At 35.6% G+C, this 72,089-nt stretch overlaps 2 protein-coding genes across 2 annotated transcripts; both read right to left on the reverse strand.

Moving 5' to 3' along the window:
- Positions 1–21,450: 21,450 nt before the first annotated feature.
- Positions 21,451–30,499, reverse strand: LOC149191139 (putative glucan 1,3-beta-glucosidase A). Its single transcript, XM_089410678.1, has 9 exons — positions 30,409–30,499; positions 23,722–23,864; positions 23,491–23,610; positions 23,215–23,409; positions 22,814–22,972; positions 22,551–22,720; positions 22,289–22,444; positions 21,776–22,131; positions 21,451–21,653 (listed from the first exon to the last, which is right to left on the reverse strand). Exons 1-9 carry the CDS (start codon positions 30,497–30,499, stop codon positions 21,451–21,453), a joined length of 1,593 nt encoding a protein of 530 aa, XP_089266804.1.
- A 25,664-nt stretch (positions 30,500–56,163) lies between these two features.
- LOC149191140 (putative glucan 1,3-beta-glucosidase A) lies at positions 56,164–64,432 on the reverse strand. The gene is made up of 10 exons (XM_089410679.1): positions 64,271–64,432; positions 63,995–64,137; positions 63,762–63,881; positions 63,486–63,680; positions 63,071–63,229; positions 62,808–62,977; positions 62,546–62,701; positions 62,259–62,377; positions 56,509–56,745; positions 56,164–56,366 (listed from the first exon to the last, which is right to left on the reverse strand). The coding sequence occupies exons 1-10, from the start codon at positions 64,359–64,361 to the stop codon at positions 56,164–56,166; spliced, it is 1,593 nt and encodes a 530-aa protein (XP_089266805.1). The 5' UTR covers positions 64,362–64,432.
- Positions 64,433–72,089: the final 7,657 nt, after the last annotated feature.

The following is a 72,089-nucleotide window of genomic DNA, read 5'->3' on the forward strand; positions in this document are numbered from 1 at the left end:
ATCCTCATCCAAGGAGGGATTCCAATACTGTACATTTTCTTCCTCTGTCATCTGATAAGTTGCCTTTTCAATATTTGTGGAGGCCAACTGAGCAGGTTTCATAATATCAAGACTGAGGTGATTAGTCTCAGCCTTGAGCCTTGAGCTATCTTCTGCCTCAGTGTTCATGGGGCAACTGTGACGGATTGTTCTTTGAGCAGACAGAGAAACAAAAGATGATGGGGAGATTTCCTCTCCCTTCTTGATTACTGGGCTGGGCAAGAAAGCAGGATGGAAAATTTGCAGATCCTCGTAGCCATGTGAAGATGAGCCAGCTTCGGGCACAGATTCTTGGAGGAGGAAGGGGCTACTTTCTGCTGATTGCTACTGCTGATAAGCTTGTTGTTCTGCAGGTACAACAAACTGACGAGCAATGCCTCTTGATAATGCTTTCTCATAAGCAACCCTTGTTAGGAAAGGGGCACCTCCCAAAACATAGACCTCCTCCTCTTCTTGAGGTTGCTCTTCTTCTGTAACTATATTCTGTAAAAGGGGGCACACCCCTTTATCTTTATTTATAATCTTATTTCTCTGCAAAATCTGCAAATGCTCATATGTTCCTCTACATAGATCTGGAGTTGGAAAAGAAATAGAAAAATGAGCTATTGCTTCTTCAAAATACTGCTCAGCATGTAGTTTGGAAACTTCAGAGGCCAAAAACTCAATCATCCTAACTAATTCATCTATCTGGGGCACATAGGATTATGAGGACTCTCCTCCCTGTATTCTCCTTTCAGCATCACCTTCGAGTCTTTCTGCAGCAATGATATTTTCCTCAACTTCAAAGGTTGTAGTTTGCATATCAGCTAAAGAAGTGCATTTTCTTTCTCTTAGCAGCTAGCAGAACTGAGAATCGAAGGCATTAGTATAAGTGAGCATGGCAGAAGCAAGGTTAGGTATTACTTCATCTGGCATTCTTCTGTACATATGATTAAATCTGATGTTAAAATTAGATAGCAACTCACCATCTTCTCTCTGCAAGTTCCCAAATTCTTCATGATAAAAGAGCAGATTTCTTCCCCAGTGCTTTAAAATACATCATCTAAAGCATCAATGTCTAGAATAGACCTAGAGGGTAAATTTATAAACCATATTTTAGCTTCCCCAGCTAGGCTTTGTACAAAAACCCTCATCCAGACATCCTCTTCATTGATATCCAGGTTATCAACATAGCTATAAAAGGCTTCTAAATGCTCTTCAGCTAATACTCCTTTTGTACCAGTAAACCTAGGCATGAATTCTTGATAGTCTCCTACAGGCATGGCATTCAAAGGGGTAGGCAAGACTAAGGGTCCATACCTAGCTACAACTATTCTTTCTATCTTTGTGAGAGCTTGATGACTTGCCATGGCTGAGGTATACGAAATGGATACTGGTGGACAAGTGGAATGAATCAATGAAAAGTATGACAGAAACAAAGGAATTCGATGGACAACATGGATGCTTCTTTCAACTGAGGTCCGAAAGGGAAATGACTAATAAGGAGCTGAATGCATCCCTGAAGGAAATACTTCACTAGCAGAGATACATAAAAATTCTTTAAGGCTTACCTGACCCTGATGCTCCTTCCTATGAAAGATTCTTCTGCTGAACGATCTTCTCAAGATCAGGCAATGGTTCGGCTGATGGCTTCTAATGATTTCTTAGAGCATGCCTCATCAGCTGCACCAGAACTTCAATGTGGAGTCGCCAAAGGATGGTCTTCCTCCAACGGAGTCGCTAGACAGAAAATTACAACCAGAAACTATGTTCAAACCTTGTCTGTCATCAAAGCTTGAAGTTGTGTCGTTCTCCCAGGGAAGTAGAGCTTCAATTCTTCTCTCCCTGGCAACGGCGCCAATTAATGTTATCACCCCAAGAAACTCACCTAGGTTGTATATCAATGATGCTCGAGAACATTACAAATTCAACAAAATGTTGGATAAATGGTGGATGAATGAAAGAAATGCTGGTTATTCAAGCTAGATAACCACTTCTACTATGATTGACCCCAGACATGGGTGAACACCCCCAGATTACAAGGCTTTTAACCACCAATTACTCACAGTTTGAGGATAAGGTGATGATGAAGAAGACTGACCACACCAGCAAATGCACAGGACCCTGTGATGGCCGACTGCAACCAGTTAAGAGGTCTGTAAATCTATTTTCTAATGCACAGACAGGATGACAGTTCTCTGGCATTAAAACAACAGAAACCTGCAAGCAAATTCAATAATACAGCTAGATCTTAACATAGAGGTGGGATGACAGCCCCTATAATGCTAGACATCCACAGCACATGAATAGATGCAAAACAGGCACAGCCTGGAACAAGAAGAAGTGGAATGTGAGAAATTAACAGCAAAAGAAGCTTGTATTAGCTGAAAATGAAGACTAGACGCTACAGGTTACAAAGTAGTTACAGTGTCCAGAAGTTGAAGTTTGCAACAGAATGATATTCATCTAACACTCATCAACCTCTTACATTTTGTTCCTGGGTATATATAGAGGTTGGATACAAAATTGCTCTGCTAGTCTATACGTGGAGGGATCATAATGGATCACCAACCGCATTTACATTCAGATATGGGTCTCTGATACAATATGATAACTTTAATAGACAAAATCGGCCATCCTGGATATTCTGCGGTCCTTCTCTGGCAGCTGGAGTAAATTATGGAAGAAATTCCATGCCTGATAAATGCTTTTCACTGCTCGAGGTCGTCCTTCTTCCTTCTCGGCCATGCTGTTGATTAACTGCAGTTGTTGGAGCTTTAATGTGCAGGGTACAGGTAGTAGACCATTTCTTTCTTCTTCGGGAGCTCGAGACAGTCAAAAGGAGATGAGATTTCACGGCGGGAGGAATCGGTAAAAACAAGCAGAGTGAATAACAACCGTCAGATTGCAGAGATCAACGGCTGTGATCAACTGACAGGGGTTATCGGGATGACACACGGGCGAATGAATTTGGGCTGTCGAATCATGGGTGGGAATGATCAAACGACGATCGAACACGGAAGATGCATGACGAAAAATCGGTGTGGAGACGTACGAGAAGAACGGTGTTGGGAGACGGGCGGTTTCCCCGCACCACCTTCCGGGGCTCGGCGGTATACGTATCTCACCGCGCGATACAATCAAAACGTGACACGCTACAGACAAAACCACCGCCCCCACGGGTTAATGGGTAGGCAGGTCGCGGCAGGGAACGACGCGATTGCCATCAAATCTACGATGGATGGTCAGATGGAAGGGAACACGCGCGAAGTTTAACGCGTGGGTTGGGGCGATGGGGACCGTTGGATTGGGATGATCAACGGGCGATTTCAAAAGCGTCAGAGGATAAAAATGGCGCAGGTTCATGTTTTAAAGCCTGCGCTAAAGAAAAGGGTTATGGAGAATTTATAAAGGTAAAACAGAGGCAGCGGGGTAATAAAGGATTTAAGCAAGGAAATAGGGAAAGGCGAAGAACAGAGAAACAAAGAGCTAAGAGTTCATGAGAAAATTGAAGGAAGAGAAGGTGAAGAGACTACTGCACGCTCCTTTTTAGAAAACACCACAACCAAGCTGTCCTTCACCCTCAAAAATGCTCAAACATGTAGCAGTGCTAACAGTAGCCACCACATCTCTTCTCAGAGATAAGCTACCATTGCCCTAGCTGCTTATTTCCATTTTCTATTTGTAAGCATATCTCAGTATTTTACATTAATGAAATGAAGTATTATTTCCGCTGCATCTTTGTGTTTATGGTTATCTCTGTAATTTGTTGCGTTCTTGTTTAAATCCAGATCAGTGGTATTAGAGTAGTCTGCTTTTTCTCTATTTTTCTTTGCATGTCCCCAACGAGGTTGGGATATAATGAGTTAGGGCTTAAACTGGTCGAACCTTTGCAAGACCATCCTCGCAAAACCCGACGGCCTCCCATGGCGGATGAAAAGAAAGACGAGGGAGTAGGAGATACTATGAAAATCTTGCTCGAAGAAGCCCTCGAGAGACAAAGGAATGCGATGATGGATAGCTTTGCGCAAATCCCTCAGCGGCTACCCAGAAGCGACGCATTAGCTTCCAACAACTACTCTGGAAATGCCACACCATTTAAGGTACAAGTTAATTTTGAAATCCCCATCTTCAGGGGTCAAATAGATGCAGATGCCATAGATAAATGGTTAAATCTGCTAGAAGGATTTTTTTTTTGTTCATGAATTTTCGAGTCGGGAAAATATTTTTTTCGCTCTTCTCAAAGAAGGCCCCCACATCAAGGACTGGTGGGAAACCTACTGCGAGCAGAATAATGAAATCACAGGCTCACTATTTTCAGCCACACCGACTTGGGATTCATTCCGGGATGTCGTCAAGGAGCACTACTACCCTGTCAAAAGCTATGAGGACAAATACATCAAATGGACCACACTGCGGCAGGGAAGGGACCAAGATGTGCCAGAATTCACAAACATTTTTCATACCCTTCGAAAACAGTTGGGTATCAAAGATTCTGAGCTGCATCTGGTACTCAAATACCGTGGCTGCCTGAACAGATACATCCAGGAAGAGATGGAGTTCTTGAACATCTCATCGCTCACCATAGCATACCGATATGCTGTCAAAATTGAGCAAAAGTTCAAATAGAAGAAGCGAGACTTTGGATCTGAAAATTCGAATCCCAAAGGACAAAGCCAAGGCGAGGTGACCCAAGACAACCTGTCGAAGCCAGAAGAAAAGAACAATATGACGAAGTCGAAGAAGGACATAGGAAACTGGTGTGAGTTCCACAAGAACCCCACTCACAACAGAAGTGAGTGTCGGACCAAGCAGTCCCTGGTGGCCGAGTTGAAGGCTTCCGAATCAGATGCATGTTCTGACCCTGAGCCAGAACTCGACAAGGGGAATGGCAAAGGGAAGCAGATCATTGATGTGGATCCCAGCGCCACTGTTGCCACCGCCAAGATCCAGAAGAATGAGCCTGAAGATCTAGAGGAGGGGGAACGACTTTTCCACTCACAAATGTGGGTGAAGGGTTCGCCGCTGCAATTCATTGTCGACAGTGGTAGCCAAAAGAACCTCATTTCAGTAGAGGTCGTGAAGCGGTTGGGCCTACCGACTACACCACACCCGCAGTTGTACAGTATCAGGTGGATTCAAGAAGGATGAGATCTCAAAGTTCACCAGTAGTGCTGCCTTCCCTACAGCATCAAGCCCTTCACAGACGTGGTATTGTGTGATGTTACACCTCTAGATTTTTTTTATGTATTATTAGGCCAACCATACTTGTGGAGGTGATATGCTATGTATGGGTCAAGGCCTCACACTGTCATTATTTCTTTAAATAATTCCTTATACAGGATACTGGTGGTAGCCCCACCTACCGCCACCTCTTTGATCACTGCCAAGAAAGGCCGCAAGCTCATCTCCTAGACCAGGAAATTAATTTGTCTGGTTCACTCCCAAAGTAAGAGGAAGATCATTGCTACGTCCATGACCCCCGCAAAGGGTTCCTCCACGCAGAAGCAGCAGCAAAGGGATACGATCATGACAGAAGAAAGGAACAACTTCTACTCACCCACAGGGGTACCACACAAGTTTAAGGTGGGAGACAAAGTTTGGTTACATCTACAGAGAGAACGCCTTACCAGAACCCATCAGAAACTCAGACCACTCCGACATGGTCCTTACACCAGTACCAAGGCTACAGGAAACAATGATTTGAAGCACAACATTCCTCCATTCCTTCGCTTGCACCGAGTGTTCAATGTGGACTGTCGTCGACCATGCTTCCCACCATTTCTGGACACATCAAAGATGGCAGAACAGCTCACCAGAGACCCAGATCAGCAAAAGCTTCCTCATCTCAGGGAGGAACTCAATGCAATGGGGACCATTGCTTCCTAATGGGGGAGGAATGATCCAGGTGGATATTGGTGGCCACCTGCCAAGTCCACTTGGACCGCCACCATTGTTTCTCTCTGCATTTTCAGTTTCCTTATGTTGGGCTCCAAAAATGTCATACAAATATCACTCATTACCATACATTTTTCACCTATGCTTCCATTATATCACTCACTATTCACCACCTTGTCACTCCATTTTCCCTACTATTCACCATTAATGGGTCTCATTTATATTTTCCAAATATTGTTTATTTTTAAGCATTTTTGAGAGAAATTCTTGATTAAATATTAGAAAATAATATATTTTACTTTATATATGGAAAGTGGGTTGTTTTTGTGACATGTGTAGGTTCCAAGGAAGCTTCCAAGACACCTTTATGTGGCCTTGAAGGATCAAATTCGAATTTGATAAGATAAGCCTCATGGAAAAGATCATGATCTCATGGAGAAGATCAAGGACAAAAGGGGGTTATGTGTCTAGATGGTTGAGAAATGTATGGAACTAAAGAGAGATTAGTGGATCATCATTATGAGTTTGTTATCTCATCCCATTGTATAAATAGGAGTACCTCCTCCATTCCAAAGGGAGGACTCTTGGAGCATGTATCCAACTTATGATGGAATAGAATAAAGCTTCATTTTACATAAATTTCCATTATATAGTTTTAGATATAAGTTGTCTTAGTGTAGTAAATGGAATAATTTGTCACTTTGTTCTTAAGAGAATTGAGCTCCCTCTAAAAGGATGAAAGAAACATTTTATTTCATAATAAATCTTATTTCATTTAATTGCTTAGATGTTTGAGGATTTGTTTGTGATTGATGAATGAGTTTTAAATCTTATCAGCATATGAGGGGATAACCAAGGGTCTAAGTTAGGCTCTCTCTCCATTTGATTTGCATGATAATTGAAATTCATTCTTTTGCTTTTATGTTTCAAGTATCATATGAAGGGATAACCAAGGGTCTAAGTTAGGCTCTCTCTCCATTTGATTTGTATGATAATTGAAATTCATTCTTTTGCTTTTATGTTTCAAGTTATTTCATTTATTTCTTATGCTTATGAATGAATCTTAGTTTAGTTTGGATTAGTATATGAGGGGACAATCAAGGGACTAAGTTAGTCCTTCTCTCTATTTGAATCTGAACAATAATTAAAGTTCATTCCCTTGTCTTTATTTCAAGTTTCTGGTTTTATGTAATCAATGATTTCTCTATGATACTATAGGGAAGGACAACCAGGACCTCCTTAATTAGGAGCCTCTTCCCTTGCATATTATATTGAATCGTAAATAATTTAGTTAGACATAGAGTTAGTTGCCTACTCCTGCATATATTTTACTGGCACCATCACAAGCTTACGAGTTTCCCTGGTTGATAATTTAATGAAAGCAATTTAAGCAATTAAATTGCCCAACACCTTAATTGTAGCACAATTTACTATTTTTAGTAGTTTTTCAGGTCCTGAACGTCCAGAGCCGTTTTGAGGCCCTAAATGACGTTTTTTGGGAAATCTAGGGGCAACATGGGTCAATGGACCGATGTTTCCCTTCCCAAAGTGGTAGTGCTCGGATAGATATTTCTAACAAGCTATTGTATGCGTCAAACGGAGATCGTATTCCAAAGTTACAACCCCGGGAAATTGATGTACCAATTTACCCAAACGGGGCCTACAATTTGGCGTTTCATCTTCTAGGGTTAGGTAATGGGATGTGAAGGGTTTTACATTGTTTCTCAACAATAAATAGGCCTTCGAGCCTCATTGTAACATAGTTCACAGGCATGTAGCCACCACATCTCTTCTCAGAGATAAACTACCATCGCCCTAGCTGTTTATTTCCATTTTCTGTTTGTAAGCATATCTCAGTATTTTACATTAATGAAATGAAGTATTATTTCCACTGCATCTTTGTGTTTATGGTTATCTATATTATTTGTTTCATTCCTGCTTAAATCCAGATCAATGGGGACCTGTTCAGGTATCATCTCTCAGTCGCTCTCTTTATTATGTTACTTTTATTGATGATGCAACCAGAAAAACCTGGATTTATTGTATTCGAAATAAATCTGATGTATTTGATACTTCCAAGAAATCGAAAGCTTTGGTTGTAAATGAGATAGGAAAAGGTTGAAGTTTCTCATATCAGACAATGGAGGTGAATATTGCAGCAAAGATTTTGATAGGTACTATTCAAAAAATGGAATTCATAGAGAGAAGGCAGTTCTAGGAACACCACAACAAAATGGTGTTTCAGAAAGGATGAATGGGACAATCATGGAGTGTGCAAGGTGCATGAGATTGCATGCAGGATTTCCTTTACAGTTTTGGGCAGATTTTGTAGATATTGTTGTTTATCTAATAAACAGAGGGCCTTAGTTTCTTAGAAGGTGGTATTCCAGAGGAGGCATGGACAGGTAAAAAGGTAAACTGCTCTTTTTTAAAGACCTTTGGTTGTGAAGCCTTTGTCCACATTAATAAAGAAAATAGAACAAAGCTTGAGAAAAAATCAAAGAAATGTACCTTTATTGGATATGGTGTAATGATTTTGGTTATCACTTTTATGATTATGAAAAACACAAAATCATTAGGAGCAGAGATGTTATATTCAATGAGAAGGTTTTGTATAAGGATCAGTTGTAGGAAAATAAATAGGAAAAAGAAAACAGAGAATACACAGTGCTTGAAGAGATCACAGAAAAAGTGATGGTGCCTGAAAATCATAATGATCAACAGCCAGAACAACAACCACAACAACAAAAAGGACCTCAAACACCTGAAAGTGGTGTTAGAAGATATACCAGGATAAGTAGACCCCCTGAACGATACTCTCCTTCATTATATTATGTATTGTTGACTGATTCTGGTGAACCAGAATGTTATGAAGAATCATTGCAGGTAGAAACCAGGAAGAAGTGGGAGCAAGCCATGAAAGAAGAGATGGACTCGTTAGCACATAACCATACTTAGGACTTAGTCAGGTCACATGCAGGTAAAACAACATTGCAGAATAAATGGGTTTACAGGTTGAAGGAAGAAGATGGAGGTAGACAAAGGTATAAAGCTAGGCTTGTGGTGAAGGGGTTTTCACAGAAAAATGGTATAGACTTTGATGAGATGTTTTCTCCTATTGTTAAAATGACTTCAATCAGAACTACTTTAAGTCTAGTAGTAGTTGAAGATTTGCATCTTGAGCAGTTAGATGTAAAGACAAATTTTCTCCATGGGGATTTGGAGGAAGAGATATATGTGCAGCAGCCACAAGGATATGAGGTAAATGGGAAGGAGAAGCTAGTGTACAGGTTGAAGAAGAGCTTGTATGGCTTAAAACAGGCTCCAAGGCAGTGGTATCTAAAATTTGACAGGTTTATGTCTGAACAAGGTTACACTAGATGTCACTCTGATCATTGTGTTTATCTCAAAAGATAGAATTATGGCAGCTATATTATATTGTTATTGTATGTAGATGACATGCTTTTTGTAGGTTCTAACATGCAGGAAATAAATGTGCTCAAAAGAAAATTCACAAACTCATTTGCAATGAAGGATTTGGGTGTTGTAAAACAAATCCTTGGTATGAGAATAACTAGAGACAGGAAGCATCGCAAATTAACATTGTCTCAGAGTGAGTACATACAAAAGGTGTTGAAAAGGTTTAATATGCAGAATGAAAAACTAGTTAGGATACCTTTGGCTAGCCATTTCAAACTAAGTAAGGAAATGTGTCCCAAGACTCAAGAAGAAATGGCTGATATGTTTAAAGTTCCATATGCATCAGCAGTTGGAAGCTTAATGTATGCAATGGTTTGCACAAGGCCTGATATTGCACATGCAGTGGGAGTTGTAAGTAGGTACATGAACAATCTAGGGAAAGAACATTGGATGGAAATAAAGTGGATTCTCAGGTATATGAGAGGTACCACAAATCAAGCATTATTCTTCGGTGGTTCAAACATTACTCTACAGGGATATGTTGATGCAAATATGGCAGGTGATAGAGATAATAGGAGGAGCAACACAGGGTATGTGTTTACTATAGGTGGAACAACTGTCAGTTGGGTCTCAAAACTGCAAAGTGTTGTTGCACTCTACACAACAAAAGCAGAGTATGTTGTTGCTACAGAGGCTAGTAAGAAATGATTTGGTTACAAAGGTTTCTGAATGAATTGGGTAAGAAGCAGGAGTTGGGCAGGTTATACAGTGACAACCAGAGTGCCATACATCTTGCAAAGAACTTTTCATTTCATTCTAAGACTAAACATATACAGTGAAAGTACCATTTCATACGGTCAGCATTGGAAAATGGACAGTTGAAGATGGAAAAGATACACACTAGCCAGAATCATGCATATATGTTAACAAAAGTTGTAACTAGGGAGAAACTGAGAGTCTGCTCAGTTTCAATTGGTATTCAAGTATGATGAAGAAGATGAGAAACAACCAGGTCCAAAGTGGATTCATTGTCCAACAAATGAAGCAGCGGTGGAGTTGTTATAATCAGTCTCCAAGTGGGAGATTGTTGCGTGTGGAGCCTGATTATCTTTTGTATTCAAAGGTATTGCCACATTGGACCCCAGTTCGTAATGGGGCGGCAAAGCCTCCCGTAAAATATACACTACAAGGGGGGTCCGGGGGGGGCTACGACCTTTGGAAGCGCCCCCCTAGTGGGGGATCCCATCGAAACTAACAATAGATGTAAAATTGACTTGTAAAATATTGTAATTTCATAGTAAATCTGGGCCGTTCATTAGACGGAGATCTGACGGTAGAAGTTATGTTTAATTTAGGGTTTTTTTCCCTAGAAGGCAACCCCTTACTATATATGAGGGAATTATATTGCGTCTATGTATATCTGTATTCTGAGTGAGGAAGAGAGAGGATATTGAGAGCGAAGAGTGAATTACAACAGATCTGTTGTAGGTTGTATCTCTTCAGTTTGCTGGATAATATAAAAGGAAGGGTCGGCTATTTTTCTGTGGACGTAGCCCAAACTGAGTGAACCACGTATATCTGTGTCTCTCTTGTTTTATGTGTTTTATGTGTTTTCTGTGTTTATATTTCGGCAATATTTTATGTGTTCCATTACTCTATAATATATACTTTTCTAACATTGTGGAATATAATAGTAATAATGTAGTAAAATTGAAAGCCTTGCAAGATGTACTACTGATTTCCTAGACTCAAGGCCAGACCAAACTTATGGGGTGGGAGATTCTCAACTTGTTATAAACATAATCAAAAGAATCCTAGAATGCACCTAAACTAGAAGAATATCTTGTATTTTGATACATGAAATCCTACTCATATGAGTAGCATTTCTCCTTCCTTCCATTTTGATGATCATCCCAACCCACATCAGAAGAACTGGAAATAAAATTACAGATAAATTAGATAATCATGTAAGTGTATCATCATATTTGCAAATCTCATCCTCATGGAAGCCCTTTGAAGACTCTCCCCTCAAATAATAATGTTGGACCATATCTAAAAAATAAAAATGTCCCTTACCAATCTCTTTTTATCTTATTCCTTCATAATCTTTGTTTGTAATTCTTAGTCTGTCATTGGCCTACGTAGCCCAATTTTTAGGTTTTGGTTTTTATATCAACAAGAGGAAACATGTCCTCTTATATTTTAAAAAGGTTGACATTCCAAGTTATATTTGTGCTTCATGTTTTCATGAAACATAAAATGGTTTCTCCATAAAGAGAAAACTAAGCAAACAAAGTTTATGCCATGTAAATACATGACAGTTCTAAAAATGGGTTGATAATGTCATAAATTCCAAATCATTAGTATCATTACGATCTATATCCCTAATAATAGCTTTCCATTTCTAATTTTTACCCATTTTCCTTCATTTATGACTTCATTTTCTATTTGAACTTAATCTATGTCTTATAGATATAAGAAACATTTTTGAGAGATCATATTTTGTTTTAAGTATATTGAAAAATTATGTATTTGAATTAATGCAATGACCAATACCCTTCAAAGGAGATTTTATCTCCCCCCTATAAATTTCTACATCCAAAGGATCTTTTTCCCAACATGATATTTGTTACCCAAAGGCAATACATTGTATCCTATGCAAATTGAGTAAAAATTATACTTCCCATATTTTTTTATCGTACGATGATATGTACTTGTTATGTTTTTAAACTTATAAATTGAACAAAATTTGAAATATGTATACTTTAAAAAGACAACATAAGAACACATAAAAAAATACATAATTATAAATCAATGAAAATGAAGTGCCATTTTACCTCAACAAAATAACTTAAACCAACTCAACTAGCATATGATCCAAAATATGCATTGGATATTTAGGTATTTCAACTATTTCATGTTGTCTCTAGAGAAAATTCTATGAGGTGGAAGAGAATGAAGTAGGAGATTATCATGCTATGAAAAAGGAAATAAAAGGAAGTTGTCTAGACTAATTGCATAAGTTTAGTTATGGATAAACTACAACTAGCTTGTCTAAGAAAAAGTGAGGATTGATTGGACTCAATGCAACAACTAGTTCATCAGCTTGTTGCTGAAAATGTCCAAATGAGAGAATAGTTAGAGAAGTCGTAACAATAGAATAAGAAACCAAAGACACATGAGCTGCTGGCTCATTTCCATCCGCTTCTAGAGGGCAAGCTCCTGCCCATATCGTCAGTGAAGCCCCAGCTCCCACTGTCTAGGTGGTCTAGGCCTCACTCGATGAGGCTTTGAAGTTTTCTGAAAGTGCCCTAATCTGTCGGTTCAATGGTTTTTGGCCGCGGCTGATAGCTCTCCACAATTGGATCTCAGAGGTATCGAAGCGTGTCATTTCTGATGAAATTAATATCTACCCCTGTGCTATGGGTTTCTTTATAGTAGATTTTGAAAATCCTGAAAGCAGACAATGTATTCTAGATTCCGGCCGTTGGTCTTGGGAAAAATCAGGCCTATTCATGAAGCCATGGAATCCATCATTCGATCTGTCAACATCAGTAATAACCTCAGCACTAGTTTGCATGAGATTGCCAAAAACTACCCTTGCATCTCTGGAACCTCTCCTCACTAAAATCAATTGGAAATGTAATTGGGGAATTTTACTGCAGGTGCCCAGAAACAGAGGAATATGCCAGAACCACCTATGCACGCATCTGTGTGGAAATGGACTTCAGCACCAGATTCCTGTCTGAAATAAAACTAACAAGTAAAGACTATGTGTGGAACCAGAAACTCGATTATGAAAGTGTCCTCTTCAGATGTCGATCTTGCTTTGAGACAAGCCATCTAGCCAAAAATTGCCCAAAAACCTCCGAGAAAAATTTTGCTAGAAAAACCCACCACAGATCTACATGGTGGGAAGGAGCACAAAAAGAACACTACACTGTCATCAAAGAAGAATACTCTAGAGAAAACTCTGAATCACAAGAAATCGGGCAAGAAAGAAATAACTCTCAAGACAAGCAGGGAGAAAGCCCCGCCCAACAACAAAAAAGTGAACTCGACAACCCCTCAAGCATCAATAGTGATGAGGATTAGAATACCGCACAAAATAAATCTTCATTTAACAGAAAAGCAGATCTCCTAGACCAAACTTCTTCTCCGACTACCTTCAAAAGGACGAACACAATGGATCGCGAAGCTAAGACACCAATGTCCCAAGAACCAGAAGAGATGAAGGAGATGCAAGATAAAGGAAGTTGGAAGACTGTAGAGAAAAAAAATAAAGTTATAGCACCAATCTCGCCAAGAAAGACAAGGAGCCAGATAATTAAAAACTAAGAAAATTATAGGTCCGATAGACCAATTTGGTCTCAGTGGACGTTAACCACCACCACCATCATCATCATCAGCAAGAAATTGTCATGCTTCAAGAGGTAAAGAATAAACTACGAGAACCAATGGATAGGATATATACTCTTAATGTTATCCTCAATTACTAGTTGGCGAATTTGACAGCTGGCTGGAATGGATTTTAGATTCAAAAGCTACTTAATAAGGAGTTGTTGGAGAAGAAGAACTACACATTTGATCCTTGGGAAGTATCATCCCTTGTACTTGGTTTCAGTTAGGTTGCCTTCTACATTGATCACTTATTGGTTTGGTAAATGACTATTCTATGTGTTGTTTTGATAAGCTAAGTGTGCAATGCCTTACAGGTTTATAATAAACCATCCTTAAATGTGGATGTATGTAATTTTCTACTCATCGCCTCAAATTTTCTCATCAATTTCCCCATTTAAATAGGTTAGAATTCCTACATTCTTGCATTCGATATGGCTACTAGCCCTATAAGTGCACCCATCATTGTAATGATCACACACATCTCATAGTACTTACACACAACTAAGCATCGGAGCTGAGCCAAAATTTGAATGGTCCACTCATACCAGATTTTGTGAGGTCCTGTTGGGACCTCATACCAGAGAGAGTCATAAAATATTGTTGGGAAATTTTTTCTATCAACACGTATGTGAATTATGGAATATAGGTTCATAATAAGGTTGAGACCAAAAGATGTGGTCATTTAAGGCCTCAAGATGGATCCTAAATATTTTCTTTGAACATCTTCAAGGTGAGAGAAGTAGTAAAAATGACACATAAAGTTGATTCCTCAAAATATTATGCTCTAAAATATGGCTGCAAACTAATATATTGATCCAACCTCAATTATTTATACTTTACAGACCTTCCTCTTGGATCAAATCTAGCAACATATGAACAAATTGATTTACCTAGAGCATCTAAGTAAAAGGCCTACTCACATTTCTTAGAAGAACATAATATGCCATCGTCAAAATCCTCCACCTCCTCAAGTTAAAAAATAATATTAGGGGAAGGAAAAGTTACTTTGAATCCTAACACACCAATAGGATTGGCATTGAGGGACAAGCTCAAAAATATTTGATTGCAGAAAGGAGAAACCATTCCACATTACTCTCTGGGTTCACTCAGTGTCGAGATGAGCTTGGATGAGTTGGAGAAAATATTCCCTCTCCAGAACTAGTGATCCTAGCCCTCCTAGGCCTTCTAAAATCCTAGCACAACTATTGGGACTTTGTAAATGGAAGGGACAAATTACCAAATTGGGAGAGACCTCGGTTCAATTTGGTGCAGGAATAAATTAAACGAAACACTAGAGATGTAGTAACATCCAAATCTAAGAAGGAAGAGAATTTTACCTTGGTTGGAAAGGGAAATGAGTTAAAGGGAAAGAAGGCCCAAAGAAAACTAGAGACTAGCCAGAACAATGGCAAGAACAATGACTTGAGCAAGATAAAATGTTTTTGTTGCTATTACACCTATGGGAATAAGCATGCAACAATGCAATTTATTTGCAAAACCAGAGTCCTCATAGAATACTTGGCATGATCACACCCGAAGATTTCTATGGGAGGAATCCAATTATATCTCATTTCAAACTTTTTGGAGCTATTTTGTATTGTCATGTCTCCAAGGATAGCAAGAATAAACTTGAGCCTTCAACTAATATGGGAGTCTTTGTAGGATACATAGAGACACCACATAACTAGAGGGTGTATGTGTCATCAACCAAGGATATAGTAATGAGGAGAGATGTCAATTTGACGAGGAGAAAGCTATGAGATGCTCTCCAGAGTGAGAGTTGAGTATCCCACCATAGGAGGATCTTATAGTTCCTAAGGAGGAGACTCGCGCAGAGCTTTAGGAGTTTTTGGAGCATCCACATGCATATGATTAAACAAGAGGCCAGTGGAGGCATCCACTTAACCAAAATATTTTATAGAGAGAGGAAGAGAACTAGAGAAGATAATAGATTGGTATAGGATGCACAGGAGCATGTGGGAGCTCCTTCATCTTAACATAGGAGGAGGAGGTCACCATACAGGTACACTGGGTATATGGATCTCATTACAGAGCTCATTGAGTCCGAGTCTTCTTCATTTGAGGAAGCAATTTCTCAACCAGTGTGGGTTGATGCCATGGTGGAGGAGTATGCCCCCATCATGAAGAACAATGTATGGGAGGTGGTGTCGAGGCCAAAGAAAAAGTGAGTAGTTGGTTCCAAATTTATCTACAAAGCAAAGCATGCAGCTGATGGGAGCATCGAGAAGTACAAGGCTAGATTTGCGGCCAAAGGCTTCTCTTAGGTACAGGAAGTGGACTATGAGGAAACATTTGCACCAGTGGAAATATATTCCTCGATCATAACCATTGTAGCATTAGCTACACAGATGGGGTGGAAGATCCACCAGATGGATGTGAAGACCACCTTTCTCGATGGTGTTGTTGAGGAAGAAATTTACATAGAGCAGCTAAAGAGATTTGAGACATCTGACTGGGAGACGTGTGTACACTCGAAAGAGCCCTGTATGGTCTCAAACAAGCACCCTAAGCATGGCACACTCAAACTTATACATATCTCAACGGATTGGGACTCACCAAAAGTGAAGAGATTGTAGGTTTTAACCCCGTACAGAAATTACCTACATAAAAATTCTAAAAACAGAAAATAAACAATGGTGAGGGCATAACACATAAAACAAATATTTTCCCCTGGATCCCAAAACTAGGGGTATCAGATTGATTTTTCATTATGTTCATTTAATGTTACAATACATATATATACATGCTGAAGCATCCATAAACCCCAATCCATTAACCCTAGTTTAGAACATAACCATAGTTCCCTTGACCGGATCTACAAAATACCATGGATTGAAAACCATCGTGCCCAAAACCATGTGTTAAATCCATGCACAAAACCATAGGTAGGTCCGCCCACCTAATATAGGGTCCAAAATCATTTCTCCCGAGGCGTTGCCCCGGACCCCATAGAGGGTTGCTACCGCCCCTGTTGCGCTCAACACAATGAAGGGGGGGCCTTGCTAGCCCCCCTCTAACCCCTTAGCTTCACTATAGGGGCTAGTTGTGGAAAGAATATAACACAACCCAACAGAGATGCCAACCTTTATCACATTGTGGTATATGGAAAGTTTCTTATCTTGGCATTGTATGTTGATGACTTCATACTTAGAGGAGATGAGAAGTTGATCCAGTCTTGTAAGGAGGACCTTGCAAGATAATTTGAGATGAAGGACATGGGATTGATACATTACTTCCTTGGGTTGGAAGTATGGTAGGGTGATGGTGAGATGTTTGTGAGTTAGGGGAAGTACGCCTCTAAATACTTCAAAGATTTTACATGGAGAACTGCAAGCCTATGGACACACCTCTAGCTACAAACTAGAGGAAGGAGAGTGCTTCTTCAGGAGAGGCAGTAGATGCTACCATCTATAGACAACTTGTGGGATCCTTGATGTATCTAGTGAACACAAGGCCCAACATATATTATGTAGCTAATCAATTGAGTCAAGCCATGGTGAAGCTTACCAAAGCTTTATTGGAATGCAACAAAGCATGTGTTGAGGTACCTCAAAGGCACAACCGAGTATGGGGTATGGTACAAGAGGACAAAGGGAGTGAAGCTCCAAGGATTCATTGATGCAGATTAGGCAGGGAGTCCATCAGACAAGAAAAGTACTTCGGGTGCTATATTCAGTGTTGGGTTTGCAACTATTTCCTGGTATACTAGGAAATAGAGGTATGTGGCACTCAACTCAACAGAGGCTAAATAAATGGTTTCAAGTCAAGAAGCATGTGAGGCCATATGGATGAGGAAAATACTTGTGGGTCTTTTCAGTCAGCAGATGGATTCGACAATGATTTATTGTGATAATAAGAGTTGTATCAAACTCTCTGAGAATCCAATATTTCATGACATGTCCAAGCACATTGGTATCATGTACCATCACTTGCGGAATTGTGTGCATAAGAGAATTATGATGCTACAGTACATTCCAACTCAGAAGTAGGATGAAAATATATTGAAAAAGGCATTGTCAAGAGGCAAATTCAAATTCCACAGGTGTAGGATATGCGTGGTGCAAACTCCATTTCTTGCCAAGAGGGAGTGTTAGAAAATGTTGCAAGAAAGGCTAGATTTGACTTGTTCCTTAGTCAAATTTAGTAATTCGATTTTCCAAATTAGGAAGATGACTTGGATGGCAATTAAATTCTATGACATGGACTTGTCTACTTGTTTACTCAATAAATTCATGTTATAGGCTAGAAGTAGAGTTGTGCATGTAGTGTTGCTAAAATTTAGCAATCTAATTCAGTTATTGTCAGTTTGACGTAGTTAACTTAGCCTAAATATCTAGTCAAGTCAGTTGAAAGATAGTTGAGTGGTAGAATTATTGTTAACTCAATGATCTCTTAGTTAAACTGGTCAATCAACCAAAAATATCCTAGACATGCATGTAATTGAATTTCCAGATTGAAGTGGAGGAAAAGGCACATTGTAATTATTAATTGTATATTAGTTGAGTGTACATGCTGGACATTGAGGTAGGAAATCAATTACTTGGGATTTGCACAATGAAACAGTGAATTCCCCTATTATTTAAGAGTTATTTTCCTTAGGAATTGTGCAAGGAAATAGGAGAAAGGTGGGGCCTTGAATTGGCTATGTGTTTCCCAGAGTATGACAATGATTAAGAGAACAAGTTTACAGTGCACGGTGTGCTTCAGGATTGAAGGAAGATATTGTAATAGTTTATCATTCTCATATGATTAATGAAAAACAGTGGAATGGTTTTTCCCTATTGGGTTTCCCTATAAATAATTGTATTCTTGTGTTGTTTTGATGGTTGCAAGTCATTGCATGTCTTTCTAAATAGTGATTTCCATTTCACGTAAAAGCAGAGGAAAGTTGTAATCTCTTGTTTTCAGTTCGAATACATTAGTAATAGAAAATTTATATTAATTTCTACACTCTTAGGGTGTTGTAGGGTACAAATATCTTAGCGATGGGCGGTTGAAAATGTTCCCAACACTCCCAGTTCTGCCTGGACCACACTCTTTGAATTTAGGCTTCTCACCCAAAATAAAATAACATTTGGACAAGTGTATAGACCCTACCCTTAACTCACATTTGATCACTGGGGTTGATGGATTATGGTTGGTGTCAACATGGTTCCAATAGGGTGTGGTTTCACCAGTGCCCACTAGGTGTTGGACCTGCTAGCATGTCAACAAATTCATGTTCTCCCACTTCCTCTCGACCTCGAAAACATAGCATATATGGACTAAAAAGAAACCTAGGCTAGGTTCATAAAGCAGAACTACAACTGTTGTGCGCCCACCCTCCTGTAGTTTCAAGGAGACTCATGGCCCAATTCTTGATACCTAAATTCTCAGTTTTGACAGAATAACTAGCGTAGGGATTGGTTAAACTAAGTATACCCATAAATTTGGAAATCAACTCACTGAATATGAACACATAATTACACATTCACCACACACATAATAATGAATAGCATATTCTAGGCACACTTTAAAATTCATGTGCATACATGACACTGTTCTAATCATGAAGATACAATGAGCGTCAAAACTCAGACATTCATTTACATTTACAAACACACAATATCTTGCAACATTCACAATGTAACAAGATTCATCACACTCCATAAGGAAATACACATAAGAAATGTACACTTATATGTGTGTTTAATGATGACTGAAAAATGAAGGAAGGACTTCAAATCTCCACCCAATTGTAAGCCAGCCACATTGCAATCTTTCTTGCAGCTGATTACCCTGAGCTAGATCCAAAGTCTGGAGCTAGATCCAAGGTCTGAGGGGATGCATATTAAGGGAAATTCAAATTCGAGGCTTAATCACATAACCAAGAGAAGTAGTTCATTGTTTAATTAGTTTATAAAAATGTTTGCAATAGTAAGCACCAAAGTAACTCGCCAGCCGAATGCAATGACACACAAGTTGTCTCTAATCGTATCAGCAAAGATCAAAGGGACAAAAGTGGAATTAATGTCCAGGAAATCTTGACAGGAAAAATTGTCCCATTATTTAGAGTCGGCTACCCCCACAAAATGAAGAGGCCAACAAATCATTGTCTTTATATAAGATAACGTGAATGGTAAGTGAAATAATAGCCTTGGTATAGGCGTGGGACAGTAGTAACCTGCAAGTTGGCAGACTTAGGCATATTGGGAGAGTCAATTTTGTAGTTGTTAGATAATATTGTCTTAATATGTTTTTATCTTAATTGTTAATTATCTTAAATAAGTTTCACCTTAAGTGGCCATTGTCTTAAATATAAAGTTTTGTCTTAAAATATTTTTGTCTCAAACTACTTTTATCTTAAATATAAAGTTTTGTCTTAAAATAATTTTGTCTTCAACTGTTTTTGTCTGTTTTTGTCTTAAATATAAAGTTTTGTCTTAAAATATTTTTGTCTCAAAGTGTTTTTGTCTTAAATTTTATATTTAAGACAATTCAATTGATACTAAATTTTAATGTAAAATAACTAAAATAAAAAGTGACTTTTTAAAACCAGATTTATTTTGTCTTAAAAAAAATGCCTTAAAAGTCCCCTTGGTGTACTAGTGTAAGGAGGAGGAGAGAATGATGTTTACATAAACACTTATTTTCCAATGCTCTAGTAAGCTAGGGCTCTATTGATGTTTACATAAACACTTATTTTCAATTACTCCATGAAGATATGGCTCTATTGATGTTTACATAGACATTTATTTTCAATTGCTCCACAAGGATACATTACTCCTTTTAAAAATATGTCTATATAACATGTCATATTTTTTTGAGTTGTTGAGCTGTTTCATTCTTGAATGAGTCCATGCAGATTTGGAATGTAGCCACAGGAAAACTCAAGCTCGCATTAACATGGTATATTGAGCCCATTTCAGTGGATATAGCACAAGAGGATGTACATTAAATGTGTCGACATGAATATACCGTTGAAACAAATTGATTGACCACCATTATCGCAAATGAAACACCCTTTTATAAATTCACTCCCTTTCTCGGCAGTGACTTCCGCCACTGCTGTAGCTCTTGTTCATAAAATCAATTTCAACTTTTTCATTTTAAGTCTACTTCTAATTCTCATCATTTGACAAAATAACACCTTAGAACTTTATATCAATTAACCATGGTGAACAATCAACCATATACCAAGTGCGTGTGAGTGTGGGTCGCACTTAGTAATCTGCGCCGTGATCTATCTTTATGAGAAAGTGGAGCATTAGCAGTAACATTAATGATTACACTCCAATATTACAGAGTCTTGATATTAAATTTCATATGAATTACATGATATATCTTCATGAGAAAGTGGAGCATTAGCAGTAACATTAATGATTACACTCCAATATTACAAAGTCTTGAAATTAAATTTCATATGAATTACATGATATATCTTTATGAGAAAGTGGAGCATTAGCAGTAACATTAATGATTACACTCCAATATTACAAAGTCTTGATATTAAATTTCACATGAATTATATGATATATTTAAGATCCATCAGTCGGTATATATGATCCATCATCCCACGGTTTGGGCTGTGGATTGTACCATTATTTCACTCAAGCTACTGTTGCAGCTACTTATTCTCCAATCAAACTTATTCATCGACTTACTTATATAATATAATATCACTGATTGATCTCTTCCAAGGAAAGCAAAAAATTAACTTTGGTTTGATGCAGGCAATATAAGGTATCGATTTTTCACCATCCATTCCAAATCCCAGTGCCGGCTACCAATGTTTCTTAGCGTCCAATATGCCCATCCGAAAGAAGCTTCACCGTATACTTGTAACTGTGCATCTCCGTACCTTTGATAATCCGACTGTGTCGCACTGTTCAGTTCCCACTCATTTACCCATTCCCCTACAATAAAATCACAAAGTTATGAAACACAATTTTGTCCCTTTTGTATATGCATTTTATTCATACTTTTTATAGAGAGAGCCCCGCTAAAGCAGTTAAATGCAGGGAATTTTTATATTTACCAACAAAAATGAGAGGACCATTGGCCGAGACGAGGCTCTGCAGAGTTTGAGCTCTTGTGGTTTTGATGTAGTCGATGTTCTGCTGAACCGTCATATTTTTCAAAGTGGCATCATCGAAGAAATTGTAGTAATGCACATCCACAACGGTGCGGGATAAGCCGTTGTTCATTTGAAACAACTCTTTTGGATCTGCAGAACCGATTCTGTTGCACATTATCACATAGGCCGACGACGAATACTTTCTAACGATGTCGTAACCCCGTGAATAGTAATCAGTCACATTGTTCAAACTTACTGCAGGCGACCGTGGTTCATTCAATAGCTCAATGCCCAAAAGGGCGGGGTGTGCAGCATATCTGTCAATGACAGGAGCAATTTTTTAAAATTTGCTATGGACCTGACTGAATGCTAAATTTTCTACTATATCCAGAAATCTAGTTATTCTATGGAGCAGTTTTTTATGCCTTGTCAAAATCTATCGAAATGAATTACTGCTATAGGAATTTATTGTACCTCGCAGCAAGAAAATCAATGACAGATAGACTCTTGTCGATGTTCTCTTGCGACTCAGGCCATTCTATAAATCCATCTCTGGTGCCACTGTGCTCATAACCGTTTTGTGAGCCCGGAGCAGCATGGAGATCGATAATCACCTTAATGTCATGGTTCCTGCAGCATGGTTTTCACAAAGTTAGTTAACCTATAGTCCATTATCTGGACTTCTGTTTGTTTGTAGGGTTGAAAATTTTCGGAATGAAGACCAGTTTTCACTTACTGTGCCCACGAGAAAGCTTTGTCGAGACAAGCTAAGGATCCTCCAACAAATGGAGCAGGAGGCTTTGGATCACTAGCAATCCACCATCCAACTGGAATTCTGACAGCACTTATCCCGTTCTTGGACATGAAAACGAAATCATCCTCTGTGATGAAGGTGCTTCGATGTTCCTGAGAGACCAAAAAGTAAAATCATGAGAAGCCCCATTCGGTACTATTTCTCAAGAGAATAGAGTAAGATGTTTAGTAGGAATTGCCCATTACGTTCAAGACTTGTGTAGCTTTCTCGGGTCCATAACCGTTTGAGATTTGAAACTCCCCCTGCATCGTCCCTACGATGGCTATCTCGAAAGTTGCAGCATTATCGTCGTCCCAACCAGGCTCCCCTTCGAAATCGGCAGTCAGCTGATCTTTAGATTGCGCCTGCGTGTGTCGAATATTAACAAAAATATATATATGAGGTTAATGGTTGAATATGAATCTGAAATCAATACTTATCACTTATTTTGTTTGACTCTATCAAATTTAGACCCATCCCTTGTGACCTTCCTATCTACAAGATGCTTTTGGCTCATGGTTAATCCAATTGAACACACTCTTTTATATATATAGCCCCTTGCAAAAGTCCTTGAAGATGGCGATCCTTGAAATCTCTGATAACATACCTGCATGTACATTCCATTGAGGACTTTGATATGCACACTATTGGCATTGGCCGGGTTTCTAATGATCTGAAATGTTTCGGAGCTGTTAGGTGTGGTGGCTACGGCCTCCACAATACCCCCTCCTCCATTATCGGCTCCTACAAACTGCTTATTGAAGACTCTAAGTTGGTAGTAGCCATCTCTCACACGCCATAACTGCAGCAGTACAAGTTAGTCTCAGAATTCATCATCAAAGAAGAAAAAAGGAGGGGCACAAATTTGTCAACAAACACATACGCTGAAAGTTTCCCATCCCGAGGGATTAGTTCTGTTTACTGCCATGATTGTCCCCCCTCCATCTTCTGCAACCACGTAGGTTCCCAGTTTCATCGATTTTAGCTGGATCTGCGTCCCATCCTGAGAAAATCAAACATTAAAACCTAAATAAGAATAAACAACTCGAGCTGCTGATTGTAGGAGCAACCGATGGAATTGCAAAGTCCAATAGGAGCACAACAAAACGAATACCAGCAGATCCTTGTCAGGAATCCCATCAAAGAGTGACGGCTTGATCCATCCTTCGATAACGAGCCACCCTCCCAAATTTACAGAATGGTACTTCTGCGTGTCGTTGGTAAGTCTCCTCGCTTCTAATATCTTCCTTCCATAAGCTACAGAGATGATGTTGGGTATTTTTGATGGGGAAAATACCAAAAACCAAATATTCAAACACACAGAGTCAATGCTCTGTTTCTTTTGCTCCAGGATCTTTTGTGCACACAGAAGACTTAAAAAAAATTTCACTGAGAGACAGAGTATTTCAACACCATAAAAGATTTCTGAGAAATTACTGGGTTAACTGCTGTAAATCCCTTTTTACATTCACTATAATAAAAGTTTACATAAGTTTACTGCTGTAAACAAAATTCACACAGACTTACAAAAAAAACTTCACCATTTTCTTTATGCACTGCTTGTGCAAAAACCACACATGGTTTTCTTACAACTCCAAAAATTACATCACCTGGTTCTTATCTTTTTACACACTGCTGTGTGTTCAATACATACCACACATGGTTTTTCGCTGCACCACTATTCTACGATGGCCAACAACAAAAACCTTATATCCCATGTGCCAAACAAAACAGAGATGCAGAGCACGTTTTTCACTGCTCTCTTTTTTTTACAATAGTCAATGCACGAGCCCTTTTCATTTTTTTTGAAAACAAAACAAAATAAAAAAACACAATTACTTTTACGTGCCGTAAGTATTTTTAACACCCATGCCTTTCTTTAAATGCACCACCATACCTCCGATACATATAAAAACATTAAAATTTAAATCACCTTACCTATTCTCTACGGTAACAATTAATTCATTAATTATTTTACCGCGGTCAACCAAAAATGAAATTCACTCCACGCAAAGTCATTAATGTATGTTCATATGCAGGTTTGGGCAATCAACGGACGAAAAGGGTGGAGTAGATCGAACGGAGGAGGAGAATATCGGAAGGCCAACAAGTGCTGAACATTAACCCCCGAGATTCTTACGTTGCGTTACGTCAGGGCTGAACCACGTGTCATCACCAAAATTTCTCGGGTTCAAACATCGGAAAAGTACCTTTGCCTGAAATCAACCCGAGAGCTTTCCGGCGGATTAGCTGACCGGTTTCTGGCAGCTGCGTTGAAATTAGATTTCAACACTCCCCTTTAATTTCAACAGCTGGGCATTCGGTCATACCGAGACACTTTCTCAAAAATTCAAAGCTTTTCTGATCCAATGGCTTTGTCAAGATGTCTGCTACCTGTTCCTGAGTCCTGCAATGTTCTAGGACAATTTCTCCATTGTTCACCAATTCTCTGATGTAGTGAAACCTGGTATCAATGTGTTTCGTTCTCTTATGAAACACTGAATTCTTTGACAATGCAATAGCTGAGCTATTGTCACAAAAGATCACTGTCGCTTTTGCCTGCTCTTGGCCTAAGCTTCTCAACATTCTTCTCATCCACACTGCTTGACATGCTGCTGCTGTAGCTGCCACATATTCAGCCTCTGCTGTAGACAATGCTACAATGGACTGCTTCTTAGAAGCCCATGAAATGGCTCCTGAACCCATATTAAAAACATAACCGGAAGTGCTCTTCCGATCATCTACACTTCCAGCCCAATCGCTATCAGTGTAACCAACCAAATCTGAATGTTCTGAGGCATGATATAGAATTCCAAACATTTTAGTGCCTTTGACATACCTCAAAATTCTCTTTGCTGCCTGCCAATGTGCCTCCTTCGGCCTCTCCATGAACCTGGAAATTAAACTAACAGCATACATTAAATCAGGCCTAGTAGCTGTTAAGTACATGAGGCTGCCTACAATACTCTTGTACAAACTAGGATTAAAATCCTTGCTGCTGTCCTCTCTGCTGAGCTTTAATCCCATTACTGTGGGAGTGATGGCTGCCTTGCATTCTTCCATCTTAAATCTGCTCAAAATTTGATTTACATATCTTGCTTGAGATATAAAAATTCCTTTTTCATTTTGATCTACTTCTATGCCTAAGAAGTATCTCAAGAAACCCATGTCAGTCATTTCAAATTCATCCTTCATGACTGATTTAAAATTCTTAATGAGCTGATCATCATTACCTGTGAAAATAACATCATCAACATATAAGACCACAATCAAAATCTTACCATCCTTTTCTTTGATGTAGACTGTGGGTTCTCCTTCACATTTGTCAAATTCATTATCCAATAGATATGAATCTATCCTGCTGTACCATGCTCTTGGCGCTTGCTTCAGCCCATAAAGAGCTTTCTTCAATTTGCACACTTTGTGCTCTTCACCTTTCTTCTCATATCCGAGAGGCTGTTCCACATAAACCTCTTCCATTAACACTCCATTTAGGAATGCTGATTTCACATCCATTTGGTAGACTTTCCATTTGTTTTGAGCTGCTATGGACAACACTGTTCTCACGGTTTCCATTCTTGCAACCGGGGCGAAAGTCTCCTCATAATCTCTCCCATACTGCTGCTTGTACCCTTTGACAACCAGCCTTGCTTTATGCCTTTCAATCTTGCCTTCAGCATTGCTCTTGGTCTTGTAGACCCATTTCACACCAATGACTTCTTTGCCTTTTGGTAACTCAACCAAATCCCATGTTTTGTTTCTCTCTATGGCATTCATCTCCTCATCCATAGCTTCTATCCATTTCCTATCTTTAATTGCATCTTCGAAATGAATAGGATCATCAACATGACAAAACAAGGCAAATAAGGAATTCATTCCTTCTTCATAAATTTCACTTAGATTTCTAAACTTCTTACCTCTTTCACTTGGTGTGCAAGTGCTTGAAGATGCACTTGAATTTCCTCCTTGTGGTGTGCTTGGAGAAGCACTCTCATTGATCCTCAATGGTGTTCCTTGCTGTCCTTGTGTTGGCGCTGCTGTTTGGGGATACATTTCAGCCACCTCCTCTTCATCTTCATCATGAGACAAACAGTTCTTGACATTCACTGTTTTCTCTATGCTTCCATCCCAAGCTTCCTCTTCAATGAATTGAACATCCCTGCTGACAAAGAACTTCTTGGTAGATGGAATGTACAGCCTGTAGGCTTTGGATTCATCACTGTATCCAATGAAGATGCATTTCTCCCCTTTGCTGTCCAACTTCCTCCTTAGCTGATCCGGAATGTGTGCATAGGCCACACACCCAAAAACTCTCATGTGGGTGACTCCTTGCTTTCTCCCACTCCATGCCTCTTCTGGCACCTTGTTCATGACTGCTTTTGTAGGACACCTGTTCAATATATAAACTGCACAATGTACAGCTTCAGCCCAATACTCATTTCCCAAATGCTTTGCCTTTAGCATGCTCCTCGCCATATCCATGATGGTCCTGTTCTTCCTTTCAGCAACTCCATTTTGCTGCGGAGTGTACCTTGTTGTAAACTGTTTGTGAATTCCATTTTCTCTACAAAATCTTAGGAATTCCTTGGAGATATATTCACCTCCTCTATCAGTTCTCAATACTTTTATGTGCAGCCCGCTTTGGTTCTCCACAAGTGCTTTGAAATTTTGGAATTTCTCAAAGACTTCACTTTTGTTTTTAAGGAAATATATCCAAGTCTTTCTTGTACAGTCATCAATGAATGTCAAGAAATATAGGCTGCCAGCTAATGATGGAGCTTGCATTGGTCCACACAAATCTGAGTGGATGATCTCTAAGGGTGTCTTTGCCCTTATGCTCTTCCCTGATGGAAAACTTTCTCTATGTTGTTTTCCCAAAATGCAGCCTTCACATAGGCTGTCCGGTTTCTCTATCAATGGTAATCCCTTTACCATTCCTTTTCTGCTCAATAAGTTTAGACCTCCAAAATTTAGATGCCCGAATCTCAAGTGCCATAACCAGTTCTCATCCTTTGGCACGCTTTGGAAGGCCTCTTGGGTGACTGCTGCCATTTCCCTTTTGTTCTTCATGTCTGCCCTGATCCGGAGAGGGAACATCCTGTTCCTTGTCATCTTCACTTCAGCAATGCATCTTTTGCTGGGTGGTATATCCATGATGGTGCACACATCATTTTCAAAGTAAACATTGTAACCCTTTTGGATAAGCTGTCCAACACTCAATAGGTTACATCTCATTCCGGGGACATAGTATACATCTGCTATGGTTTTCTTTTCTCCTTGTTTTGTAAATATTTTTATCTCCCCTTTTCCCATAACAGACACTTTACTATCAGTTCCTAGTGTGACCTCTGATTTCAAATTCTGATTTAAGGCTGAAAAGAGGGCTATGTTCCCTGTCATATGGTTGCTGCAACCTGAGTCTAAAAACCAAATGTCCTCACTATGTGTTTCAGCCATGTTACAAGCTAACAGGACATTGTCTTGACTGTTGTTTTCTCTTGTAACATTGGCATTTTGTCTGCTGTTCTTATCATGTTGTTTCTTTCTACAATCACTAGCATAATGTCCATACTTTTTGCAATAATAGCATTGAACATTAGATTTATCATACCTTTGTCCTTGAGCCTGATACTGATCTCTTTGTTGGTTGCTGCCTTGGCCTTGGTTCTGATTTGGATTGCTGCCTCTTCCTTGTGCATTTGATGGGCTGTTCCTTCCACCTCTGTTCTGGCTTCTGCCTCTTCCTCTCTTGTTTCCTCTGCCTTGACCTCTGCCTCTTCCAAAGGACATCTGGGTCTTGAAGGCTTGCTCAAGAGATGAGTTTTCATTCCTACTCAACCTCTGCTCATGTGTTATCAGTGATGCATGTAGCTCATCAACTGAATAGCTTGAGAGATCCTTTGTCTCTTCAATGGTGGTGACTATGGCATCAAACCTTGAGGGTAAGACCCTCAATATTTTCTCCACAATCCTTCTGTCTTCAATGGTTTCTCCATGAGTTCTCATTTGTGTGATTACACCAATCACATGAGTGAAGAATGAGTCAATGTTATCTGACTCCTCCATGTTCAAGTTCTCAAAATCCTTTCTCAACAATTGTAGCTTTGCTGTCTTCACTCTCTCCATGCCTTGATAGGCTGTCTTGAGGGTTTGCCATGCTTCATTTGCTGTCTTAGCTGCTGCTAACCTTGGAAACACACTCTGGTCTACTGCTAGATACAACAACATACGGGCTTTCGAATCCTTCTTTCTATTGCTCTTCAGCTGATCTCTCTCTCCCTGAGTTAGTGCATTGAACTCAGTTTCATCTGCTGGTTCTTCAAAACCTTCCTCAACTATTTCCCATAAGTCTTGAGAGGCAAACAGGGCTGTCATGGTTATTGCCCAGTAGTCATAGTTTTTCCCATTAAACTGTGGGAGCTGGGTGTTAAACAAACCCATACCAGTGCTTGTGCTAGCCATTCCTTGTATTATGATATATGCCTCTAAATCCTTGACTGTGTGTTTAAAGCAGATCACTGCTTCTTCAGCAACACAAAAAAAACTTTTGGAGTACCTTAATCTTTTGTTGACTGTCTTCTGTCTGCCTGAGAAGTTTTGCTGCTGCAACAACCTTCTCCCTTCAGCTTCTTTAACTTTTTTTTAAAGAGCCTAAGCCTGCTCTGATACCACTGTTGGGTATTTTTGATGGGGAAAATACCAAAAACCAAATATTCAAACACACAGAGGCAATGCTCTGTGTGCACACAGAAGACTTAAAAAAAATTTCACTGAGAGACAGAGTATTTCAACACCATAAAAGATTTCTGAGAAATTACTGGGTTAACTGCTGTAAATCCCTTTTTACATTCACTATAATAAAAGTTTACATAAGTTTACTGCTGTAAACAAAATTCACACAGACTTACAAAAAAAACTTCACCATTTTCTTTATGCACTGCTTGTGCAAAAACCACACATGGTTTTCTTACAACTCCAAAAATTACATCACCTGGTTCTTATCTTTTTACACACTGCTGTGTGTTCAATACATACCACACATGGTTTTTCGCTGCACCACTATTCTACGATGGCCAACAACAAAAACCTTATATCCCATGTGCCAAACAAAACAGAGATGCAGAGCACGTTTTTCACTGCTCTCTTTTTTTTTACAATAGTCAATGCACGAGCCCTTTTCATTTTTTTTGAAAACAAAACAAAATAAAAAAAACACAATTACTTTTACGTGCCGTAAGTATTTTTAACACCCATGCCTTTCTTTAAATGCACCACCATACCTCCGATACATATAAAAACATTAAAATTTAAATCACCTTACCTATTCTCTACGGTAACAATTAATTCATTAATTATTTTACCGCGGTCAACCAAAAATGAAATTCACTCCACGCAAAGTCATTAATGTATGTTCATATGCAGGTTTGGGCAATCAACGGACGAAAAGGGTGGAGTAGATCGAACGGAGGAGGAGAATATCGGAAGGCCAACAAGTGCTGAACATTAACCCCCGAGATTCTTACGTTGCGTTACGTCAGGGCTGAACCACGTGTCATCACCAAAATTTCTCGGGTTCAAACATCGGAAAAGTACCTTTGCCTGAAATCAACCCGAGAGCTTTCCGGCGGATTAGCTGACCGGTTTCTGGCAGCTGCGTTGAAATTAGATTTCAACAGATGAATGGTGGAAATAAGCTTATTCAGTTAACATTCATAACTGAAAAGCTTTACCAAAATCATAACTGAAAAGAAACTTCCAACTTTCAATAAACTTCGAATAAATTGAGATTCGAGTAATGTACCATGGGAAGACGTGAAAACCAGGAGAGTAATAACAAATCGAAAGCATCTTTGAGACCATTTTCTGGCATGGACATCGATATAAGCTGCCATTACGAAATCTGCACATTAATATCTTAATATCATGTTGATAGTTGAAACATTTTATAGAGAGATATACGCATCTAATGGATCGCAGAATCGAATCGAGTCAGCGCACTAACTTACTCGTTAGTGGTTGTAGGAATCTAATTCGGTAGGGTTTCTCGGGATCCGGGTCAAAGATGGTACAACTCCACTGGATTTGGAATGCAAAAGTCTCATGTATCTAAGTCAGAAAGCACCATAGCTACCAAATACGCCCGTATCGGAGAAATAAATACGGAAATTCGGCAATTCGATAACATCGAATAATTCGATGAAAATTCGATTCGGTTCATGGTAACTTCGTTGGGATAACAGAAAATTTACTATTTATAGTTTATTATAGTTTATTATACAGATTTGTTAATTTGTCTCTCGGGTAATAGTAAGTTCAGTGATCTTTGTTAATTTGGGTTTTTGAGAACAGTAAAGTAGTAATCCTTAAGCATAAAATAAAATAGATAGATGTTTTATTGCAGATAGGAAATGGAAAGGCCACCAGATTGTAGGTAGGAAACGGAAACAAATTTTGAGTAGAGAAAATTTCTTATTTTTAATTTGAGTATTGCTTCAAAGAGTTTAGATAATAAGGAAAGAAGCAAAATCTGGAAGAGTAAATCTTATAATAATTAATTGATTTTCTAAATATAATATATTTATATTAAGAGAAATCTTATAAACATATTTTTGAATGTTTAATTTTTAAATATGTATTAATTATAAAAGATTTTAGATAAAATTTGAAATTAAAGAAAAGTAGTTTTGAGTTTAGAATATTTAATTTTTAAATAAATATTAATCATAAAATATTTTTAAATAAGATTTGAAAGTAAGAAGGAAGTTTTGAATTTTGAAAAGAAGAGATATCTTGGAGCTAAGACAAATGTGGTTATAGTTTTGGTAAGTAAACTCTAATTTTAAAATTGTCTATATTGATTAAAATTATTAAAAATTATTTAAATTCCAAAATGAATGGGAAAAATTGAAGGCATTGTTGTTACAAGAAAAAGAGTATATATATTTAAATGTTTAAGATATATACTTTCGAATTTTTTCCGAATTGAAATTTTTCCAGTCGAATTTTTAAGGTATAGTTCGAATTCAAACTTGGTAACTATGGAAAGCACAAATAAAGCACATTACGGTTGGATTCATACGTAAAAAACAAAGTCCAAAGGTTTGAGTCAAAGTTTTTTTGTAAAGTGTGCTTCTGGAACAGAGCGAGACATGCTTGACTCAAAGTTTCTAGAATAGGAACGTGACATACAAAGTCAGAGATTTGTGGCTCACATGTGGCTGACTTGATGTCCAATGGTGCTCATAAAACAAAAACCATTATTATAAAATTGTTACATTCATCTTTATGCTTCGTCAGAGGTTAAATTATTAGCCGAAGGCTCCCCTATTTCAACCTCGACGTTGACTTTTTTCAATAACAAAATTTGAACGGGAAGTTTAAATAGTGAGCGAATATGTTCTGAATATGAGAAGCATATCTACGGCTCTGCTGCGAGGGAGCATGAAGTGATTTGCGGTAAATGTTAGATTTTATTTTTTTAATTAAAATTTAGTGATCCTTGTTGTGCGTGATAACGTGGCAGCAAAGTAAATCAAAGGATATGAAATGTAATTTGAAAAGCCGAGCTCCTGTGATGTGATAGTCTCGAGAAGAAAAAGGGTCAGAGAGGCCAGCCGCACCACTGTTGTTGAACGTTGAGCGGCAAGTTGAATGCCTCAGGGGCACCACAGATCCATTAATCACAAGAGCTGAAGCGTTTCAAGCGTTAAACATGGATCGATTAATCGTGCCGATCATGCAAAGTGTTTCCATCCTAGTGGGCATTTCTGCTGTCGGCTCAAAGCTCCAGAGAGCCAGAACTGCATCCATGTCTCAATGTGCAATCCTACCGAGCGAGACATTTATCTACAGATTCGTTGTTGACAGAGTATGTTTAACACATTTTCTTTTCAATACTTGCATCTTAACTTGGTTATATTGTGTTGGGAATTTGTGGCCTAATGTTAATAATGTATGCAGCCTGGGACATATTTCTATCATGGCCACTACGGTCTCCAGCGTTCGGCTGGTTTGTATGGCTCTTTGATAGTCGACTCTGCAAAAACAGAGCCCTTCGTCTATGACAGAGAACTGAGCATCATCCTCGATGACTGGTGGCATACTAGCACGTACTAACAGGTTGTGGGCCTCTCATCCAATCCTTTTGTTTGGGTTGGGGAACCTCGGCTATATATATCGTCTCCCTCGTACTCCGATTTGAAATCGTGATTGATTGAAACTCAACGAACAAACGTCAATTTGTGGGTTGATATCATAGTTAGCAAGTTCTAATTCAAATTCTATCCGATACGAAAAAAATTGACTTTCTAAAATTCAATAGGAAAAAAAATCGCCAATATTCATTTCATCTTACACTATTTGCGAATATAAATCTTACACTATTATTAATAATTTATTTTTTTTAAATTTTGAATAATCTAAATTAACAATTTAATTATATTATATAAGTTGCAAATAAAATTAGACATTGAAATTAGTAGTAACCATTTTTTTTCAATGGAAGTGAATGAGATACAATGAGGAGAACAAACTTTTTAACATTAAAAAATGAAACCCTTAAAATTGTAAGTTGGTCAATCAAAAGATAGTAACTAATATTGTAGTTTTTAATGATAAATATTTAGGCAATTTGGTAATTAATAAAATAAAATAAAAATAAAAAATCATCAAATTAGAACTATCAAGAATCATCAAATTAGAATTCTTGTTTTTTTCCTAATTGTTCAAATAGAAGTGAATGAGATATTGGAATTAGTAGAAACAATTCTTCTTGGTCAATCAAAAGATAATAACTAATGCTGTAATTTTTAATGATAAATATTTAGACAATTTCCTAATTACTAACTGAATAAAATATAGATAAAAAACCATTAAATTAGAACTATCAAGAATCATCCAATTAGAACTATCTTGCTATTTTCCTAATTGTATCAAAAGATAGTAACTAATGCTTTAGTTTTTAAAAATGAATATTTATACAGTTTCCTACTTACTAACTAAATAAAATATAGATAAAAAATATTAAATTAGAACTATCAAGAATCATCAAATTAGAGCTATCTTGCTTTTTTCTTAATTGTTTAAAAGATTTAGAAACCGTATTATATTTTCATTACAAATTTCTTATAAAAAAAAATTAAATTACAACCAATTTTATTATGAGTAAATAATTCCAATTATATTACTCACTAGTCAAAGAATTACAGGAAAAAGATTAAAATTAAAAAAAAAAAGCAAAAAAATATCTGAAAATAAGAAAATAAAATAAAATAAAAACAAAAAACAAAAAATCATTTTCTTGTGAAAATAAAATTTAATATGGAAACTATTTATTTAGTTTTTATACTTATTCTTGAGAAAAAAATTTATTTTTAATATAAAATTAAACAAACAATATAAAAATTAATAACAAGTCAAATTTACTAACACATCAAAAATAACTGTGATATAATTAGAACTATGAATTTTTTAAACAGTATTGCAGAACAAACCGGGAGAAATAAGTTTCAACAGTTCAATATTTTTAAACATTTATATAAACAGAATTACGTTCAACCGTTCAATATCTACAACTGCATGTCGAAACTAAGGCACAAAAAATGGAGTAAGAACGACTTCTTGAAAAACACAAACACAAATCATAGAAAATTTTAAAAATAAATTTGGGAGACTGATATGTCTGAACCGAATTTCAGCGTATTAATGGCCGAAGCGGACCGAATTGCCGAATTTTCGAATTCTTCAGCCCGATTTTGGTAACTGTAACTTGATATTGCAGCCTCTGCTGATAGAGGGCCGAGGAAAATACAACTTCTCAGCAGACAACAGTAAAACTTGCAACGCTACCAGCAACCAATGTTCGCCCTACATTCTACCAGTGAAACCTGGAAAGACTGCCTGCGGACCGCCAGCGTAGCTTCTTTATTGACCCTCAATTTCTTTAGATCCGGGACATCATGTGGGTAAATGTTAGGCCTCTGGCCTAATGTGTCATGGTAAGGGTTTGATTCGATCGCCTTATTTTGCATTGAAAATTTTACTTTCAAGACTACAGGGTTTTGTTTGTCGACCACAATTGAAGTTGTAGTTATAAGGTTGCAATTATAATGATATTAATATATAGATAGATAAATGATGATTTATATAGTTTAGTTGGTGTTTTATGTGTACTAGATAGCTGGCGTTTGGAATCAGCCTTCATCAGTTCTACAAGAAACTGTGCCTTCATCAGTTCTGCGCAGTCGCAACAGAAGTTGTGGTATTTCAGTTTAACTTAACGTTGTCTTCACGTTAATTGTTTGAGAGAGTAACATCACATTTTATGTTTGGCTTCTATATAGATTGCAGGTGAAGAGAAAGCTATTCATTTGACAAACACGATTAAAAAAAATAGCTTAATAATGGGATAAAGGGAATTATACAATGGAAAATTCTTTCTATTTTTATTTATACTATTGGCATTCAATACTTCTGCATTGTACATATTGATGAAGTTTGTTTCTAGGTGAAACGGCAGAGGAAATTATGTTTATCATTTTGGGTGAATCATATAAATGATAAAGACACTTAATCAATAACTTATTATTTACCAGAAAACTTTAGCAATAGCAAAACCAAATAAATAGAAGAAACAATGTTGCAAGGCGAGGAGGGAGAGGAGGGCTTGCGTTGTACACATTTGAATAAAAAGATACCATCAATTGATTTGAGTGTTAGAAACTTCCAACAATGTTTTCCATTGGGCCTTACATTTACATTTTTATTGTAGAGCATATATTAATTGCTTTGGTGTTTCAATTTCCTCGTTTATTTTTTAATGTAAGATCATTTTTATTGTAGAGCATATATTAATTGCTTTGGTGTTTCAATTTCCTCGTTTATTTTTAATGTAAAATCATTTTTATTGTAGTGCATATATTAATTAATTTGATGTTTCGATTTTGTCGTTTATTTTTTAATGTAAAAATCATATAAATTGATCACCATATAATTAATGGGAAGCACATTATGTTTTTGATGATTCAACTTGCAGACTGATCACAGGAAAATGGTTTCAATGAATAAGAATAGAGAAAGTTGTATAATTAAATTGGGTGGAAAATAATGTTCTTAATCTCGAATCCCTTTTGTTTATAGTGGATCAATATTTAACATAATTTTATATGGGGTAACAATTATTGAAACGAAGGAATCCCTTCTCCGGTTGAATATTTAATATAGTTTAATTTCCACATAGGGTTAGAGGTAATATTTTAATATTGCTTAAAGTAAAATTAATATTTATTAATATTATTTTATTGATATCAATATGCTTAATTAAATTAATATTTATTAATATAAATATTGTTAATTATTTTAATAATTCATTTATATTTTATTTATTGTTAATTAACGTATTAAATAATTAACTAATTCATTAAATAATTTATCAAATAATTAACTAATTAATTATTAATAATTAATAACTCACCTTTATTTCATTCATTAAACAATTAATAAACTTTTTATGTAATTATTATGTTATGCTTAAGTTATTTACTATGATTTGGAATTATAATTAGGTCTCCATATGAGCACAAAACATCATTCTCAGTTGTTTTTTTTTTTTTTTTTAATGGAAATCAACCATAGGCAATCATGTTTATTTTATGGTTTATAAACCCAATGTAATAATAAACCGATGGGATAAAAATTATAAACCCAAGGTATATAAATCTTAAATCTTGGGTTTATTATTCACTTGGGTTTCTAATATCAGTCTCTTGGGTTTATTAATCTAAGGGTTAATATTATTAGGGTTTAATATTATTCACATAGGTTTATTGTCCCTTATGTTTTTAGTATTAACCCTAGGTTTATTATTCCCTTGGTTGACCATGGTCTAACATCGCATTGTAACAAAATATTGTCTCAATATGAAAATCAATGATTGCCTCAACCATGGTCCAATGTCTCATTATGACAAAGACTGTTTCAATATGATAATCATGACCAACCATGGTCAATCATGGTCAACCTTGGTCAACCATGTTCAACCATGTTTTCCAAAATCCAATATGGTCATCCATGTTTTCCAAAATCCAATATGGTCATCCATGATCAATCATGGTCAACCGTAGTCAAACGTCACATTGTGTCAAATGTTGTCTTGATATGAAAATAAACCATGGTTAAGCATGGCCAACCATGGTCCAACATTGCATTGTGACAAGGATTGCCTCAATATGAAAATAAACCATGGCTAACCATGTTTATTTTAGTGTTTATAGTATAGACTCAACTAAAGGCACTACTTCACTTGTATATATATCCATTTTTTAGTTTGAATGGTGTAATTGAATGGATAAAAATATAAAATCAAATCATTTGTTCATGCTTTGATCTTCCAACTACAAAGTAATTAATATGGTCACTTTCTCAGAAATGTTGTCTCAATATGAAAATCAACCTTGGTGAACCATGGTCAATCAAATTCAACCATGGTCACATTGTGACAAATATTGTCTCTTGGTTTAATGTCACATTGCGACAACATGGTCACCCATGGTGAACCATGGTGCAATGTCGCATTGTGACAAAGATTGTCCCAATATGAAAATCAACCATGGTTAACCATTTTCCAACATGGCATTGTCAGAAAGGTTGTCTCAATATGAAAATCAATCATGGTCAACCATAGTTTAACGTCACATTCTGATAAAGATTTTGTCAATAAGAAAATCAATCGTGGTCAACCATGGTCAACCATGTTTATTTTAGGGTTTATAATATTTATCTTAGGGTTTGTATATCTTGGGCTTATAATATTAATCCCTTGGGTTTAATATTATTCCTTAGGTTTATAGTACCTTGAGGTTTTAGAATTAGTCCCTTGGGTTTATCAATCTAAGGGTTTATATTCCTAGGGTATAATATTATGGTTTATAATATCAATCCTAGGGTTTAATATAAATCTCTTAGGTTTATAATCATGGTCAACCATGTGCAACCATGGTGCAGTGTGACATTGAGACAAAGTTTGGCTCAATATTAAAATCAACCATCGTCAAATTTTGTATTGTCACAAAGTTTGTCTCAATATCAAAACCAACCATGGTAAAACATTGTCAAGCATGTTTAGTTTAGGGTTTATGGTAGTTATGTTAGGGTTTATATACCTAGGGTTTATAATATTAATCTCTTGGGTTTAATCTAACTCCCTTGGGTTTATAATCCCTTTGGTTTTTATTGTTAATCCCTTGTGCTGGTGAGGTGCAATGTCACAGTGTGAGAAAGATTGTCTTGACATTAAAATCAATCATGGTAAACATGGTACAATGTCGCATTGTGACAAGGATTGTCTCAATATCAAAATCAACCATGGTCAACCATGTTCCAACGTTGCATTCTGAAAAATATTGTCTCAATATGGAAACTAACGATGGCCAACCATGGTGAATAACCATGGTCACATTGTGACAAAGACTGCTTCTTGGTCCAATCAACCATGTTCCAACATTGCATTCTGAAAAAGATTGTCTCAATATGGAAACAACCCATGGCCAACCATGGTGAATAACCATGGTCACATTGTGACAAAGATTGTTCCTTGGTCCAACATCACATTATGACAACCATGGCCATCCATGGTCAACCATGTTCCAATGTCACATTCTAACAAAGATTGTTTCAATATGAAAATCAACCATGGTCAACCATGGTCGAGCTTGATCATACATAGTTGGCCATGGTCAACCATGGTCAACCATGGCCCAATGTCGTATTGTGACAAATATTGTCTCAATATAAAAATCAACCATGGTCCAGCGTTGCATTGTCACAAATATTTTGTCTCTATTGAAATCAACTGTGGTCAACCATGTTCAACCATGTTTATTTTAGGGTTTATAATATTTATCTTAGGGTTTATATACCTTGGGTTTATAAACCATGGTCAAGCATGGTCCAATGTCACATTGTGACGAAGTTTGTCTCAATATGAAAATGAACCATGATCAAAGATGGTGCAACGTAACATTCTGACAAAGATTGTCTTGACAATAAAATCAATCATGGTCAACCATGGTTCAATGTTGCATTGTGACAAGGATTGTCTCAATATGAAAATCAACGATGTTCAACCTTGTTCCAACATTGGATTCTAAAAAAGATTCTCTTAATATGAAAATCAACCATGGTCAATAAACATGCTCACATTTTGACAAAGATTGTCTCTTCATCCAACATGTCATTGTGACAAAAATGGTCATCCATAGTCCATGTCGCTTTATGAGAAATATTGTCTCAATATGTAAATCAACCATGGTCAACCATGGTCAATCATGTTCAACCATGGTCAATAACCATGGTCACATTGTGAAAAATATTGTCTCTTGGTCCAATGTCACATTGTGACAATATGGTCATCCATGGTCAACCATGGTCCAACGTCACATTGTGACAAAGATTGTCGGAATGTGAAAATCAACCATGGTCAACCATTGTCCAATGTCGCATTATGAGAAGGATTGTATCAATATGAAAATCAATCATGGTCAACCATAGTTTAACGTCATAGTGTGACAAAGATTTTGTCAATATGAAAATCAATTGTGGTCAACCATGGTCAACCGTGTTAAATTTAGGGTTTATAATATTTATCTTAGGGTTCATATACCTTGGGTTTATAATATTTACCCCTTGGGTTTAATATTATTCTCTTGGGTTTATAATCCCTTAGTTTTTTAGTATTTATCCCTTGGGTTTATAATATTTATCTTAGGTTTTATATATCTTGGGCTTATAATATTAATCCCTTGGGTTTAATATTATTCCCATTGGTTTATAGTACCTTGAGGTTTTAGAATTAATCCCTTGGATTTATCAATCTAAGGTTTACAATATTAATCCTAGGGTTTAATTTAAATCCCTTGAGTTTATAATAATGGTCAACCATGTGCAACCATGGTGAATCTGACATTGTGACAAAGTTTGAATCAGTATGAAAATCAACCATGGTCAACTATAATAAACCATGGTCAAATGTCATATTGTCACAAACATTTTCTCAATATCAAAACCAACCATGGTAAAACATCGTCAAGCATGTTTGTTTTAAGGTTTCACGTATTTATGTTAGGGTTTATATACCTAGGCTTTATAATATTAATCCCTTGGGTTTAATATAACTCCCTTGGCTTTATAATCCCTTTAGTTTTTAGTATTAATCCCTTGGGTTTATTACCACTGGTGAGGTCCAATGTCACAGTGTGAGAAAGATTGTCTCGACATTAAAATTAATCATGGTCAACCATGGTCCAATGTCACATTGTGACAAGGATTGTCTCAATATGAAAATCAACCATGGTCAACCATGTTCCAACGTTGCATTCTGACAAAGATTGTCTTAATATGGAAACCGACCATGGTCAACCATGGTCACATTGTGACAAAGATTGTCTCTTAGTCCAACATCACATTGTGACAACCATGGCCATCCATGGTCAACCATGTTCCAACGTCGCATTTTGACAAAGATTGTTTTAGTGTGAAAATTAACCATGGTCAACCTTGATCAAACATAGTTGGCCATGGTCAACCATGTTCAACCATGGCCCAATGTCGCATTGTGACAAAGATTGTCTCAATATGAAAATCAACCATGGTCAACCATGGTTCAACATCGCATTGTCACAAAGATTTTGTCTATATTCAAATCAACCGTGGTCAACCACATTCAAACATGTTTATTTTAGGGGTTATAATATTTATCTTAGGGTTTATATACCTTGGGTTTATAAACCATGGTCAACCATGGCCCAATTTCGCATTGTGATAAATTTGTCTCAATATGAAAATCAACCATGGTTAACGATGGTACAACGTCACTTTGTGACAAATATTGTCTTGACAATAAAATTGATCATGGTCAACCATGGTTCAATCTTGCATTTTGACAAGGATTGTCTCAATATGAAAATCAACCATGGTTAACCTTGTTCCAACAATGGATTCTAAAAAATATTCTCTCAATATGAAAATCAACCATGGTCAATAACCATGGTCACGTTTTGATAAAGATTGTCTCTTGGTCCAACATGACATTGTGACAACAATGGTCATCCATAATCCAACGTTGCTTTCTAAAAAATATTGTCTCAATATGAAAATCAACCATGGGAAACCATGGTCAATCATGTTCAACCTTGGTCAAGAACCATGGTCACATTGTGACAAAGATTATCATTTGGTCCAATGTCACATTGTGACAACGTGGTCATCCATGGCTAACCATGGACCAATTTCGCATTGTGAAAAAGATTGTCTCAATGTCAAAATCAACCATGGTCAACCATTGTCCAATGTCGCATTGTCAGAAAGGTTGTTTCAATATGAAAATCAATCATGGTCAACCATAGTTTAATGTCACATTGTGACAAAGATATTGTCAATAAGAAAATCAATCATGGTCAACCATGTTTATTTTAGGGTTTATAATATTTATCTTAGGGCTTATAATATACTATTGGCATTCAATAATTCTACATTATAGATATTGTTGAAGTTTGTTTTTAGTTGAAACGATAGGGGAAATTATGTTTAGCATTTTGGGTGAATCAGATAAATGATAAAGACACTTAATAAATAACTTAGTATTTACCAGAAAACTTTAGCAATAACAAAACCAAATAAATATAAGAAACAATGTTGCAAGGCGAGGAGGGAGAGGAGGGCTTGCGTTGTACACATTTGAATAAATAGATACCATCAATTGATTTGGGTGTTTGAAACATCCAACAATGTTTTCGATTGGGCCTTACACCATTGTCACAAAGATTTTGTCTATATTGAAATCAATTGTGGTCAACCATGTTTATTTTAGGGTTTATAATGTTTATCTTAGGGTTTATATACCTTGGGTTTATAAACCATGGTCAACCATGGTCCAATGTCACATTGTGATGAAGTTTATCTCAATATGAAAATGAACCATGATCAATGATGGTGCAACATCACATTCTGACAAAGATTGTCTTGACAATCAAATCAATCATGGTTAAGCATGGTTCAATGTTGCATTGTGACAAGGATTGTCTCAATATGAAAATCAACAATGATCAACCTTGTTCCAACAATGGATTCTAAAAATGATTCTCTCAATATGAAAATCAACCATGGTCAATAAACAGGATCAAAATTTGACAAAGATTGTCTCTTGGTCCAACATGGCATTGTGACAAAAATGGTCATCCATAGTCTAATGTCCCTTTATGAGAAATATTGTCTCAATATGAAAACCAACCATGGTCAACCACGGTCAATAACCATGGTTAGATTGTGACAAAGATTGTCTCAATGTGAAAATCAACCATGGTCAACCATTGTCCAATGTTGCATTGTGAGAAGGATTGTATCAATCATGGTCAACCATAGTTCAACATTGCAGTGTGACAAAGATTTTGTCAGTACGAAAATCAATTGTGGTCAACCATGGTCAACCGTGTTAAATTTAGGGTTTATAAAATTTATCTTAGGGTTTATATATCTTGGGTTTATAGTATTTACCCCTTGGGTTTAATATTATTCTCTTGGGTTTATAATCCCTTAGTTTTTTAGTATTTATCCCTTGGGTTTATAATATTTATCTTAGGGTTTATGTATCTTGGGCTTATAATATTAATCCCTTAGGTTTAATATTATTCCTGTGGCTTTACAGTACCTTGAGGTTTTAGAATTATTCCCTTGGATTTATCAATCTAAGGTTTATAATATTAATCCTAGGGTTTAATATAAATCCCTTGGGTTTATAATCATGGTCAACCATGTGAAACCATGGTGAATGTGCCATTGTGACAAAGTTTGACTCAATATGATATTCAACTATGGTCAACCATAATAAACCATGGTCAAATGTCACATTGTCACAAACATTTTCTCAATATAAAAAACAACCATGGTAAAACATGGTCAAGCTTGTTTATTTTAGGGTTTATGGTATTTATGTTATGGTTTATATACCTAGGCTCTATAATATTAATCACTTGGGTTTAATATAACTCCCTTGGCTTTAGAATCCCTTTAGTTTTTAGTATTAATCCCTTGGGTTTATTACCTCTGGTGAGGTCCAACATCATAGTGTGAGAAAGACTGTCTCGACATTAAAATTAACCATGGTCAACCATGGTCCAATGTCGCATTGTGACAAGGATTGTCTCAATATGAAAATCGACCATGGTCAACCATGTTCCAACGTTGCATTCTAAAAAAGATTGTCTCAACATGGAAACTGACCATGGTCAACCATGGTGAATAACCATGGTCACATTGTGACAAAGATTGTCTCTTGGTCCAACGTCATATTGTGACAACCATGTTTGAACATCGCATTTTGACAAAGATTGTTTCAGTGTGAAAATCAACCATGGTCAACCATGTTCGACCATGGCCCAATGTCGCATTGTGACAAATATTGTCTCAATATGAAAATCAACCATAGTCAACCATGGTTCAACGTTGCATTGTCACAAAGATTTTGTCTATATTCAAATCAACTGTGGTCAACCACGTTCAACCATGTTTATTTTAGGGGTTATAATATTTATCTTAGGATGGTCAACCATGGTCCAATGTCGCAATGTGATAAAGTTTGTCTCAATATGAAAATCAACCATGGTCAATGATGGTACAACGTCACTTTGTGACAACTATTACCTTAACAATAAAATTGATCATGGTCATCCATGGTTCAATGTTGCATTTTGACAAGGATTGTCTCAATATGAAAATCAACCATGGTCAACCTTGTTCGAACGATGGATTCTAAAAAATATTGTCTCAATATGAAAATTAACCATGGCCACGTTTTGACAAAGATTGTCTCTTGGTCCAACATGACATTGTGACAACAATGGTCATCCATAGTCCAATGTTGCTTTCTGAAAAATATTGTCTCAATATGAAAATCAACCATGGGAAACCATGGTCAATCATGTTCAACCTTGGTCAATAACCATGGTCACATTGTGACAAAGATTATCTCAATATGAAAATAAATCATGGTCAACTATGGTCAATCATGGTCAATGATCATCAATAGCCACGGTCACATTGTGACAAAGATTGTCTCATGGTCCAACATCACATTTCCATAACCATGGTCATCCATGCTCAACCATGGTTGACCATGAGCAAGCGTTGCATTGTGACAAACATTGTCAATATAAAAATCATCCATGGTCAACCATGGTCCAATGTCACATTATGATAAAGATTCTATCAATATGAAAACGAATCATGGTAAACCATGGTCCAACGTCACATTGTGACAAATCTTATCTCAATATGAAAATCAACCATGGTCAACCATGTTTTTTTTACCTCTTATAATATTTATCTTAAGGTTTATATACCTTGGGTTTATAATATTAATCCTTTGGGTTTTTGGGTTTTTAGAATTAATCCCTTGTTTTTATTACTGCCTTGGGTTTATAATATCAATCCCTTGGGTTTATTAACCTAAGGGTTCATATTCCTAGGGTATAATATTATTTATAAGGTTTATAATATCAATCCTAGGTTTAATATAAATCCCTTGGCTTTACAATCCATTGGGTTTGCAATATAAATTCCTTGGGTTCATAATATTAATTATAGGGTTTATATTCATGGGGCTTAATATTAAGCCTAGAGTTTACAATATTAATCCCTTGGGTTTATTAATTTTAGGGTTTATATTCCTAGGGTTTAATATTCATCCTAAGATTTAATGTTATTCCCGTGGGTTTATAATCCTTTGGGTTTTTAATATTAATCCCTTGGGTTTATTAATCCATTGGCTTTATAATATTAATCATAAGGTTCATGATATGAATCTTCGGGTTCAATGTTTATTTTAGGGTTTATAAAATTTATCATAGTGTCTATATTGCTTTGGTTTATAATTTTAATCCCTCGGGTTTAATATTATTCACTTGGGGTTTAATACAGTAGCATTGGATTGGTACAAAAACTTATCCAACATTAGATTGTGACAAACATTGTCTTAATATGCAAATAACTCTAACAATCATTGTTGCAATGTTACATTACATTATAACTTATTCAATGTCACATTGTTACATTGAAAAAATTGAATTTAATATAAGGTTTATAATATGAGGGTTTTTTAATATTTGGCTTATAATATTAAAGTATAATATTGGGTTTAGAAGTTGTAGTATTAGGGTTTATAATATTAATCTTAGGGTTTATTGTAAATCCTTTGGCTTTTGAATATTAATCCTTTCAGTTTATCAATCCCTTAGCTTTATAACATGAATCCATTGGGTTTAAAATTATCCCCCTAAGTTTGTAAACTATTGAGTTTATAATATTAATCCCTTAGGTTTATTAATTCCTTGGATTTATAGTATTAATCTCTTGGGTTTATAATATTAATCCTAAGGTTTATAATATTAATATTAGGGTTTATATTCCTAGGGTTTAATATTAATCCTGGGGCCTAATGTTATTCCCTTAGGTTTATAATCCATTGGGTTTTTAATATTAATCTAATGGGTTTATTAATCCCTTGGTTTTATAATATTTATCTAGAGTTTCTAATATTAATCATAGGGTTTATATTCCTAGGTTTTAATATTATGCCTATGGTTTAATGTTTATCTTAGGGGTTAATGTTTATTTTATGGTTTATATTGCTTTTGTTTATAACATTAATTCCGTGTGTTTAATATTACTCCTATGGGTTTATAATCCGTTAGGTTTATTAGTCCCATGTTTTTATGATATCAATGCCTTAGGCTTATTAATTTAAGGGTTCATATTCCTAAGGTATAATATTATTCACAAGGTTTATAATATTAATCATAGGTGACAAACATTGTCTCAATATGCAAATAACTCTAACAATCATTGTCGCAATGTTACATTACATTATAACTTATTCAATGTCGCAATGTTACATTGAGAAACTTGGATTTAATATAAGGTTTATAATATTAGGGTTGTTTAATATTTGGTTTATAATATTAAAGTTTAATATTGGGTTTATAATTTGTAGTATTAGAGTTTATAATATTAATCTTACGGTTTACTATTAATCCCTTGGGTTTCAAATATTAATCCTTTCGATTTATCAATCCCATAGTTTTATAATATTAATCCCTTAGGTTTAAAATTATCCCCCTTAGTTTGTAATCTATTGATTTTATAATATTAACCCCTTAGGTTTATTAATTCCTTGGATTTATAGTATTAATCTCTTAGGTTTTTAATATTAATGGGTTTATAATATTAATCTTAGGGTAAATATATTTCTAGGGTTTAATATTAATCCTAGGGTCTAATGTTATTCCCTTGGGTTGATAATCCATCGTGATTTTAATATTAATCTAATGGGTTTATTAATCCTTTGGTTTTATAATATTGATCATAGAGTTTATATTCCTAGGTTTTAATATTACGCTTATGGTTTAATGTTTATCTAAGGGTTTAATTTTTATTTTATGGTTTATATCACTTTTGTTTATAACATTAATTCCCTGTGTTTAATATTATTCCTACGGGCTTATAATCCATCAGGTTTATCAGTCCCTTTTGTTTATGATATCAATCCCTTAGGCTTATTAATTTAAGGGTTCATATTCCTAGGGTATAATTTTATTCAGAAGGTTTAGAATATTAATCCTAGGGTTTAATTTAAAACTCTTGGATTTATAATCCATTGCGTTTATATTATTATGTCAATATGAAAATCAACCATGGTCAATGATGGTCAACCATGTTTATTTTAGGGCTTATAATATTTATCTTAGGGTTTATATACGTTGTGTTTATAATATTAGATCCTTGGGTTTAATATTATTCCCTTTGGGTTTAATATCATTCACTTGGGTTCAAAATCCCTTAGGTTTTTAATTTTAATACCTTGGTTTTATTAGTCCCTTTTGCTTATAATATCAAGGGTTTAATACTGTAACATTGGAATGGTACAAAAACTTATCCAACATAACATTGTGACAAACATTGTCTTAATATGCAAATAACTCCAACAATCATTGTTGCAATGTTACATTACATTATGACTTATTCAATGTCGCATTGTTACATTGAAAAATTTGAATTTAATATAAGGTTTATAATATTAGCGTCTTCTAATATTTGCTTTATAATATTAAAGTATAATATTGGGTTTATAAGTTGTAGTATTAGGGTCTATAATATTAATCGTAGGGTTTACTATTAATCCCTTGGGTTTCGACTATTAATCCTTTCAGTTTATCAATCCCTTAGCTTTATAATATTAATATCTTGGGTTTAAAATTATCCCCCTCACTTTGTAATCTATTGAGTTTATAATATTAATCCCTTAGGTTTATTAATTCCTTATAGTATTAATCTCTTGGGTTTATAATATTAATCCTAAGGTTTATAATATTAATCCTAGGGTTTATATTCCTAGGGATTAATATTAATCCTAGGGTCTAATGATATTTCCTTGGGTTTATAATCCATCGGGTTTTTAATATTAACCTAATGGGTTTATTAATCCCTTGGTTTTATAATATTGATCCTAGAGTTTCTAATATTAATCATAGGGTTTATATTCCTAGGTTTTAATATTATGCCTATGGTTTAATGTTTATCTTAGGGTTTAATGTTTATTTTATGGTTTATATCGCTTTTGTTTATAACATTAATTCCCTGTGTTTAATATTATTCCTATGGGTTTATAATCCATTAGGTTTATCAGTCCCTTGCGTTTATGATATCAATCCCTTAGGCTTATTAATTTAAGGGTTCATATTCCTAGGGTATAATATTATTCACAAGGTTTATAATATTAATCCTAGGTGACAAACATTGTCTCAATATGGAAATAACTCTAACAATCATTGTCGCAATGTTACATTACATTATAACTTATTCAATGTTGCATTGTTACATTGAAAAACTTGGATTTAATATAAGGTTTATAATATTAGGGCCTTTTAATATTTGGTTTATAATATTAAAGTTTAATATTGGGTTTATAATTTGTAGTATTAGGGTTTATAATATTAATCTTAGGGTTTACTATTAATCCCTTGGGTTTCGAATATTAATCCTTTCGGTTTATCAATCCCTTAGCTTTATAATATTAATCCCTTGGGTTTAAAATTATCCCCCTTAGTTTGTAATCTATTGATTTTATAATATTAACCCCTTAGGTTTATTAATTCCTTGGATTTATAGTATTAATCTCTTGGGTTTATAATATTAATCCTAAGGTTTATAATATTAATCTTAGGGTTTATATTCCTAGGGTTTAATATTAATCCTAGGGTCTAATGTTATTCCCTTGGGTTTATAATCCATCGGGTTTTTAATATTAATCTAATGGGTTTATTAATCCCTTGGTTTTATAATATTGATCCTAGAGTTTCTAATATTAATCATAGGGTTTATATTCCTAGGTTTTAATATTACGCCTATGGTTTAATGTTTATATTAGGGTTTAATTTTTATTTTATGGTTTATATCACTTTTGTTTGTAACATTAATTCCCTGTGTTTAATATTATTCCTATGGATTTATGATCCATTAGGTTTATCAGTCCCTTTCATTTATGATATCAATCCCTTAGGCTTATTAATTTAAGGGTTCATATTCCTAAGGTATAATATTATTCACAAGGTTTAGAATATTAATCCTAGGGTTTAATTTAAATCTCTTGGATTTATAGTCCATTGGGTTTATACTATTATATCAATATGAAAATCAACCATGGTCAATGATGGTCAACCGTGTTTATTTTAGGGCTTATAATATTTATCTTAGGGTTTATATGCATTGTGTTTATAATATTAGATCCTTGGGTTTAATATTATTCCCTTTGGGTTTATAATCCCTTGGGTTTTTAGTATTAATCCATTGTGTTTATTAGTCCCTTTGGTTTAAAATATCAATCCTAAGATTTACTATAAATCCTTTTGGTTTATAATCATCGTCAACCATGATCAAAGAGGGTCCAATGTCATATTCTGACATAGATTGTATCAATATCAAAATCAACCATCTTCAACCATTTTCAACCATGGTCATTCATGATCAACCATGGTCCAACATCACATTGTAACAAAGGTTGTCTCAATATGAAAATCGATCGTGCTCAATCATTTTCAATCATGGTCAACCATGGTTAAATGTTACATTATGAAAAATATTATATCAAAATGAAAACCAATCACAGTCAATTATGGTTCAACATCACATTGTGGAAATTTTGTCTCAATATGAAAATCAACCATTGTCAACGATGGTCAATCATTACTAACGAGGGTCCAATGTCGCATGGTGACAAAGATTGTCTCAATATGAAAATAAATCATGGTAAACCATGGTCAATAATCATCAATATCCATGGTCACATTATGTCACAGATTGTCTCATGGTCCAACACCACATTGTCACAACCATGGTCATCCATGGTTAACCATGGTCCAACATCGCATTGTGACAAAGATTGTCAATATCAAAATCAACCATGGCCCACCAAGGTCAATCATGGTCAACCATGGTCAACCATGGTCCAATGTCACATTGTGACAAAGATTCTCTCAATATGAAAATCAATGATGGTCAACCATGGTCCAACATCACATTGTGACAAACATTGTCTCAATATGAAAATCAACCATGGTGAGCAATGTTTGTTTTAGAGTTTATAATATTTATCTTAGGGTTTATATACCTTGTGTTTACAATATTAATTCTTTGGGTTTTTTAGTTTTTAATATTAATACATTTTTTTATTAGTGCCTTAGGTTTATAATATCAATCCCTTGGATTTATTAATCTAAGGGTTCATATTCCTAGGATATAATATTATTTATAGCATTTATAATATTAATCATATGGTTTAATATAAACCCCTTTGGTTTATAATCCATTGGGTTTATAATAAAAATTCCTTGGGTTTATAAAATAAATCATAGGGTTTAGATTCATAGGGTATAATATTAACCTTAGGGTTTACAATATTAAACCCTTGAGTTTATTAATTTTAGAGTTTATATTGTTATGGTTTAATATTCTTCCTAGGGTTTGATGTTATTCCCTTAGGTTTATAATCCCGTGGTTTTTAATATTAATCCCTTTGGTTTATTAATCTATTGAGTTTATAAAATTAATAGTAAGGTTCATGATATGAATATTCAAGGTTACTGTTTATTTTAAGGTTTATAATATTTATCTTAGGGTCTATATCATTTGGCCTTATAATATTAATTCCTTGGGCTTTTAGTATTAACCCCTTGGTTTTATAATATTAATCATACATTTTATAAAAGGTTTATAATATTAATCCTAAGGTTTATATATTAATCATAGGGTTTATATTCCTAGGGTTTAATGTTATTCCCTTAGGTTTATAATCCCTCTAGTTTTTAATATTAATCCAATGAGTTTATTGATACCTTGGGTTTATGATATTAATCTTAGGGTTTAATATTCAGACTATAGTTTATAATATCAATCTCTTAGGTTTGTAATCCTTTGGGTTTATAGTATTAATCAATTGGGTTTATTAATCTTAGGGTTTATGTTCCTAAGATTTAATATTAATCCTTAGGTTCAATATTTTTTCGACGGGTTTAAAATACCTTAGATATTAATCTCTTTTGTTTATAATATTAATCCTAAAGTTTATAATATTAATCTTAGAGTTTAATATTAATCCTAGGGTCTACTGTTATTCCCTTGAGTTTATAATCCATTAGGTTTTTAATATTAATCTAATGGGTTTATTAATCCCTTGGTTTTATAATATTGATCCTAGTGTTTCTAATATTAATCATAGGGTTTATATTCCTAGGTTTTAATCTTACGCTTATGTTTTAATGTTTATATTACGGTTTAATGTTTATTTTATGGTTTATTTTAGTATTTATATCGCTTTTGTTTATCATATTAATTCCTTGTATTTAATACTATTCCTATGGGTTTATAAACCTTTAGGTTTATCAGTCCCTTGCTTTATGATATCAATCCCTTAAGCTTATTAATTTAAGGGTTCATATTCCTAGGGTATAATATTATTCACAAGGTTATAATATTAATCCTAGGGTTTAATTTAAATCTCTTGGATTTATAATCTATTGGGTTTATATTATTCTATAAATATGAAAATCAACTATGGTCAACAATGGTCAGCAATGTTTATTTTAGGGTTTATAATATTTATGTTAGGGTTTATATACATTGCATTTATAATATTAGATCCATGGGTTTAATATTATTCCCTTTGGGTTTATAATCGCTCGGGTTTTTAGTGTTAATCCATTGTGTTTATTAGTCCTTTTAGTTTATAATATAAATCCCTTGGGTTTATTATTCTAAGGGTTCATATTCATATGCTGTAATATTATTCATAAGGTTCATAATATTAATCCTAGGATTTAATATAAATCATTTTGGTTTGTAATCATGGTCAACCATGATCAATCAGGGCCGAATGTCACATTGTGACACAAATTGTCTCACTATTAAAATCAACGATGTTCAATCATTGTCAACCATCGTCAACCATAGTCATTCATGGTCAACCATGGTGCAACATTACATTGTGAAAAATATTGTCTTATTATGAAAATCAACCGTGGTCAACCATTTTCAATCATGGTCAACCATGGTCAAATGTCACATTATGACAAAGATTATATCAAAATGAAAACCAATCATGGTCAATATGAAAATCAATTATGGTTAATCATGGTCCAACATCACATTATGACAAGTTTGTCTCAATATGAAAATCAACCATGGTCAATCATTACCAACCATGGTCCAATGTCGCATTGTGACAAAGATTGTCTCAATATGAAAATCAACCATGGTCAACTATGGTCAATAATCATCAATAGCCATGGTCACATTATGACAAAGATTGTCTCATGGTCCAATGCCACATTGTCACAACCATAGTCATCCATGGTCAACCATGGTCCAACGTCGCATTGTGCCAAAGATTGTCAATATCAAAATCAACCATGGTTTACCAAGGTCAATCATGGTCAACCATGCTCAATGATGGTCCGACTTCAAATTGTGGCAAATATTCTCTCAATATGAAAATCAATGATGGTCAACCATGGTCCAAGATCCCATTGTGACAAATATTGTCTCAATATGAAAATCAACCATGGTGAACAATGTTTATTTTAGGGTTTATAATATTTATCTTAGGGTTTATATACCTTGTGTTTACAATATTAATCCTTTGGGTTTTTGAGTTTTAGTATTAATACCTTATTTTTAGTAGTGCCTTAGGTTTATAATATCAATCCCTTGGATTAATTAATCCAAGGGTTCATCTTCCTAGGGTATAGTATTATTGATAGGGTTTATACTATTAATCCTATCGTTTGATAGAAATCTCTTTGGTTTAAATACATTCGGTTTATAATATAAATTCCTTGGGTTTATAATATAAATCATAGGGTTTATATTCCTAGGGTATAATATTAAGCCTATGGTTTATAATATTAATCACTTGAGTTTATTAATTTTAGAGTTTATATTGCTATGGTTTAATATTCATCCTAGGGTTTGATGTTATTCCCTTGAGTTTATTAATCTATTGAGTTTATAACATTAATCGCAAGGTTCATGATATGAATATTCACGTTTAATGTTTATTTTAAGGTTTATAATATTTATAATAGGGTCCATATCCATTTGGCTTATAATATTAATCTTTTGGGTTTAATATTATTCCCTTGAGTTTTTAGTATTAATCCTTTGTTTTATAATATTAATCATACAATTTATAAAAGGTTTATAATATTAAGCATATGGTTTATATTCCTAGGGTTTAATGTTAATCCTAGGGTCTAATGTTATTCCCTTGGGTTTATAATATTAAGCCTAAGGTATATATATTAATCATACAGTCTATATTCCTAGGCTCTAATGTTATTCCCCTCGGTTTATAATCCCTTTGGTTTTTAATATTAATCAAATGAGTTTATTGATCCCTTGGGTTTATGATATTAATCTTAGGGTTTAATATTACGCCTATGGTTTATAATATTAATCCCTTAAGTTTATAATCCGTTGGGTTTATAGTATTAATCATTTTGGTTTATTAATCTTAGGGTTTATGTTCCTAGGATTTAATATTAATCCTAAGGTTTAATGTTTTTCCCATGGGTTTAAAATCCCTTAGGTTTCTTAATCACATATGTTTATAATCTTAATCCTAAGGATTATAATATTAATCTTAGAGTTTAATGTTTAGTTTAGGGTTTATATACCTTTATTTTATAATATTAATTCCTTGTGTTTAATATTATTCACATGGGTTTATATTCCTAGGGTATAATATTATTCACAAGGTTTATAATAGTAATTCTAGGCTCTAATTTAAATCTCTTGGGCTTATAATACATTGGGTCTATAATAGAAATTCCTTGGGTTTATTAATCCATTGGTTTAGAATATTATGGTAATTATGTTATAGTTTGAAATATAACTATTAATATAATATTATATAAAATCATATCATTATATTAATATATGGTATAATATTAATATAATAAGCATATTATTTTTTATATCATTAGTAACAATTACAAATATTGAAATTTTTAATAACCACTTTTACATTATACACCAAATAATTATTAATGTGGTAGATGATGAGCCCCAAAAATGGACAATTATTTCGGCTCATTCAACCTCCTAATTTGACTTAGTCCACCATTCTCATTTATTTATTGCATGTTTTTGATTATTTTTATGTTAATAGAGTGAATTTGGTTAGTCATTATGCCAACAAGTCTAATGGGTGCTTTGTGTAGCCTTTTTGGTCAACTTGGAGACAAAATTGAAGGTCTTAATGAGCACTTGGCAGCCAAATTCGTGGGAGAACAAGCTAGAGGATTTGTAGGAAGGTGTCCCCCTCATTTATGGGCTCTTACCTCGAATTCTCCACCATCAGCTCGGAGTTCAAAGGCCACCAAATCAATGAGCACAAGGGCAGCCAAGCAAGTCAAGTTGGACTGCTGTTAACTACAAGTCTTGGGCAGCCAAGTCCCTAAATTTTAGGAGGACTGTTGGGTCCTCAAATTGTATAAATAAGAGGGCTTAAGACCTCATTTCAGTTAGTCATTTTTGGGATTAGCTAGTTAGTCAATTTGGTTAGCCAATTAGTCTTTTTGTAAGCCAGTTTTGGCATGATGTTAGACTCATGATCATTCAATAAAGGCAGGCAGCTTTGGATTCAATTCTGAGTTTTTAAGGGAGCTATAGCTCTCAGGTTAGGGCCCAACCTGAGAGCAATAGACCTCCTCTTCCTTGTATCGTTACTTGTTTCCTTGCAGCACTTTATTTCCTTTGTTTTGACATGCATTTAGAATTTCCAGTTTGTTGATTTGATTTGTTTTGTGTGATTGAAGTAGGATTAGCTTATGGTTTATGTGCTTTTAGTTGTTTAGATTAGAGGAGGAGGATTGTAATTCATTAGCTCCAAGAAAAGGTTGTTAGAGATCACTGCCATCTCTGTTTAGGGATTGGGGTGCAGTCTATACCAACCACCAAAAAAAAAACAAAACGCAATCTTTTCTACTCTCATGCAAGCTGCAACACAGTCGGTTTAATCGTGGATCCTTCCATGCACTTTCGCTCTTGAGCCATACCTCGTCATTGCAATTCCATGCACTACTTTTCTTCATGATTAACATCCCTGTTTATTGATTTAATAGCACAGGTAGCACTGGTTAATGAATTCTCGTTTTTGGTGCAAGTCACAAGTCATTTGTTTTATTTACACTGCTCCATATCATTCCACTTCCTTCTTCTTCTTCTTCACCTCTCCTCAAGCCACCTACTCGACCTCTGTTCAGCTCGTTTGCCTTCCAACTCATCCATTGCCACGTAGCTTCATCTTTTTGACCTTTCGTTGCTGCCATCCTTCTATCCACCAATCAACTCCATGCACTCTCTCTCCATCTTATTCCTCTGCCCCTGAGTCATCACAAGCTCCATCTCCACCTTACCTATCCACCCAAACCATCCCATCACTTCACCATCACCCAAAACTTCCACTTACAGCACATCCTGTAGAAGTTAGCAGACTTCCTGTAGAATTCCTTAGTTTCCTGTAGGATCCCCTGCAGACATCCTGTAGAAGCCTGCAAACTTGGTTGCCGAGCATCCGAATGTTGTAGACCTCTGTGGACTAATGCTAGGGACCCTCTGGGACCTCTCCTAGCCATCCTGACCTTTCCCAAGCTTTCTCTCCCTTCGCACCACCTCTGCACAGCCAAACCCTAATAAGAAACAAAGTCATAATCACTTCATCCACTTAAGCAAAAATACAAAAACAATGTTCTTTTTCATAGAAGTAGTTTGAGTTCATGCATTTCACATCATTAGAGGTAATGGCATCCTTTTTAGACATTTGCACTTTCACTATTGCATCAAAGAGGTCAAACTAGTCAAATTAGGGTTTACTAGGGTTTCATGTTTTGGTTGGCTTTCAGTTCACTTTTGCAAAGTAGATCAATTTCCCTTGAGATAGCCTTCGTCCATCATCTAGAAAGCTTCTTCTGAAGAGCATATAGAAGTTGGCTTGAGCCCTAGCGGACTTGTGCCAGCTGACCAAGTGACAGCTGCGACAAGAGCTAGTACTTGTGCATACAGCACCGTCGCTTCCAAGTTTGTACGAACTACCGGGTTGATAAAATTAGAGATAGGAAGCTCCAGGAGTTGTAGCATTATTGCTACAATACTGGAGCCCACCAGTAGATATAAGACTATGAGCTTATATTAACTACATTTATTAATATGGTTGTAAGTGTATTTCATATATGCGTAACTTCCTATATCAACCATATTAATAAATGTGATTTTACTGGTTCTAAATTCTTCTTATCATTTGACCCGAAAAAAAAAAAAAAAAAACCATAAAACTTCATAAAACTTTATATCAATTTGGAAAATTTAGGTAAACGTCATAGCAATTAAAATCAACCACACTATCATGCTCAACCATCATCCAATTTGGAAAATTGAGGTAAACGTCATAGCAATTAAAATGAACCGCTCAACCATCATCCATCTACCAAGTGCGTTTTAGTTGTGGGTAGCACTTAGGAATTTGGAAAATTTACGTAAACGTCATAGCAATTAAAATGAACCACAAATATCATGCTCAACCATCATCCAATTTGGAAAATTGAGGTAAACGTCATAGCAATTAAAATGAACCGCTCAACCATCATCCATCTACCAAGTGCGTATCATCCATCTACCAAGTGCGTCTGAGTTGTGGGTCGCATTTAGGAATCTGCGCTGTAATCTATCTTTTTCATAAAGTGGGGCATTAGCAGTAACAATAACGATTACACTCCAATATTACAAAGTCTTGATATTAAATTTCATATGAATTACATGACCCATCATCCCAGGGTTTGGGCTATGGATTGTACATTATTTCACTCAAGCTACTATTGCAGCTACGTATTCTCCAATCAAACTTATTCATTGACTTATACAATAAAATATCACTGATTGATCTCTTCCAAGGAACAAAAAATTAACTTTGGCTTGATGCAGGCAATAGAAGGTACTGATTTTTCACCATCCATTCCAAATCCCAGTGCCTGCTACCAATGTTTCTTAGCATCCAATATGCCCATCCGAAAGAAGCTTCACCGTATACTTGTAACTGTGCATCTCCGTACCTTTGATAATCCGACTGTGTCGCACTGTTCAGTTCCCACTCATCCACCCATTCCCCTACATAAAATCACAATGTTATGTAACAGAATTATCTCCCTTTTGTATATGGCAAGAATGATACTAGCGCATGATTAAATTCATACTTTTTATAGAGAGAGCCACGCTAAAGCAGTTAAATGCAGGGATTTTTTATATTTACCAACAAAAATGAGAGGACCATTGGCCGAGACGAGGCTCTGCAGAGTTTGAGCTCTTGTGGTTTTGATGTAGTCGATGTTTTGCTGAACCGTCATATTTTTGAAAGTGGCATCATCGAAGAGATTGTAGTAATGCACATCCACAACGGTGCGGGATAAGCCGTTGTTGATTTGAAACAACTCCTTGGGATCAGCAGGGCCGATTCTGTTGCACATTATCACATACGCCGAGGACGAATGTGAGAATAATGTAGAAACTGAATTAGTTATGAGCAGTTGAACAAGATGTAGTTGTGAGTAGTTAGGAATTGGTTACCAGAATTGGTTGTGTGTTTCCTATATAAATGAAGATGTAATCGAGCAAATGATCAATAAAGTTTGTGAGGTTTTATGTTTTAAGTTGGTATCAGAGCTTGCTGATTATTCCCTCTGGAATTAATCGAGGCTAGGATAAGCCGTGGGTGCGTTTTGAGTGAGTGTGAGTTTTCTGTTTTAAGTTTTTAAGTTGCAGTCATTTGAGAGCAAAGCGGCCTGGACGAGAACCCACGTCACAGAGCCTCCAAAGTCACGCTTGCTTGAGGTAAGGTGTTCGTTGAGTGTATTTGCGGGAGTAGAGCAGAGGCATCGTCTGTTGATTCTGTTTAAGAGTCTTTTTTAATGACCATCATGTATTAAAGTTTTTAAAGCACGCCGAGCCACCGCTGACAAAATTAAGAACAAGTTCGGGAAGCCACCAACGAAGAGCGATGTCCACCGCTGAGAAAGCCGTGCAGAGGAGCAGAGCCGTCGTTTAACCGTCCAAAGGTGCCGCATTTTTGAGGAGCCATTGACTGTCTGCGTGAGGCTGGATATGAGTTGGAGGAGTGTGAGCGCTGAGGTGTGTGGAGAGTCCGTTGTGCAGAGAGTGTGAGCGCTGCGTGGAGGTAATTCTTTGCAGAGACTGTTGTGCCGTGGTTAATTCTTTACAGAAACTGTTGTGCCGTGGTCATATTTTGTTTCAGTCGGCCCGGTTTTCTTTGGCTGGTTATAATTTGTATTGGCTGGTTATAATTTGTATTCCTATCTTCGTTTCTTGACCCTTGACGTCAGTGAGGCCTGCAGTCGCATTTCTCAGGCAGTTGTGTGTTTTTTTGTGTGAGGTTTAAACAATCAGTTTGAAATTTTGTGGTGTTATAAATTATTGAAGGAAAAAGAAGGGTTTGCCGAATCTTGTAATTACTTGATAGCAGAGGTTGTAGAGTTTTATTTTCCTGTTGGATTGAATTTGGTCATTGGTGGAGAAATGGCTAATCCCCTTGCAGATTCCTATTTAAATGAGTCTTCAAAACTTGATGGAGAAAACTATGTAAATTGGAAATTTAAGATCATCACAGTACTGGAGGCATACAATCTCTGGTCGATTGTAAAAGGTGACGAGACCAAGCCTCAACCTCCTACTAACCCTCAAGATTGGGAGAAGCATGATGTAAGAGCAAGGGTGCTGCTCCGTATGTCAGTGAAGGACAATATTATTCCTCACATTCGGGACTGTGAAACTTCGAAGGCGACATGGGACACTCTTAAAAGTTTGTATGAGACTTCTAATGCAAATCGTATTTTATTTTTAAAAACAAAGCTGCTATCTATCAAAATGGATGCCAATGAAAGCATTAGTAACTTTGTTTCCCGAATTAAAGACTTTAGTGATAAGCTTGGTGATATTGGTGAAAAGGTTTCTAGTACAGACTTGGTAACTGTTACTTTAAAGGGGTTAGTCCCCGACTATAAAGTCTTTATTTCAGCTCTCTCAGCTAGACTGACACCTCCTACATTTGAAGAATTGGCTGGAATTCTTCTTCAAGAAGAAGAGCGCATGAAAACATTTGAACTGGAGTCAAATGGTTCTGATTTGGCTTTGACTGCCAGAGGCCAAAAACCATTCCGAGGGAGATCATGGGACAGAAACAGAGGCCATTTTCAAGCAAAGCAGAAAGGTAAGGCACCTCCTGATTCGTATGTTAAAAGGAACATTGTATGTCATTATTGTGGAAAACCTGGACATCTGGCAAAAGATTGCTATAGGAGAAAGAATAATGAATCAAATCAAAGACATAACAGGCATAATGGAAACTACATAAACAGAGACACCTCAGTGAATGATGGATTTAAAAATCTTAAGTTATTTCTTTCTGATGCTGCATTGTCTGCTGAAACTGATGATGAGAATACTTGGTTTATAGATTCTGGTGCATCGGCACACATGACTTGTAATAAAGAATGGTTTGATAAATATTTTGAGAAATCTGATGGTACACACATTTACTTAGGAGATGATAGGTCACTTAAAGTTCAAGGCTATGGCATAGTAAATGTGTACTTACCTAATGGACAAATGAGACAGATCCATAATGTGATGTATGTACCTGCTCTTAAAAAGAATCTGTTATCTGTTTTCGCTATCACTGATAATCATTTAAAAGTAGAATTTGGTAAATTGGGGTGTATAGTGAAAGATGTTCAGGACCACTACAAGGTTGTTTCTACAGGTACCAGGGTTGGAGGATTGTACAGATTGGATGTGACAGTCAAGCGCCATGTTGCATTGACATCTCAAGAGACATCGACAGCAGAATTATGGCATCACAGGTATGGGCACCTAAATTACAATGATTTATCGTTGTTACAAAGGAAATCAATGGTTGAAGGTCTTCCTGTTATGAAGTGTGAACATTTACCATGTGAAGCTTGTGCACTTGGTAAGCAGCATAGAGAAGAGTTTCCTGTTCATACTGAGAAACGGAAGTATGATATTCTTGAATTAATTCACACTGATGTATGCGGACCTATGCAAACTAGGTCTCTTGGTGGTGCTTCATATTTTGTTATTTTTATTGATGATAGATCTAGATATACCTGGGTCTATTTTGTTAGAAGGAAAAGTGACATATTTGAGTATTTTAAAGAATTTCGAAATATGGTTGAAAAACAAACAGGAAAGTGTATTAAAATACTCAGATCTGATCAAGGGGGTGAATATAAATCAAAGGCATTTAACACCTATCCGACACCTCTTACATTTGAAGAATTGGTTGGAATTCTTCTTCAAGAAGAAGAGCGCATGAAAACATTTGAACTGGAGTCAAATGGTTCTGATTTGGCTTTGACTGCCAGAGGCCAAAAACCATTCCGAGGGAGATCATGGGACAGAAACAGAGGCCATTTTCAAGCAAAGCAGAAAGGTAAGAACATCTCTAATGGTTTCTGGGCAGAAGCCATTAACACTGCTGTTTATCTAAAGAATCGATGTCCCACTAAGCAATTAGTTTTTCAAACTCCTTTTGAGGTTCTTTATGGTTATAAACCTGATGTGAGTCATTTCAAAGTCTTTGGATGTACTGCTTTTGCTCATATTCCTGAAGCTAACAGAAGAAAACTTGATGCCAAGTCCATCAAGTGTATTTTCATTGGATATTGTACGGATCAGAAAGCCTATAAATTGTTTGATCCAAGTTCCCATAAACTATTTGCAAGTCGTGATGTATTGTTTCATGAGCAGACTGATAAAAGTAATACAAAGAATGATACATGGCATATTTCTAATGATGATGCACATATCAAGCTTGATACTATGATTAAACAGGAACAGGAACAGGTCCAGGTACAGGTACAGGATCAGGATGATAGCAGCAGTACGAGCACATCTAGCAGCAGTGAGTCATCACAAGGGGGTGATACACCTCAAAGCCAACGAATCATGGATGGAACACCCACACCAAGAAGGTCATCCCGACAGACTCGGCTTCCTGAAAGGTATAAAGACTATGCCTTAATGTCTAATATAATGAATGTTGAAGAACCAATTGATTATGAGCAGGCTAAACAACAGGAACCATGGATTAATGCTATGAATGATGAGTATGCTTCTATTATGAAAAATCAAACATGGGAATTAGTGGAACTTCCTGAAAATAAAGTTCCAATTGGAAGCAAATGGTTGTATAAAACAAAATTTAAAGCAGATGGTACAATTGATAAATTTAAGGCAAGATTAGTAGCAAAAGGATATGCTCAACAGGAGGCCATTGATTATGAAGACACTTTTGCACCAGTAGCTAAGTTGAATACAATTAGATTACTGATTGCCTTAGCCACAAAACATAACTGGAATATACATCAAATGGATGTCAAATCTGCTTTTCTAAATGGTGATTTACAGGAAGAAGTTTATTTGGTTCAACCTGAAGGGTTTGTCAAACAGGGACAGGAGCATCTGGTTTGCAGGTTAAGAAAGGCATTGTATGGTTTGAAACAGGCACCAAGATCATGGTATGTAAAGATTGATACTTTCTTTCTTCAGAATGGGTTTGTGAAAAGCAAAAATGATCCTAACTTGTATGTAAAGAAAGATGAAAAAGGACATGTTGCTTTAATATCTTTATATGTGGATGATCTCATTATAACAGGCAGTGCTCACAGGTTAATTGAAGAAATTAAAGTTCAGTTGTCACAGGTTTTTGAAATGAAAGATTTGGGTGAAATGCATTACTGTTTAGGCATTGAGGTATGGAGAGAAACTGGTAAAACATTGATCACTCAAAGCAAATATACAAAGGAGATTCTTAAAAAGTTCAATATGATAGATTGTAAAGCTATGTCAACTCCCTTAGAACAGAATGCAAAGTTGTACAAAGAAGATGGTTCGAAAGAGGCAGATGGAACATTATATCATCAGTTAGTGGGAAGTTTGAACTATCTCACCACTACCAGGCCAGACATTGCATACTCAGTCAGTATCCTTAGTCAATTCATGGCTAAGCCTTCAGGAAATCACTGGATTGCTGCAAAGAAAGTTCTCCGATACTTAAAGGGAACAGTGAATCTTGGTATTATGTATACTGATGTATCTGATGTTGTACTGACAGGTTTTTTTGATTCAGATTGGGCAGGAAATCCAGATGACAGACGATCTACCTCTGGCTATGCATTCCATATTGGATCAGGGGTCGTATCTTGGAGCAGTAAGAAACAACCAACTGTTTCTTTATCATCAACAGAATCAGAGTACAAAGCTTTAACCAATGCCACCTGTGAAGCTATTTGGTTGCGGAGAGTTCTTGCTGATCTTGAAGAAGCGCAAAGTGGTGCAACATGTATCAATTGTGATAATCAGAGTGCTATCAAATTAGCACATAATCCAGTTTACCATGCTAGAACAAAACACGTTGAGTTACAGTACCACTTTGTACGTGAGAAAATTGAGTCCAAAGAAATTGGGTTGATATTTTGTAACACCAAGGATAATGTGGCTGATATATTTACTAAGCCCCTTGGTAAAATCAAATTTGAAGTTTTTAGAAGTCAGTTAGGTATTGTAGAGAATCCATTTCTCCATTAAGGGAGGATGTGAGAATAATGTAGAAACTGAATTAGTTATGAGCAGTTGAACAAGATGTAGTTGTGAGTAGTTAGGAATTGGTTACCAGAATTGGTTGTGTGTTTCCTATATAAATGAAGATGTAATTGAGCAAATGATCAATAAAGTTTGTGAGGTTTTATGTTTTGCTATTTGGTTAAAGCTTTGTACTCTGATTCTGTTGATGATAAAGAAACAGTTGGCTGTTTCTTACTGCTCCAAGATACGACCCCTGATCCAATATGGAATGCATAGCCAGAGGTAGATCGTCTGTCATCTGGATTTCCTACCCAATCTGAATCAGAAAAACCTGTCAGTACAACATCAGATACATCAGTATACATAATACCAAGAACGAATACTTTCGAACTATGTCGTAACCCCGTGAATAGTAATCAGTCACATTGTTCAAACTTACTGCAGGAGACCGTGGTTCATTCAATAGTTCAATGCCCAAAAGGGCAGGGTGTGCAGCATATCTGTCAATTACAGAAGCAATTTTTTAAAGTTTGCTATGGACCTGATTGATTGAAAAAGAAGGGGCTTTTCTTTTACTATATCCAGAAATATAGTTATTCTATGTTGCAGTTTTATATGCCATGTCAAAATCTATCGAAATGAATTACTGCTATAGGAATTTGTTGTACCTCGCAGCAAGAAAATCAATGACAGATAGACTCTTGTCGATGTTCTCTTGCGACTCAGGCCATTCTATAAATCCATCTCTGGTGCCACTGTGCTCATCACCGTTTTGTGAGCCCGGAGCAGCATGGAGATCGATAATCACCTTAATGTCGTGGTTCCTACAGCATGGTTTTCACAAAGTTAATTAACCTATAGTCCATTATCTGGACTTCTGTTTGTTTGTAGGGTTGAAATTTTTCGGAATGAAGGCCAGTTTTCACTTACTGTGCCCACGAGAAAGCTTTGTCGAGACAAGCTAGAGATCCTCCAACAAAAGGAGCAGGGGGATTTGGATCACTAGCAATCCACCATCCAACTGGAATTCTGACAGCACTTATCCCGTTCTTGGACATGAAAACGAAATCATCCTCTGTGATGAAAGTGCTTCGATGTTCCTGAGAGACCAAAATGTAAAATCATGAGAAGCCCCATTCGGTACTATTTCTCAAGAGAATAGAGTAAGATGTTTAGTAGGAATTGCCCATTACGTTCAAGACTTGTGTAGCTTTCTCGGGTCCATAACCGTTTGAGATTTGAAACTCCCCCTGCAACGTCCTTACGATGGTCATCTCGAAAGTTGCAGCATTATTGTCGTTCCAACCAGGCTCCCCTTCGAAATCGGCAGTCAGCTGATCTTTAGATTGTGCCTGGGTGTGTGGAATATTAACAAAAATATATATATGAGGTTAATGGTTCAATATGAATCTGAAATCAATGCTTATCACTTATTTTGTTTGACTCTATCAAATTTAGATCCATCCCTTGTGACCTTCCTATCTACAAGATGCTTTTGGCTCATGGTTAAACCAATTGAACAAACCCTTTTATATATATATATATATATATATAGCCCCTTTCAAAAGTCCTTGAAGATGGGGATCCTTTAAATCTCTGATAACATACCTGCATGTACATTCCATTGAAGCCTTTGATATGCACACTACTGGAATTGGCCTGGTTTCTAATGATCTGAAATGTTTCGGAGCTCTTAGGTGAGGTGGCTACGGCCTCCACAATACCCCCTCCTCCATTATCGGCTCCTACAAACTGCTTATTGAAGACTCTAAGTTGGTAGTAGCCATCTCTCACACGCCATAACTGCAACAATACAAGTCAGTCTCATAATTCATCATCAAAGAAGCAAAAAGGAGGGGCACAAATTTGTCAACAAACACGTACGCTGAAAGTTTCCCATCCGGAGGGACTAGTTCTGTTTACTGCCATGATTGTCCCCCCTCCATCTTCTGCAACCACGTAGGTTCCCAGTTTCATCGATTTTAATTGGATCTGCGTCCCATCCTGAGAAAATCAAACATTAAAATCTAAATAAGAATAAACAACTCAAGCTGCTGATTGTAGGAGCAACCGAGGGAATTGCAAATTCTAATGGGAGCACAACCGAAAACGAATACCAGCAGATCCTTGTCAGGAATCCCATCAAAGAGTGACGGTTTAATCCATCCTTCGATAACGAGCCACCCTCCCAAATTTACAGAATGGTACTTCTGCGTGTCGTTGGTAAGTCTCCTCGCTTCTAATATCTTCCTTCCATAAGCTACAGAGATGAATGGTGGAAATAAGCTTATTCAGTTAACATTCATGACTGAAAAGCTTTACCAAAATCATAGCTGAAAAGAAACTTCCAACTTTTAGTAAACTGAGAATAACTTGAGATTCAAGTAATGTACCGAGAGAAGACGTGAAAACCAGGAGAGTAATAACAAATCCGAAACATCTTTGAGACAATTTTTTGGCGTGGACGTCGTTGTAAGCTGCCATTATGAAATCTTCAAATCGAGCACATTAATATCACGTTGATAGTTGAGACATTTTATAGAGAGCCATACTCATGTAATGGGTCGCAGAATTGAATAGACTCAGTGCACTAAGTTACACGTTAGTGATGCTAGGAATTTAATTAGGTAGGGTTTCTCCATATCCGGGTCAAAGGCGATATTAAAGAACACCATCACTGGATTTAGACATTAAAAAAAGAGCAAAAGTCTAAAGTATCCTGGTCAGAAGGCAGAAATAAAGCACGTTCCTATTGGATTTAGACATAAAAATACAAAGTCCAAAGGCTTGAGTCAAAGCTTTTTTGTAAGGTGTGCTTCTGGAACAGAGCGTGACATGCTTGACTCAAAGTTTCTGGAATACGAACGTGACATACAAAGTCAGAGATTTGGGGTTGACTAACCTAAAGAAACAATTTTGGGTAGGGTAGTGTTGACATTTTTGTTTGACATAGCTTGTTTCTGGGTCTGGCTATTTAACATAATCTACTAGACATGATGAAAATCAATGATAACCTAGAAGCTCCTTTTTGCTATTTATGCATTGTTTACTAAGACGAGTTGTAGATAATGTCTTATGTTGTTTCAAGTTCCTATAAAAATGACATAAATTTAACACTTTTCCAAGAAATCTTATTACAATTCATTTGGTTGTGAAGTTGAATTTGTCTTATGAATGTTGTATCTCATCCTATTACTATTATTTATTTACACAGTTCATTAAATCGTTTTACTGTTTCTTATATCATACTAAAAGTTCAATGCAATGAAGAAGGAATTCCCTAAATAGGGACCTGCTTTTCTAGAAATTTTGAACAATATTTCATTTACGAACTAGTTTCAAAGATTTACAACATGATAGAAATCCAAGACATTCTTCTTTTCTGGAAAATTTACATAAGGTTTCCTTATTGTACTGCATGCAGACATTCATTACATAGTGGAAATATGGGGCATATTTGTTCATTTCCTTGTACATTTATTAGTCCACTTTATACATGTACGGAACTGTGAAGTCTGCACTCGAGATTGTAGCTAAAGGTTTCCGTAAATTCTAATGTTTTGTAAGATTTGTTGTTTCTTATATAATTATATTGTCTTGTGAATTTTCACTAAACATTCCGAAATATTTTTGTATCTTATTAAATTTTGAAAGCCAAATGGTTTGTTGTTAGAATAATTTATTCCTTAAAATTTTTTAATTAATATTGGTAATGAATATATCATTTAAAGCTGGGCATCCCAATTTTACCTCTTCTAGGCAGATCTCAGGTCCATATTCATAGTTGCCATTGTCATTGTCAAGGATGCATTATGTTTCTTGTTTCTTGGTTTTTGTTACGAATTGATTTGAGTATTGATCTTATTGTTTCTTATTCTGAACATGTTGTATTCAATTGCTTCATAAATTGAAATTTGAGTTGATTTATGAAGCCAAACATTGTGGAATCTCTTTGTATCCTATGTACTTGAGAAAGCTAAATATTATGTTATAATAATAATGGGTGTCTTGCGATTTTATAATTAAGATTTGGAATGAAACTTTCTTAGTACGATTTGTGTTCATTACTTCTATTTTTAGGGAATTATGATACTTGCATCATCCACAACTTCAAACACTAACTTGGTCCCTTTTTGTATTTATCTAGGATTCACCCTTAAAGGCTCCTCTTAGGTAAAGCCTATGAACAAAGACTCATTTTTCTATTTTTCATTTATTTATGATCATCTCCATGGACTAGTTTCTCACCCATCCTCACCATTCGGGGCTCCATTTTTTTATCAACAACTACTTTATAGCATCACGAGTGTTAAGAAAGTTTCAATAAATTGTTCAAGACTTCCTCCCAACGTTTCATAGTCTGGCCCTCTTAGACCTCGAGTCTCTCTGAGGACATTATCAAATTGTTTTGGCTAATCCTATGGTGAATGAGTATGCAAGTACATTTCCATTCTCTTCCTCTGTATGTCCACCTATCTCTATGATGGGTGCACCACGAGTTCCCCCTCTATCATTCTACACCTACTTCTGATGGTATCTTACCATTTATCTTGCTCTTTTCAGAGTCATGTGTATTGCTACTTCTCTCATTCAATAGTTTTTCTTATTCTAGATAATGTTTTTCTTTTCATCATTTATATCATATAAATTGCTCTAGCACTCCTATAGTTTATTACCACTGACTTTATTTTTAAGTCCCATTGATCTACCTTGAGGTCATTACTGGGCACATTAATAAAATTATCTCATCTAAAGTTTCCTTTTTCTTCCATTCCAAAATTACACTAAGTTTTCTTTATTCCATATTGTCTATGGTCTTTGAGATGAACTTAATCATTATAACTATCTAATGGGAAAATCGTAGGGTAAATTACAGATCCTAGGACTAGTATTGTTGTGTTACTTCTTAAGGTAAATTATATTTTATTTAATTATTTGTTTACCTTTAATTTTTTTGCCACTTTAAAGTTCTTCTAAGTACTCTCTAAATCAATAGTGTATGGTCCATGTGCTCCATCATTATAACCATGCACTAAAAATATGTTAGGAGAAACTGGAGATCTTAAAACTAGAATTGTTGTGCTATTTCTTTGTGAAAAGTTATCTTATATTTTCTCTTATCTAACTTTTCCTTTTTCTTCCATTTCAAATTTCTAGCAAGTATTCTCTCCTTCATGTTATGTATGGTCCATGAGATCCACCATTTTTATCTATCCAATATAAATATGTTAGGCTAAACTAGAGATCTTAATACTAGAATTGCCAAGCTAAATTGGAGATCCTAATACTAGAGTTGCTAAGATAAATTGAAAAACCTTATAATAAATTAGAGAACAATTATATTATTTCTTTTTTTTCCCCTCATAATGCCCCTTACTGTTAAAACAATATTAGGACATGTGGGCTAGGAATTTTGAACTCAATTATGGGTTGATGTAAGGCCACATGTAACAATAAACTCACTTGTTTCATAGTTCATTAAATCACAGGTAGATATGAGGCTTTATATTCATTGATGAATAAGACAATATAAAAAATGAATGTCCAATGGATGACCATGAATGAAAACAAAAGTTCTAAAAGACATGGAATACATAGTGAGATTGCATTTCCACCTGTTATTTTAAATTGAACATTTTGAAATATTTATGTATCTCATTTACTTTTGGAAGCCAAATGGTTTGCTGTTAGAATAATTTATCCCTTAAAATTTTCTAATTAATATTTGTAATGAATATAACGTTTAAAGTTGGCCATCCCAATTTTACCTCATCTAGGCAAACCTCATGATCCATATTCATAATTGCCATTTTCATTGTCAAGGATGGATTATGTTTCTTATTTGTTGGATTTTTTGAGGTATTGATTTGAGTAATGATCTTACTATCGCTTATTTTGAACATGTTTTATTTAGTTACTTCATAAATTGAGAATTGAGATGATTTATTAACCCAAACATTGTGGAATCTATTTCTATATTGTTTACTTCAGAAATATAAATAATATGTATAATAATAACAAGTGCCTTGTAACTTTAGAATTTAGATTTGGAATGAAGCTTTCTTTGTGCAATCTGTGGTCATTGGTTCTATTTCCAGGGGATTATGTTACTTGCATCATCCATAACTGCAAACACTAACCTGATTCCTTTTTCATATTTATCTTGGATTCACCCTTGGAGGATTCTCCTAGGTAAATCCTATGAACAAATAATCATTTTACTATTTTTCATTTATTTATGATCATCTGCATGGACCAGTTACTCACCCAGCCTCACCGTCTGGGGCACCATTTTTTCCTCAACAGCTACTTTTCGTCAGCTCGAGTTTTAGGATAGTTTTAGCAGATTGTTCTATACCTCCTCCCAGGGCTTCATAGTCTGGCCCTCTCAGACGTGGAGTCTCTCTGAGGACATTGTCAAACTATTTTGGTTACTCCTATGGTGAAAGAGTATGCAAGGAAATTTCGATTCTCTTCCTCAATACGTCCACTTGTCTCTCTGATGGGTGGAACAAAACTCTCCCCCTTCTCTCATTCTGCACCTAATTATGATGGTATCATCTTTTATATCTTGTTCTTTATAGAGTCATATGTCTTCCTACTTCTCTCATTTAGTCGTTTCACTTTTATCATTTTAGCTTACATAGGTTTCTTTGGCACTCCTACAATTTGTTACCACTTACTATCTTTTTAAGTCCCATTGATATACCTTTAGGTCATTATTGGACATTAATATAATTATCTTATCTAAAGTTTCCTTTTTCTTCCGTTTCAAAATTGCATTAAGTTTTCTCTGCTTCATATTATATATGGTCCATGAGATGAAATTAACCATTATAATTATCCATCAGAAAAATCTTAGGCTAAATTGTAGATCCTAAGACTAGAATTGTTGTGCTATTTCTTAAGGTAAATTATATTTTCTTTACTTACTTTATCTAACTTTAATTTTTTCTATCACTTGACAATTCTACCAGGTACTGTCTATGTCAATAGTGTATGTTCCATGAGCTCACTCATTAAAATTGTACACTATAAATATTTTAGGTGAAACTGGAGATCTTAAAACTATAATTGTTGTGCTATTTCTTTGTGAAAAAATATCTTATCTTTTCTCTTATCTAACTTTTTATTTTTCTGCCATTTCAAATTTCTACCAAGTATTTTCTAATTCACGTTGTGTATTTTCAACGAGTTCCACCATTTTGATCTATCAAATAGAAATATGTTACGATAAATTGGAGATCCTAACACTAGAATTGCTAGGCTAAATTGAAGATCCTAATACTAGATTTTCTAAGCTAAATTAAAGAACCTGATACTAAATTGGAGAAAAACTATGTTATTTCTATTATTTCCCCTCACAGTTCCCCTTACTGGTAAAATAATATTAGGGCATATGGGCTAAGAATTTTGAACTCACAACTGTGGGTTGATGTAAGGCGACATGTAATAATCAACCCACTTATCTCATAGTTCATTAAATCATAGGTAGATAAGAGACTTTATAGTCATTGATAAATAATATAAGATAATCTATTAATGTCCAGTGAATGACCATGAATGATATGTCGATAGTGTATGGTCCATGGGCTCCATCATTAGAACCATACACTATAAATATGTTAGGCCAAATTGGAGATCCTAAATCTATAATAGTTGTGCTAGTTATTCATGAAAAATTATCTTATCTTTTCTCTTATCTATCTTTTCCTTTTTCTTCCATTTCAAATTTCTACCCAGTATACTCTACTTCATGATGGGTATGGTCAACAAGCTCCACCATTTTGATCTATCCAATAGAAATATGTTAGGCTAAAGTGGAGATCCTAATACTATAATTGCTAGGCTAAATTGGAGATCCTAATAATAGAGTTGCTAAGCTAAATTGAAGAACCTAATACTAGATTAGAGAAAAATTATATTATTTCTATTGTTTCCCTTCACAATTCCCCTTACTGGTAAAATAAGATTAGGGCATGTGGGCTTGGAATTTTGAAATCACAACTATGGGTTGATGTAAGGCCACATGTAACAATCAACCCACTTTTTTCATAGTTCATTAAATCACAGGTAGAGGGAAGCTTTATAGTCATCGATAAATAAGATAAGATAATCTATTAATGTCCAATGAATGACCATGAATGACCACAAAAGGTCTAAAAGAGTACAAGCCATCGAATACATAGTGAGAATGCATTTCCAAAATTCCATCCATTAGCATATCAAACAATTTTTTAAATTGTTCGACACATGCAAAATAGCATAGAAATAGGTACCATAGAATACTATCAGACATAGGGTTATTTTGGCATTTTTGTCTAAACAAAGGAGGAAAGGGGAAGGATGAGATAGTAAGCATACTTGGATATAAGCACCTATAAGTGTGAGGTAACATTTGAATCCTAAGTATCACTCTCCCAAAATTACAACATTACATATACCATTAATATGGATTTGAATTGAAGGGGCAAAGAAAACATTTCATGGTGTGGACATTGTTATCACCCAAAAAATGTTCACCTAGCCATTTCATACTAGGTGGATCGAAATACACCATGTAGGATTAATTTTACCATGGTAGAACCCATTTTCACCACAGGAAATTATTTAGTAAACTATTTTTCTAAATTATTTCTCATTAAAATCCAAGAAAACCTCAAGAATAATTGAACAAATCATTATTTGATAATTATTTCTTAATTACTTTTGATTTAATCACCTTGGAATAATTAATAAACCATTGTTTATTTGTTATTCCTTATTTTCCTTATGAGATCATTATTAAACAATTATTTAATAATAATTTCTTTCTTAAATCTCACAAAGTGATTAATAAATCATTTTTGTTTGTTATTTACTTCAACCACTTTCTAAATAAAGATATTTGACCATTTTTAATATCTTTTCCCTCTCAAAAAAATATAATAAAATATTCACAATGAATAGATTTTGATTTGGTCAATAATATTTTATTATTTTATGATTCCTAATTTACTCAATACTTTGTTATAAATAGAGGGTTTTCTATTCATTATTCACCATGACCATTTTCATCGTCACCACTATTGTCTCATAACATTTGAGCTCCCATTTGAGTTAAATCCATCTTTTTGTTTTCTTCCCATTACAACTTGAGAGACAAGCACACACTTGAAGAACAATTACAAGAAAAGGACCCCTCCAATAGAGGGGGATTACAAACCCATGTTTTAATTTCTTCTCTCTAGGTGTTTTAATAAAAAATATTTGATTAAGTACTGTATTAGGTTATTGCACTATAGTTTTTGTTGTTACATGTTTCCGTTTTGCAAGATCTATTGTGTTGCAGTGTTTTTCTTCGTTTTTTATTACAGATATAAAGCATAGGAAACCATTTTTCGTTGTTAGGGCTGCATGTCCCCGAAAATTTAATAATTTTTGGTACACATACTAAGAATTTTCATACTAACAAATGGAAACTCCACTGGGTCTTTACCACTTTAATCATCAACAAATGGGGAATCCACTAGTGTAGTAATTCAAAACCTTGGTGATTGTTGTTTCAACTATTTTCAGTGTTTCTTCAGAACTTTCATTCCTCTCAATTTTTATTTTTAGACCTCTTCTATTTCTATTATTTTTTCCATTTTCATTGGGGTTTCGCATCTTTCCATAGGTCACAGGTACTAGTCAAGCACGAGACAACACAATCTGGGTCAAATATGCCAAGCAAGAGAAGCGATAATACAGAAAACTTTCCGGTCATTTTTCTCTACCTAACACACTTTTTAGTGCATAAAATGTGCCCAAGGAACATTCCAAGTTAGTTTGTGCACTCTACAATTTTTTAGAATTTTTTTTCAAATTTTCCTATTTTTGTCGAGACTGTTGTGCTTTTGCGAGGAAGGGTTTATGTTCCTTCTTCAGTCACCTCCAAGCCTAGATCTAATTAGTAGTTTCTCATTAAGGTAGGAAAATCTCTCCTAGGTTTTATAGTACACCTCCATCAAGTGTACGATTCTCTATCGTGCGATAATGATATGGAATCGAGCACATGAGAAAAAACCAAGTCAAAGGAAAGTGATGATTCCCTTTGCTTGATCTAAGGCACTAGAAAATGATGAAGGATCGAACCAAGGTACACCACCCTCTAAACCACTCTCCTGGAATAAATGTGTTGAAGTCAACAAAAGAGGGCCTACCGGAGTTGAGGAAATGAGGGTTCCTCAA

This window comes from Pinus tabuliformis, chromosome 3_1, assembly GCF_031772625.1.
Source record: "Pinus tabuliformis cultivar Carrire ecotype Pingquan chromosome 3_1, CPIR1, whole genome shotgun sequence".
Lineage (NCBI taxonomy): Eukaryota > Viridiplantae > Streptophyta > Pinopsida > Pinales > Pinaceae > Pinus > Pinus tabuliformis.

What these genes read in the sequence shown, in the direction of transcription:
- LOC149191139 (XM_089410678.1), bottom strand. Translation starts at nt 30,499, where the DNA reads ATGGCAGCTTATATCGATGTCCATGCCAGAAAATGGTCTCAAAGATGC. An exon ending in AAGCTACACAAGTCTTGAAC is followed by an intron (nt 22,721 to 22,813) that starts GTAATGGGCAAT and finishes TTGGTCTCTCAG; the next exon opens with GAACATCGAAGCACCTTCAT. An exon ending in TGGTCCTCTCATTTTTGTTG is followed by an intron (nt 21,654 to 21,775) that starts GTAAATATAAAA and finishes ATTTTATTGTAG; the next exon opens with GGGAATGGGTAAATGAGTGG.
- LOC149191140 (XM_089410679.1), bottom strand. Translation starts at nt 64,361, where the DNA reads ATGGCAGCTTACAACGACGTCCACGCCAAAAAATTGTCTCAAAGATGT. An exon ending in TTCCTGACAAGGATCTGCTG is followed by an intron (nt 63,882 to 63,994) that starts GTATTCGTTTTC and finishes TGATTTTCTCAG; the next exon opens with GATGGGACGCAGATCCAATT. An exon ending in CCGGATGGGAAACTTTCAGC is followed by an intron (nt 63,681 to 63,761) that starts GTACGTGTTTGT and finishes GTATTGTTGCAG; the next exon opens with TTATGGCGTGTGAGAGATGG.